The sequence below is a fragment of the Glycine max genome, chromosome 14, assembly GCF_000004515.6.
Source record: "Glycine max cultivar Williams 82 chromosome 14, Glycine_max_v4.0, whole genome shotgun sequence".
In the NCBI taxonomy this organism is placed as follows: Eukaryota; Viridiplantae; Streptophyta; class Magnoliopsida; order Fabales; family Fabaceae; genus Glycine; species Glycine max.
The window spans coordinates 45,270,049-45,342,137 of NC_038250.2; the positions used below are offsets into that span (position 1 = coordinate 45,270,049).

General features: G+C 30.8%; 6 protein-coding genes across 9 annotated transcripts; 1 reads left to right on the plus strand and 5 right to left on the minus strand.

The window, feature by feature from the left end:
- Window positions 1–769: 769 nt before the first annotated feature.
- Window positions 770–7,372, plus strand: LOC100782303 (ubiquitin carboxyl-terminal hydrolase 17). Its single transcript, XM_003544194.5, has 11 exons — window positions 770–1,493; window positions 2,413–3,565; window positions 3,648–3,736; window positions 3,949–4,034; window positions 4,130–4,292; window positions 4,387–4,507; window positions 4,696–4,853; window positions 5,001–5,085; window positions 5,165–5,374; window positions 6,445–6,506; window positions 6,627–7,372. The coding sequence occupies exons 1-11, from the start codon at window positions 1,192–1,194 to the stop codon at window positions 7,333–7,335; spliced, it is 3,138 nt and encodes a 1,045-aa protein (XP_003544242.1). The 5' UTR covers window positions 770–1,191; the 3' UTR covers window positions 7,336–7,372.
- A 14,804-nt stretch (window positions 7,373–22,176) lies between these two features.
- LOC100806014 (AT-hook motif nuclear-localized protein 28) lies at window positions 22,177–23,279 on the minus strand. The gene has a single exon (XM_003544779.5). It carries the CDS (start codon window positions 23,097–23,099, stop codon window positions 22,329–22,331), a length of 771 nt encoding a protein of 256 aa, XP_003544827.1. The 5' UTR covers window positions 23,100–23,279; the 3' UTR covers window positions 22,177–22,328.
- A 3,209-nt stretch (window positions 23,280–26,488) lies between these two features.
- Window positions 26,489–33,955, minus strand: LOC100807075 (AP-4 complex subunit mu). The gene is made up of 13 exons (XM_003544781.4): window positions 33,797–33,955; window positions 32,776–32,870; window positions 32,048–32,251; window positions 31,511–31,627; window positions 31,228–31,356; window positions 29,951–30,077; window positions 29,412–29,515; window positions 29,193–29,297; window positions 28,845–28,939; window positions 27,749–27,836; window positions 27,542–27,602; window positions 27,366–27,439; window positions 26,489–26,755 (listed from the first exon to the last, which is right to left on the minus strand). The coding sequence occupies exons 1-13, from the start codon at window positions 33,852–33,854 to the stop codon at window positions 26,657–26,659; spliced, it is 1,356 nt and encodes a 451-aa protein (XP_003544829.1). The 5' UTR covers window positions 33,855–33,955; the 3' UTR covers window positions 26,489–26,656.
- A 1,564-nt stretch (window positions 33,956–35,519) lies between these two features.
- Window positions 35,520–38,475, minus strand: LOC100807954 (beta carbonic anhydrase 5, chloroplastic). 3 transcript variants are annotated; one of them, XM_041008931.1, is made up of 7 exons: window positions 38,169–38,475; window positions 37,928–38,055; window positions 37,749–37,804; window positions 36,779–36,839; window positions 36,449–36,531; window positions 36,246–36,368; window positions 35,520–35,889 (listed from the first exon to the last, which is right to left on the minus strand). In XM_041008931.1, the coding sequence occupies exons 1-7, from the start codon at window positions 38,182–38,184 to the stop codon at window positions 35,715–35,717; spliced, it is 642 nt and encodes a 213-aa protein (XP_040864865.1). In that variant the 5' UTR covers window positions 38,185–38,475; the 3' UTR covers window positions 35,520–35,714. The 3 variants fall into 3 exon arrangements, with proteins under 3 accessions (XP_040864865.1, XP_014622049.1, XP_014622050.1); XM_014766563.3 differs by having other exon boundaries at window positions 35,520–35,924; window positions 36,246–36,351; window positions 38,169–38,438; XM_014766564.2 differs by lacking the exon at window positions 38,169–38,475 and adding an exon at window positions 36,948–37,061 and having other exon boundaries at window positions 35,520–35,924; window positions 36,246–36,351; window positions 36,779–36,832; window positions 37,928–38,011.
- Window positions 38,476–41,940: 3,465 nt separating this feature from the next.
- Window positions 41,941–43,378, minus strand: LOC100782838 (transcription factor bHLH30). The gene is made up of 2 exons (XM_003544195.5): window positions 42,936–43,378; window positions 41,941–42,821 (listed from the first exon to the last, which is right to left on the minus strand). Exons 1-2 carry the CDS (start codon window positions 43,143–43,145, stop codon window positions 42,309–42,311), a joined length of 723 nt encoding a protein of 240 aa, XP_003544243.1. The 5' UTR covers window positions 43,146–43,378; the 3' UTR covers window positions 41,941–42,308.
- A 10,987-nt stretch (window positions 43,379–54,365) lies between these two features.
- On the minus strand, window positions 54,366–57,037 carry LOC100783370 (J protein JJJ2). Of its 2 annotated transcripts, none has more exons than XM_003544196.5 (2): window positions 55,853–57,037; window positions 54,366–54,942 (listed from the first exon to the last, which is right to left on the minus strand). In XM_003544196.5, the coding sequence occupies exon 1, from the start codon at window positions 56,887–56,889 to the stop codon at window positions 55,876–55,878; it is 1,014 nt and encodes a 337-aa protein (XP_003544244.2). In that variant the 5' UTR covers window positions 56,890–57,037; the 3' UTR covers window positions 54,366–54,942; window positions 55,853–55,875. The 2 variants fall into 2 exon arrangements, with proteins under 2 accessions (XP_003544244.2, XP_006596371.2); XM_006596308.4 differs by having other exon boundaries at window positions 55,849–57,036.
- Between the last annotated feature and the right edge of the window lie 15,052 nt (window positions 57,038–72,089).

The following is a 72,089-nucleotide window of genomic DNA, read 5'->3' on the forward strand; positions in this document are numbered from 1 at the left end:
ATGACTACAAACAATTCAAAGATAATGAAAATATTAACTGACTGGTCAAAGATTGGACACAATAAACTACTATCTATTTTCTATATATTTCTTAAATTTTATAGAAGCTTGTGGATTTACTGTTCATTACTTCAATGCTTTTTATTTCTACATATCCTTATCTCAAACAAAATTTAATGAAATAATCTCATTTCTTATCTTAAAGATTACAAACAGAAGACATTAACGTGTTGATTTCCTCGTAAAAACCGTTACACACCTTATACTCAAGGACACATGAAAGATTAGTATTTTTAAATTAAACCAAAGTGCTGAATTCAGTAATTAGGCTCTATTAAAATAAAAATACTATATACTTAGTTAAAAAATTAAAAAAATATTTTTATTAAAATGGACAAAATTATATTATTTATGATTTCTTTTACACTCTTACATTAAAATAAAAAATATTTATTACAAAAATCATAAAAAATATAATAAAAAATTATCAATAACATAATTTTATGTTTTTCAATAAAAAAATTTCTTATTTCAGTTTCTTATGTCCCAAGAAAATTTAATCAGATGGACCATTAAAAAAAAAAAAAACAGAATTTATCCGAGTAGGAATATTCGACAAGAGAATATGTAATTCAGTCCTTTCACTTCACTGTTCCCTAAGCTGAGGGTAACAAAATTCCTTTCCGTCGACCCTCAATTTCTTAAATTCCGTAACGACCTATCTCAACAATAAATAATTAATTACACATTATTTTATTTACCGCGTCTTGACCAGGTTCTTTTCTAGTTCTCTCTCTTCTCAAATTCTTTTTACCGTGAAATTCCATTTTCTTCATCTTTCTAAGCAGTAGCCAGCAATTTCCCTTTCTTTCTTCTCTCTTGCCCGAATCGCAAGTCCAAACACAGTTTCAATTCCACCATCTTTCTTCTTCTATTCCTCTTTTCGTTTTTTCGTTTATAAATTCTAAAATTCCAAACACAGTTATTCACGCATGACATTTCACCAATCTCTCACTCTGCGTCTTCGAGCTACATATGCCTCATCCTCTCTCGCTCCGCGTGTTCTTCCTCGCTAATCTCACCGGCAACTACGTCACCGCCCAATCGAAAAGAGACTCTTTCCGCGATCGCACTCTCCGTTGTTACTTTCCACGCGCCCCCGCGGCGCGTCGCGTTGCCTTCGCTGGATAAATGCGTGTCACCATCGATCTAGGGTTCTGGAGCCTGGTCGTCGTCGCGGTGGTCGGCCTCATCGTGCCGGCGATCGCCTTCGTCGTCCGGCGCCAGTGCCAGCGGGCGGCTGCCAGGGCAGAGGAGATTAAGAGGCTCCTCGTTCTCGCTGAGGAGGAGTCCGTGAGGGCCGAGTCAGAGTCGGAGGCTTCGGTCTACCAGCAAAACGGCATCGTTTCAGCACCGCCGAAGAACAAAGTATGCGCAGTGTGTTACTCTCCCACCACCACGCGCTGCGCCAGGTGCAAAGCGGTTCATTACTGGTACGCTTTTGATTTCAATTTCTTCTATGCAGTTGGGTTTTCTTTTTTCTTTTTTTCTTTGCTATATAGTGTTGCATGATTTTTTTCTTTCTGAGTGAACTTGGCGCTAGTTAAGCCTTTAGGAATTATGAGGTGATGTGTTCAAATTGAGGTGCTTTTATTGTAGAAAAATAAAATAGAAAAGAAAAATTGAACATTTCTATCCTTTTGTTTTTAAAGGCTTTCGTTATTGCTGTGTGCCGGATAAAGATATTTTAGTTTTGGGGGTTTGGGTTTTGTGCTGTGATTTTTTTTATCTGTATGGTGTTTGCTATTGATTTCTTGGTCTTAAGTGTTTGTTTTTGTGGAGTGGGTTTTGTGTTGTGTTTTTAGCCTACGATATGTTACCTTTTCTAGTAAGCCGCAGATGAAGAACACGCAAAAATTTGGTTTGAGGTTGGGATCATTCAGTTGGTTCATTCTTGAGTAGAATCAACGTTTGCGAGATTAGTTGGTTGTTCCTTTCTACAAAATGATGGGGTATCGTGTGAGGAAATAAAAATTACGTATAGCACGTCACATCCCAGTCCAAAGGAGAAGCTACTCTTTCTTTATAGCTTTTAGAGATCACATATGAAACGCAAGTTCCCCTTGGCAAATGCGAAATCAAATATGCGCTTTATAATTTTCTTCTTAAAGTTTGGAGGATGAAATATGATCGCTGGAAATATTGCGTTCATGGTCTCTCTTTTTTAAAGACTCTCTTTAGGTGTTTGGATTTTGTGTTCTTGCAGTTTGTTGAGTGATTTAGCTGACTTGATGGTCCAATCCATATTACTGAGTTTTTAATTCATTGTTTTTTTTCTGCATATTTATGTCTTTGTATTTTTTAAGAAGTTATCATGTTAATATTGCTTATCTTTGTTTTCATGTGTTTCAGTTCTGGAAAGTGCCAAATTGTTCATTGGCGCCAAGGTCACAAAGATAAATGTCATCCTCCCAGTCCAACTTGCCAGACTGAGGATCTGGTAAGTGATCTTGGAAAGAAGGTAGCAGAACCAGACTATCGTGGAATCCATGATGAGAAGTCTCAGACTAAAAGCACAGAGTATGCAACATCATCTGAGAAACCCCCGTTGTCTGATATGAGGTGTTCTCCTGATATTTCACGTGCAAAGGATGATAGTGTAAGAGTTGAGTCTCTTCAAGAGGGAAATGTTACAGGCTCTAATTCTGAATTATCTAGTAACTCATTCTCTGGATTCTCAGCTTCCACTGGTGCTAGTGAATCATCTGATGATTCTTCTGTCTGTGAGAGTGTCACCTCGAATGAGTATGAGAGATGCGAGGGACATAATTTTGTGGACCCCACCAATGACATTTCTGATACCACTTCAAGTCGTAATAGCATTGGCGAATCCATTCCATTATCACCTAAGTTTGCTAGTTTGGTTGATTCGGTTGATGGTTATCCTGCAATGCATAAATTAAATCAAGTTAGGCCTGCTTTTGGTAAAGAAGAGAGTAAGCTCACATCAAATGGTAGTTCTGGTCTGCGTATACGGAAAGGGGCAGCAATTGAACCTTCTACAGTGTCTTCTGGATTCTGGAATACAACTCGTGATTCCACGAGGATAAAAGATGGCTCTAATAGTGAGCCTCTTTCATCCCACTCTGATGATTCTGCTCCAAAGTCAGTTAATAATATGCCATGTGCAAGATCAGCATCTTCAGAAAATGAGGGTGATTCTTTAGGTTGTGCTGATGCTTTGAGCATCCATAATTTGCAAACAGTTGGTTCTAGGGTATCAAATCATGTTATCAACCCTGGTAGCACCTTGAAGTCATCAGAAAGTAGATGTCTGCCACATGCAGTTGCTGATACTAAGTTAGTTTCTAGAACTGAAGAGCATTCACATTATAGTACAAAAGGTGGGAATAATGGCATCCTATCTGGCACTGCTACTTCAAATTCTAAAAATGACCTGAAAACATCTGTTCTAAAAGTTTCTGGTCAGCTTAGAGGATCAAGGTTGTCTAAACCCTTTCCATCAGCTGTTGGGAGTTATATTACTGGAAAATACAGTGATAAGGTTACACTTGAACAAGTCTTTTTATGTTCTTCTGTGCCTTAAGGAACCATTATCTTACATTGTCTATTAATATTTGTTGCAGGGTCTTTTTCCATATGATTTGTTTGTCAAGCTTTATAATTGGAACAGAGTGGAGTTGGAACCATTTGGCCTTATAAACTGTGGAAACAGGTAATTTTAAATTATTTTTTGTATATGAGAAATAGTGTGCATTATGTGTATTGCTTTATGATTATATGATGTAATTTAATAGTGTGGCTGCATTAAGTTCTTCCCTGTTAAATAGGTAATTAATCAATGTAAATTGTTAGGTTCTTGCCACTTATATAGCCTTATAGCCGTAGGATTTACTTCCTTTTATTAATTTTACAATAATTTTGCAGCTGTTATGCTAATGCTGTACTCCAGTGCTTGGCATTTACACCTCCCCTGACTGCTTATTTGCTTCAAGGACTTCATTCTAAATCATGTATGTATGCAATCACAGTTTCATATTGGAATCATCTGATATTCTTGAATACTGTGTAACTGTTCCCTGGGGTTAATATTTAATGTCAATTCCAGGTGCAAATAAAAAATGGTGTTTCACCTGTGAGTTTGAAAGTTTGATTTTGAAGTCAAAAGACACAAACTCTCCCATCTCACCTGTAGGCATACTTTCTCAACTACAGAATATTGGGAGTCAACTTGGTAATGGAAGAGAAGAAGATGCACATGAATTTCTAAGGTGTTGTTTACATCATTGAATCAGTGTACATTTGTATTTCATAATTCTTGTTTCATATTTCACTTCAATTTAATGAGTCATACACATTTGACAGGCTTGCTGTTGAGACAATGCAATCTGTTTGCCTTATGGAATCTGGGGATAACATGTCAGATTCATTGAAAGAGGAAACTAATTTAATGGGCCTAACATTTGGAGGTTACCTCCAATCAAAGGTAAAATTATTTTTCCATCTTAAAAAATGCAGTTATCTGCAATTTTTTCGTACCTTCTCCATTTATAGGTGCAATACATTATTGGGCTGTTTTCAAATTCGAAATAGATAATGGTATTATTCTTGTCATATGATCCACTAGTGCAAGTAAGATGGGCAATGAACATAAAGCTGATAATGTATTGGCAGATAAAATGCATGAAATGTGGAGGGAAATCTGAGTGTCAAGAAAGGATGATGGATCTGACAGTTGAGATAGAAGGGGAGATAACAACCCTGGAGGAGGCCCTTCAACAGTTTACAAGTGCTGAGACTCTGGATGGAGAAAACAAGTACCACTGTGTCAGGTTAGTTGATCTTGGAGAAGCCTCATGAAAACTTTCAATATTATTATCAGATCTTACCTTTTTTTCAGTGTGGTCATCTTTGGCACATGGTTTGGACTACTAATTATTGCAGTTGAAAGAGTTTCCTTACATTTCTGTGTTGAGCAGGTGTAAATCTTACGAGAAGGCCAAGAAGAAAATGACAGTTTCGGAGGCACCTAATGTTCTTACTATTGCATTAAAGAGATTTCAGGTATTTGTGTTACATTTATGGATAAGATTTTATCACCCATCTTGTGTGAAGATTTAATATTTGTTATGTGTTATTGCAGTCGGGAAAGTTTGGGAAGCTCAATAAACCTATTCGGTTTCCAGAAATACTGGACTTGGCACCTTTCATGAGTGGGACTAGTGATTTGCCTATATACAGGCTATATGGGGTAGTTGTTCACCTGGATATCATGAATGCTGCTTTTTCAGGTCATTATGTGTGCTATGTGAAGAATTTCCAAAGCAGGTGGTTCAAGGTTGATGATAGTGTGGTATGTCTTAGTTTCCATTTATTTGCATATCTTGAGAGCAAATTTCTTTGGTTCTTAATTGTACTTTGGATTTATGCTTTCCTTAATTAGTGGTTCTTCCAATAAGATCATAAGCTAAAGTGATCCTCTGTAGGTTGTTATAAGCAATATTTGAGCAAAATTTTAATTACACAATCTTAGTGGATTAATTTTGTTTTTTCTATGAAAAGAACTTAAGACTTCATTATCAGTAATTCTATTTATAATCCAAATAAAACTCTTAACCATAGCAAGGTACCAGCCTGAACAGGGCTTCATCAATGAATGATTAAGGCCAGGGAAACAGCCTGATTTGAGTATGAATGAAAGCTGCACAAACAAATTTGTTTCATAAAACCAATGCCCTTTCTACCTTTGAGCTGCTTCTGGGTTCAGTGTTTGAACATGCAAATCAGATTTCTACCTATGATTGCAAGAGAAAAAGATTAATTCTGGGGAAATAATTTTTTACGTGCTTTCATAAAGCTGCAAATAAAAAAAAGTGACTATTCTCAATAAATTAATCCAAACATGCATGATAGACAAAATGTAAAAACTGGCAGAGGTTCGTGAATGAAAGATCCCATGGCCAATTTGCTGCCAAAACCTTTTCTTACCTTTCCTTCAGATTTACTGTTGGTGTAATGTCAATTTTCAAAGTAGCAATTTAGTCTGTGTGGAGAGCTTAAGCTAATTAGTGAAGGTTGAACTTTTATGTGTCTGTTAATTCATTGAAATTTACATGAGAAGTTAAACCATTCAAGTCAGTTGAAAAATTAATTCTGCCAATGAGGAAATTTGCAAAACCCCTGATGTGGCTATATTAAATCCCACATAGATTGCATAGAAGACTTAATTTTAGGTTAGTTATTCACTAGATTTAGTGAGTTTGACCACTACACTGAAGGATACCAATGTTGGACTTGCAGTGTGTTTGTGGATTTAAGACACTGTTTCTCTGCAATAATTACAAAGTCTATTTGATCTATTGATATTTCCACTGCAGTTGTCGCTTAGAACTTATTTAATCATCTCTCATACTTGTCTTGCAGGTAACAGCTGTTGAATTGGAAAGTGTCTTGGCTAAAGGAGCATACATGCTTTTTTATGCAAGGTAGCCCATCTGATTATTGATTTCTTTTTTTGTTAACATCTTATTTTTTTGCTTCTGTGTAAGGTTTATTTTTATTATATTATCTTATCTGCATCTCTGACTATCTGAACCACCTGGTAGGTGCTCACCTAGGGCCCCAAGATTAATCAGGAACAGTATAGTATCTTCAGACTCAAAATGGAAACTCAAGGGAAAAACTGCCACAATGAAGTTGAGGCGACTACCTACCGGTGCTGGTGTTAATTTGACTTCTCCAGATGGTTCACCCTCCTTAGATACACTCTATTTGAAGTTTCTCCACCCGAAAATGATTTTGGAAGATGACTCGTCAAGTGATAATTCATCCCTTATCAGCAGCAATTCTGATGAAGGTTCTTGTAGTACAGATAGCACAAGTGATTCAACCGGTACAGATGACTTTGCAGATTATATTTTCAGTGATGCGGGACGTGGCGCAGGCGGCATATTGAGAAATTCTGATTCCAGCATCTCCCCTGCATTGTCATCCTCTCCCCACTCTAGATATTTTCCCTCTTCTGATATAGACCATGATTCAGTAGTTTTGCCACATTCAACTGGGTTCCAGCCATCTCCTTCAGACGGTCTTTTGTACAGGAACAGAGTAGTGGATGTTAAAAGGAGTGGGGGAGGTGTTTTTCATTTTCATCCTGACACAAATATAGAGCATAGGAAGTTAGATACAACTACAAGTAGGAGTAACTGCAGTAGTTTTAGGGATACTGACTCTGTACAGAGAGCAGGATCCAACCATTTTAATGATAGAAATTCTGGTGTATCATATACAAATTCTAGGGACAGAACGGATTGAAAATTTTATTGAATACCATACCAAGGTTTGGTGGCCATGAACAGTAAATTATAACACCATGGAAGCTCCACGTAATGTGTTGTTGTAAGCAGCGTTCTATTTTCACCAAGACTAAAGTCACACCATATGTGCACATCACAAGTCACAATCCCAATCACAAAATAAACTACTAATTATGTTACCAAACTATTGGAGTGATTGATCGATCCTTTTGGGTATCGTTTACAAACTTATTTTTAAAATGGGTTTGTTCTGATGGATATTACTGACGTGAGTTTTTATGTAATTTTTTATTTAAAAAATTAAGGAGAATGAGGATGTGACTTTCACGTAAAGCAGCGATTGCAAATTATGTTTTCAAGGCTAACAATTACATTAATAAAATTGCAGCTGTTAAACACAATGATGACTAATAAATAACTAATGATGCAGTATAAAACAACAAAAATGGATTAGCTCCTTGAGGTAGTAGGAAGAAACAATAACTAAGAATTACTGATTCCTGCAACCAGCTTGAGAAACAGCATAATGCAGTTGTTGGTTCCGGTATCCCTTGACATGTGAACTGCACATGCAGGAAACAGCAAATAGAAATTGCTATTTCTTTTATGCTCTTTTTAAATCTCCTATATGGCACTCTTATATGCAGAATAATAGGCACGTAAATATGAGACAAATTAAAATAGGCACGTAAATCTTAAAATAGATAGGGAATTTTCTTAAATTTTATTTTTATTATTCGTTACCACCTTATTTATTCCTATTCGAACAAGTAAAAGAAATAGCAATAGGAGAGATACGGCACACTAGTTCATAAAAGCCTTATACGATGATGATATTTTAGTAAAAAAAAATTAGATATAATGAATAATAAATTATAAAAAGATAGAAACAAGTATAAAATAAGTGTAGAAAAATGAATTATAAAAGGAATAAGAATTGTTAAATAATATTTTAAGCAAAATCAGTATAACTCAGCAATACCACATAAAATATCAAATTTATTTTTTAAAATGATAAATTATAATATCTATTAACTTAAATTAATATTTTCATATAATATAATAATATTTTAATATTAATATAATTTGAAATAGTAAAATATTTTTATTTTAAATTTGCTAGAAAATATATCTTAAATTATACATTTGCTTGAAGATTGCTACTTCCAATATATTTGATGTGACATTGGACAAAGAAAAGTGGTTGAAGTAGCCATTGACGAAATAACAAATAAAATTTGTTATTTCTATACAAACTGTTACACTTGGGTGATTGATTGTGTTTCCGAAGTTAGCTAGACAACTGGTACCGATGATTGGAATGAAACAACTATTATACATGTCACATCATCAAATTTTTAGTTCGATTTAATATTTGATCAAAATAGATTCATATCAGTAAATATGTTTTATAATAAATTCATTTTAAAAATAAGTTGATAAAAGAAACCCAAAAGAGTCCATCACTCCAAACTATTGACTTCTATTCTAAATCGTCCTTAAAAATAATAAAATTATTTAAGTAATTTCTAAAATATTGAATATTCATCAATTTAATCCTTATTTGATATATATCAGTAAAATTCAAAAACTAATTTGAATGATATTTCAATATTTAAGACACTGCTTATTAGCATAATTTCTAATACTTTTAGGATACGTAAATAATTTTTCATAATTTAAGGACCATTTAGAAGGAGCAATAATACTTTAAGGATCAAATTAACTATTTATTCCAAAATAAAACAGTATCTCGAGGCTCGAAATCACATGAAAACAACATCTCAAGCCCAGGAGAACTACATAGCAAGGGCAAGTGAGGTAGCATCTTGAGATTTCATACTTGAGTTATAGAGGTGCAAGACAAAACGAACTTAATACTCTCTTTGTTATATTCAAATGCTTAAAGGTCTTCTTGTTTGGAGCTTGTATTATTCTTTTGATCAATATAAAGTAAGTTCTTTTAACATTTCTCATATCTTGTACGATTTATGAGGGAATGAATTGGAAAAATGGATTAGGGTAAAAATTGGAGCTCTTCATATATAGTATGATTGACATGACAATAGAAAGAAAAAACAGAATAATTTTAGTGGATCCTACCAAAGTTTGTTTTCACCTATTGGAGACAAAATATAATGGAAATGAAGTGGGGTGCTGTAAGTCAATTAGTAGTAAAACAGCAAGTTACTGTGACACATCACTCCACAAAAGAGAATTTATAAGAACAAAAGTAAAAATGGGGTTGGGGTATCTTTTTCTCAATTGATATTTTTCTCAATTGATATTTTTTTCCTCAATTATCTCCTAACTAATCACATTATCTTATTCAATTTTTTTGCTTTTTGAATAGATCAGATATTTTATTTTATTTTAGTTTCTTAAAAATTAAATAAACTTTAGTAAAATAAAAATAATTAAGTTAAAAGGATTTATATCTTTAGATTGAATTTAATTTTAATTACTATAAAAATATTTTTCGTACACTTTATTTATTATTTCTATGTTCTCTTTTACTCATTTAAACAAGTATAGAGTTTTATTTTATTTCTATTCATCTAAACAATATACTTTTTCTATTCTATTTCTTTCTCATTTTTTCCCTTTCTATATTTCACTTTTAATGAGACAAAGCGTGAGGATTGAAAGATGCTTAGGATTATATATATATATAATAAAAAGTCAGTTACATCCAACATTATTTTTTTTACAGGTACATCAATATTTTTAAGACTTGCTCTTTTTTTTTTATTGATAAGACTTAGTTTTTCATTCAATAAACTTAGTAATATAGCTAGTGATTATTATCTGGAAATTATTTGTAATGGAAGTGATAATGATTATTAAAAAATCATTTTAGCTAAGACGCTACTGTACATCAATGGAGATCCCATAAGACTTCAATAAGACTTGTTCACAAATGCGGATAAAATATAAAAAACTCAATCGTATTATCTCTGTCAATTAAATTTCTTACAGATGTCTATACTATTAATGACATTTTAATGACTATTAAGAAATAAAAAATCAATTAAGTCTTTAAAATACCGATATCTCTTCAAAAACACTTAGAGAATAAAGATGTATAGATTAAATCCTGTACCAAAAAAATTATACCGTACAAAAAAACAAGTTAACCTTTATAATTTATATATTTTACGCTTAAATATTTGATTTTACTTAAAAATTACGTTAACCCAACAAAAAAGTAAAGAATTTTCAGTTAACAAGATTTTACACTAACTAATGCGCTGTAGTCAACCAACTGAACTATAAATCTCTTAATCTCTTGACTAATAAGATTTTGCTAAACATAAGAAATTACATTTTAGAAAATAAAATATACTCACAATTGTTGTTTAGAAAAAAAAAATCAATGATTAAGAATTATAATAAAATCATATATATATATATATATATACAGAAAAATTTAATTTCAATTTCAATTGTTAATTTTATAAACAATAATAATTATTATTACTATACTTCATCAATAAAATACATTTCTTTCATTTTAAAAGAGTCAAATTTAATTTCATGTAGAAGCCCTCTTTCTATAGAGAGAGAGCCGACTTAAAAAATACAATTGAAAATATTATAGATGCACTTTAAAAAGTAGTACATGATAATCATTCATAAAACAATACAAATAAATTGTACTATTTTTTAAAATTATCATATTATTTTAATTTATACTAAATAAAACATATCATATACTAAAGAATGGGAGAAATCCTTATGATTTATGGAGTTATGTAAAATTTTGTTATATTTACAATGAAAAATAATTTATTTAATTTTATTTATGTAAAAATTTCTTCAAACAATAACAATCACATATCATAAGAATAATCTATGGCTGAATGGATTCAAGAATACCTAGATTGAATTAAAGAATACCTTCATCTCTTAAGTCTTACCTATAAAATTAAGAGAGTTAGTGTGGATCCAATTTGTCAAGTTGCCCAAAAATGGTAGCAAAAGCTCTAGATCATGTCTATTCAATTTTAAGAGGACATTGTCGCTGGGAATCCAATCCATTCGATACAGACAGACAGGACTTGAGGTTTGTCCCTTTGTACCCTTTTCCTTTTTGGGGTTACGAATTTTATCGCGTTCCCATTATCGTATTTCATTTTTTTGGTCTAAAATAATTGAGTGACGAGTGAAGAAAGGGAAATAACTATTAAGTGTTTCAATGCTCTAATCACTGATGTGATAACTATCTAATACGCATATACATACTTATCCATTTGCTTGCTGGTGTTGCCCCAAGTTGCTGATTAGTAATTAATTGTGCGTTCTTTTTCTTAAGTGTGCTCTACTTTCTTGTTAAGCAAGTTAAGGTGGAGAAAATAATAAAAGCAAAGGAAAAAGCAACTCTTTGACGTTTTTTTTCTTCTGTTTTTTTTTTTGGAAAAACAACTCTTTAATAACGTTGAAAGTGCTTATCAATAGGATTGATTTGTTAATTTTAAAAGGTTCTACAATAGTACCAATAAAGTTTTATAATTGAAATGGTGTAAAGAACAAGTTTACTTTACATAATTTGTGTATATAAAATATACAAAAACAAACACATGTATGTGATAAAAATATGTTTTCGTTTATACAGTGTTAGTACTAAAATTCAGGGTCAGTCAAACATCTTTTAGGACTCAAAACAAATTTTTTGGGAGACTAACCAAAAAAGTTAAAGATCTTGCCAAAAAATAAAAATGATTTTTCGTTTTCTCTAGTATGGTTTGAATCCTTTTCTCTAAAGACAAACTACATCTTTTAGTTACCACTATATTAGATCAATTGATAATTAAAATTGTATAATACTAATGCTAAAAAAATATTTTTCTATAGTACCTAAAGCAAATACTTGAATTGTCTTATGTTTGTATTTAAAAACTTCATGCAACTTATTTAAGGTCTCACTACCAAGATAACCCTAATGTTTTTTTTTTTCTTTGTTACACGTTTTAACAAAAGAAAAGAGTGTCCTATTCTCATGCTAATATTGTTGGTATGCTATAGACTTGAATTAAAAATTCCAAATATATGCATAAGCTGTTAGTAAAAGTCATTTAAAAATATGAAATGCCATATCTTTGGCCTAGAAGTCAAAACCCCAAAGAGATTTAAAAAACTATATATACAATAAGGTTGAAGTGTTCTTTCTTAACGAATTTTCAACAACATATGAAAAGTATTAATTGCCCCCTTCAAAATATAAAGTAAGGCTCGGCACATCTACATTTTTTTGAATAGGCAAATATGTATTGATAAGAAGCACCAGGGGTGCCAAAATACAAGAGTAATTATCCTCCAGTGCTATTGAGAAACACTGCAACAATACCAGCAGAATCACAAATGATTTAGCATCAGAAACTGTCCAGGTATTAGTGTAAACAATTAGAATCTTGCTACATACATCAGTGTGAGTATATGGAAAGATGTAATTGCTACACAAATCCCCGTGTACAAAATAATACCCTTACAATCCATCAGATCGTATAGCTTACGCAGCAGCTTTCATGACACAATTAGATTTACACAATAACATTAGAGTAACATGTACATGCCTATATGATCCATATTAGAAGACAAGCTGCAAAAGAAAAAGGAAATTGAAGAAAACAAGAAAGAGTGTGGTTACTCACCGACAGCGAACATTGCGGGTCTATTAAGTGTTAACCTTTTTGTTTTGGATTTATGACTAACAAATCAGTCACATAGGGACAAAGTTCAATAATAAATTCTAGCTTAATCACTCCTCTCATTCAAAAGTTATAGACAATTGATCTTTTCGGCTGAAAGATGTTTTTATGAGACTCAAATACTCTATTTTCTTTTTTTATTCCAATCATTCCTTTAAATAAAAATAATATTAACTGACTGTTAATTAAAAGATGAACATTGAAAAAGGCCATAATGAAAGATTTTAATATATGGGTGATGTTACATCTTTTTATAAATTTTTTCTACAAATGTTCTTAATCTAAATAGTATTTTATAAAGAAAGTAATATATATATATATATAGAGAAGAATTATCCCTTATTTAATATACATTAATTTGATTATATCACTAATTAATATGGAATTTCCAACCCGTAGAACATATCTTTGAGTAGTATCTATATATGAGTATCATTTTACACAACATACCAACATCTATATGAGGAGAACATTATCACCCGCCGAAGAAAATAATTGTAAAGGATTAATATGGCACTTGACTTAATTTTCAATATTTATACAAAAACAACAGAAAGGGAATATGTGAAATTATAGCTCCCACACCTAAAAGTGTTTTACGTATGGAATTCGACCCCTTCCGTGACACAGAGTCCATTTGTCTCTACCCTAGAATAGAATCTATGCCACAATGAAACTCTTATAATTAGATCAATAAATTGGAATGTACCCAATACTATACGCGTTCTATTTATATGCATGGAAGTACATACGGATCGATACTACAAGTTACGTAAAGTACTCCTGCCTCAACATTAAATCTAAATGATATAAATTGTAGCCCTATTAATATAAGAACTTAATTAAACCGTATATCCATTTACACCCATTACGCATTTAGGATGCATCTTCTAACGCAGCCATGCATATCATTAGCATTTGTACTTCACCCAAAAAAAATATATCACACACGCATATATTGGTAAGCATATTGTAGTCCTGATCATTACAATTCAAGCCAAGGTCTAATATAATAAATTTTTATGCGGATCATATTAATGAACAATTATATCTATTTCAATATAATACAACAGTTATTTATCACCGCTAAATTTACTATATTTGAATGCCACTATTAAATTAATACTACTAAAATAACAAAATTGTAGACTTTATTGTGCTTCATCTATAATTCACATCCAAACAGCGTCAACAAAAAAGAAAAGAAAAGAAAGATTCTTTATCTATACTGTGACTCAAGGTTTTGCAGGCAGCATATTTATCCAGTCGTAGAAAGAAAGATAAGGTGTGCATCACCGCAGTTCCCCCACTTTATTTATGCCACTATAGTAAATGAATTCCAATTCAATGGACATGAAAATATTTGGGTTTAGCTCATTTTGCGTGAATGTTAATGTGAACAGGTGTAAAAATAAATCTGAACACTTTAATTTTATGATATATAGGATTTAGGTGTAAATTTAAATTTAATTTGAAAATACAAATCTAAAGAATGTACAAAATGTAGACTATTCTTTTCATCATATTATAATTGTCGTCTTCTATTATTTCATATAAGTCAATCATATTTATAAATAGATGAAAGAAAATAATAATTTTATAAAATTAATTTTATCATTATTAATTTTTTTTATTTTTATTTTTCATGTTATTAATTAATATTATAAAAGATATAAGTAAAAAAAATATAATTAATATTATGTTAAAAAATTAAACATAATTATTTTAAATATTTTTTTTCTTACATGAAGATTATTATACAACAGAATGAATAATTAGTAAATGTACTTTATATATAATGAACACAATTTATTTAACATCAATTAGTTCGCTTGATTATGGTTTTAACTCTTCGTGTTCTGGGTTTCGTACGATATCACATAGACACCGTAAAGGAAAGTTATTTGGTTTTCAAGAAGCATGAAAATCGCAGTTCAATTACTATAAAAAAAATGCAAATTATTTTAGGAGTCTTACGGGGTATTTTGCGGGAGATTTGGCGGGAGAGAACTTTTTTATATTTGGGAATTATGATTATTAGGAATAATGATTTTTGAGAATATATAAAATATATTTGATTAATCTTAATATATTCCATAAGGATTAACTATTCATGTAAAATACTCTCTTTAAACTCATATATAAAAAAATAATTAATTTTACCCTAATTAAAAAAATTAATAAATATCATTTAATTTTTCTAATCTCATGTAAATATAATATTATTTTTAAATATAAGTGTAGCATACGTAATTAAAACTTTCTCGCTATTCAAGAAAGTTGAATTTCTGTCCCCTTAGGAATATTTTGCTGAGACTGTAAGCTAAAATTAATTATTCAAAATCATAATTTCTGAGAATATTTTATTAATTACATGTTATATGAGAATCATAATTTTCCAAGGTTCTAAAAAATAAAAACTTTTCGTGCACTCTCATATTTTTCCAGATTCACGTATCATGTACTTTTTAGTAGTAATATGTTTATTACGGTCAGAATAATCACCCAGAGAGGGGAAAGTGACACATTTCCGATTTAGAGAGTAGAGAATCATACATGCATGGGAATCAAACAAGGTTTGGTCAATATTATTACCATAAAAAATACAAACATATTAACACGTACACACACGCTAATTAATAAACAAATTAATTAATATGTAAACGAGGATCAGCAAATTAACATGGGGGGTGATACGATGCATGTATTGCAATAGTGGACAGTGGGCACAAACATAATTGGATTTTGCTGCTGCCCATAAATACATATCACCAAACGGAACTTTGCATTGAGGATACATCATATGCATACATATAACTATCCAAGAAAGCTTTCTTGTTTCTTGTTTTGTCCCTTCTACCCTAATTATAATTAAGCACCAATGCCAAAGATATGTAATGTGCATAAACCAAACGTGGAATCTGGTTTTGAAAAAATTGTGGACGTTGCAAATTAATCGACGACACACAAGAGAGGCAACAAAGTCAATATAAAAATGAGGCAACGAGACATGCATGCACGAATCATTAATAGGTTTTGGAGTGGGCAAAAGGAAAATGGAATGGTATTAGTGTCCAACTAAGGTTTGAAATTTTTGACATGGTACCAAGGTAGCAACGATTAATAGAGGAAGATCCCACCTACTTTAAATTAAGAAATAGCTCAAAGTGTTTGACTTTGGGAAAATTTTCAAGCATAAACAAAGAGAGTTTTACCTTTCCTTTCTTCTTTTCTTCCCCTCATTCCCTCCCTAGCATGCAACACCAGATTCACAACAACAGATCCGCACCGACTTCGTGACTTTGACAATTTGAACATCATATATGCCTGATGCTTCAGAATGCATGGTGCACTCGCACTAGCTAGACCCATATCCATGACACCAGACCACTATTGAACAAAGGAGTTTTCCTATCTAGAGGAAAAGTTGTTGTTGGGTTTGTTCAACGATGGCCAATCTCAATGTGGTGATCAATGGTTGCATCAAAACAATTTTTGATGAGAAAAGAAAAGGATTAAAAAAAATTAAATGTTGTCTAAAATTATCTTCGATGGCAATAAATAACGATCATTAATAATATATTATAACATTATGAGCATCATATCAATCTAAAGAACATTATTAATGATTCATGATGGATCACTTATCAAGGTGATCCACCAAAATAATAACAAAAAATCATATTAAAAATAATATAAGGAATAAGAAAGATATAATCATTATAATAGTGTCAATGAAAATGTTCGAGGAGAATATTATTTAAATGTTACATCTAACAATAGCATTTGGATAACAAACTCAAGAACATCCTTCCATGTTACCCTTTCTAAGTGCTCTGGTCATCATATCAAAGAGGAGAATTAATTTAGTATGGGGAAAAAGGACAACCACGTCATAAGAAAGATTATTGGCATTGATTATGTGACTTTGATGTATGAAAATAAAGCAAGCTTATGCAGAAGGAGGTAAGACATGTTCCACATATGTGTATGAACTTTACCTTAGCAAGAAAGTTAAATGAAACTAGGATATGATTAATGATAAATTAATTTGGTGCTTACATATGGCAACTAAAAGAGGAAAAATAAACAGTCGAGGAAGCATGATCTTATTTGTGGAAATCAGGAAAGGAACCTCTAGATCATGAAAGGAGAGATATGCAAAGCAAAGATGCATCAACTTTGATGTTAAGACCAAGAATGCATTGAACCGATGAACTCAGTCTTAAAGAGGGCTGAATTATGATATCCTTTAAATATTTGTCAAACCTGAAACTTTGATAGCTTTTTGAGCTTCTTTCTCGAGTTAAAAAAAAAAATAGTTAGAAAAATATTCACAAATGGTTAGCAAGTTTATAAAGACAAGCTTCTAATTAACTTCTATCTTGTATAAAGTGTAGTATGATTACAAAGGTGTAAATCCATCAAAGCATAATTTAAGCCTCATATCAACTGGATGGCATGAGCATATACTTTTCTTAATATATTAGCCTGTTTTCTAATTAACTTTAGATCATTTTCTTCTAATTATCATTCTTTATACCATGTCTAAATTTATAACTATTACTTGTATTTTTATCTGCATCTTGAACTTTTGAAATGATATTTGACTCTATTATTAATCTCTCAGAAAATATTTTAATTGGTTTTTAGGAAAACGTATATATTCATTATTAAAATTGTTCTTTTATTATTTTTACTTTTGATCTTTTAATTTTGTATTGTCTCACTATTTTATCTTTTCCATTAATTTATAACTAATAGAATCACCAAAAAGAATGAATTTGTTCAACAATACATGATTAAATGATCAAACTAAAATGAAAGATATTAAAAAAAAACTATATAAAAAAACTAAATGCTAAGTTAATAGTTTTATCTTAAAAGCAATTATCATATATAGAGGGATTACAACTTACAGCTTACAACTTACAATAGCAGTTGTTTTTTAATATGTTATTCCCGATGGCTAAATAACGAACACCCAATGTAAAAATACTAGCGTTGATTATTTTTAAAAATAATAAATAATTAAATAAATTTTTTGAAAGGATAAAATATGATTTTTAAAAAATAAATTATTCCTGTCATTTTTTTTATTATTTCAAGCATATATTTAGTGGGGATATATTACAGCTATTCTGAAATCTGAATTCTGACCCCACCATCGTTTGGTTGAATCGCAGAATATTTCAAATTATACGACCAAATTGATTTGATTTGTCGCTGATTTTTTTTACCCAAATTCATGGTCAAAGTTTTGCCCAATTTCCCAGTCAAAGCTTCACAGCTGTTAGCTCACTCCATTTTATCTTGCAGCTAACCCCGTTTTTCTTGCCCTACGGTTTTTAATTTTGCTATGTTTGTGGTTGTTTATCGAAAAACATGATAATAAGAGTCCGAAGCAGAGAAATAAATATGTTAAAGGAGAAATACGAAATTGATTGAAATTAATTATTAGAGTTACTTAGAAATTAATTAGTATACACCGAAGTATAGATCCTCTTGCAATTACTTCTTTCAATTTGTGTCAATAACACTTTCTCTCAAGTTTCTCTTTAATTTGGACTCTCACATTTCTGAATAATGAATCTCTCAGCCTCATGGTATTCATCAATCATGAAGAGATTTTCAATTCTATAAATAATCTTGAGAAAGCCCTCTCTCTGATTTTTCGTTCAATTTTTCTTTCATTTTACTTTGAATCGTTCTCGCAGTATAACTTTCACAATTTTATTTTCTCTGCTTAATCGATGCACTAAGCTCCTAACTAAGAGGTCATTTATCTTTACGTTTATTGTCAACTTAAAGCTAAAGGTTTTTGAGATTACTTGATTAATTTGACTAAGATTATATTTTTCTAGTAATTCTATTAAGACCATTCTAACATTGATTATCTTGGTGAATTTACATTAGCATATATTTATACAATTCTACTTAGAAACATTCAATTTTGCATGTTGTAACATTGATTCACATCACACTAATAAACTATCGCAATGCAAGTCCTCTCCTTTACAAATGATTTTCAAAAATGAAAATAAATCAAGATAAAGATCAATATACAGTTTAATTAAGGATGTAGTACTAACTCAATTATAAAAACACCAAAAGACAAGTCTTAAAAAATAAGTAAATTCTCTATTTCAAAAGAAACTTAGGTATATATCTAAAATTCATGAAATTAACAAGATCTCAATGATGTTATGAATTTTTTTTTCTTACAATTAATGATGTTATGAATGAAACACCATGAATTGTAAGGTTGTTGTTATTGATGTTTATATATGTCAATAACTTAAATATTATCAAAATTGAATCGGTAATTGAATCGGTAAAGACACTAGTTCAAAAAATCAATGATTCAACTTAAGTTAAATTAGAGTCAAATTGATTTTAATAAAATATTTTTTTAATTAAAATATTTTAATATAATATCTTAGTATTATTGAAAAAATAATATAATATACATAAATTAATAATAATAAAAAGTAAATTTCATTTAAAAGTGTCATAAGTCATAATATATAGCAAATTTAATCTAATATCTAAGTTCATCAATACAAAATAAAATTCTTTAAAAAGAATAATTTTAAGTGAAATTGATAAAACCGGATAACCCATCAAATATTATCGATTATCGATCAATTCAGCGATTTTTTAGTTGATTTAAAGATACATCAATTTTTTTAAAACATTGGACCAGACACATAATCAATTCCCAATTGAACTAACCGATATGATCCGTTTCAAAACCATGAATATTATAATACTACTAAGACTTCTAAAGATCGAGCTCCCCAAAAGTTGTGAATTAAATAAAGAAAGAATTTTAAATGAAGGATGCAGGATCAGCAACGTTTTACCTTGATCATAGTGTTACTAAATGTGGTAAAATTTTGGCATACTTGGTCCTAAAATAATTTATCATAATATAATTGAAGCATTAATGTATCCTTTTAATCATATATAGTTTGACATAATTCTTGTAATTGGTCAACTTATCAAATAAGATACTAGTATACTAGTATAATTCTTCATTTATATGAAGACATTAGATTGAGATCAAATATATAATTCAGTATCTTAAACACTATTTGTTTTCATGAAATGGTATGACTCTCTCAAAACAATTCTACACAATCATTTCAATGCAAACCTTCACATATAATAAATTAGTAAAATCTAACCTTCACATGTAATGAATTAGTTAAATTTTAATGTAAAAGAAATATCAGCAATAATTTATTATTAGTTGATTGTGTAAAAAAAAAAATTTACTAACTTTTTCTCATCGATCATTGTCTTTTTACATAATAAAAAAATTATTTTGGTATATTATTTTCTGTACAATTAATTATTTTTAAAATTACTCATAAAACTATAATTCTGAAAATAAGAAAACAGAAATAGCTTAAAGGAATTTGTGTATTTTTATTTTTAAATCTGATGATACTATCAATAAATATAAAATAAAACACCATCTTCTAAAATAAGCTAAATGGAAAAATTGTAACCAATATACTTAAAAGATAGATAAAACAAAACACAAGCAATGAACATAACCACACCCAAGAAAAAAAAAATCAATGAAACCCCAACATCATAGTTATTTTCTCATAAGTATGGCGGCCATAAAATAAGAACAAGGATTCCTCATACTATTATGATGATTTGAATTCGCAAGAAATTGGCATCGATCAGTGAAGACTTCGTAAGTAAAGGTGTATAATCAAGCATTGATATAATGCATGATACCATCATCACTGTTGAAATTTCAAACCATAAACCAAGCCAATCTTGTAAGAGAAATCTCTTTCATGTATGTCAAATTAACAGGCTAGGAAATATCCATTATCCGCACGAAAACAAAACCTGACCCCATTAGTTCAATCACCAACACAAGACCCCAGTGTGATGATGCAATAAACTAGAGAGATTTCACAGCTATAGTTATGCACGTCAAATTCACTAAAATGATGTCATTATTTAGGGAATTTTCAGTTCCATCAGCGTTGAGAATAAGCTTCCTTCCACCCTAATTAATGATGCAATAAACAGTCACGGAGGTAGGAGCAAGTGTTCAATATTGCAACTTACACTTGGCTTTTACTTTTCAACACAAGTTGAAACCAAAACAAGAGAGAGAAAGGAAGAGACAAAACAAGTACAGAAGAGAGATCAGATATAAAGCAAGCAAAGCAATGAAACGTAGAAATAAAGTTAGGGGAAGGAAGGGATTTTATTATCCCTAGCTAGTGGATGATACCGCAACACAAAGACACCAAACAAAAGGAACAAGAAATGACTGCTTGTGATGTTAGAAATGGCAAAGCACAACCCATGCCACGTTCTCCACTGCCATTCACAGTAGCACCACTCACTATCTTGTTGCAACCTACCTTACACACACTCTCTCTGCGTTATGTTATACACTGCAACCAGCATCATCAGTGTACAGTCTTCAATGTAAACACCATTATCCCATAACCTCCCAATAACCCACTATGCAAATTGTAGCCTCTTGTCTAAAACCAAAACAGCAACTTTTCTACTAAGCCAAATGTGGTCCATACACAACAGAAAGTTCCATTCTGGACGCTTCACGTAGTAGTATATTAAAATTTACTTCAAACTTTTGTTTTTATCTTCTTCAAGTAATATTTTAAACACAATTTAATTAAACTAATCACACCATGCATATAAACAACCAGACCAAGCAAACCCCGCGTTCCTATAACTTAACCTCTCTTAATTAGAAAAATAATAATCAGAAACCACAAGTAATCTGAACAAAAAATAATTCAAGACTCAGAACACAAACCCATTAATTAGACAATTTAAAATTCAAAATTGAGATCATTAATTAAACTAATATAAATAACAAGTCTTTTAATTCACCATTGAATAATAAGACTAAAATAACAAAGAACATGAATGAACGAGAGTTTATTAAACTTACGATCAAACAAGCTTTACCTGAATTAATGAAGCCATAACAAGATGAACAATAAAATCATATAATTTTTCTTTCTGTCGAGCAAAATCATAATGCCAGCATCATTCCTAAAAAATTAAAAAGAAGTAAAGAAAGAAAATCCAACGATCAAGTAGTAAAAACGCATTAAGAATTACTCTAAAAATCTAAGTTAACAGCAGCATTACATCTAAAGAAACAACTCAAGAAAGAAACCGAACAAAAATCCCCACAATCAACGAAACAAAATTCACAACACAACGCCAAATTAATAGAGTTCATTGATTGATTCATAATAAATGATTATCAGAAAGGTGGTCTAGGGGTTGGAGCCCAAATCACATCCGAAGGACGGTGGCAGCTGTACATACTAGACTCGGCCGGAGACTGCCTGTCTCCGCCGCCATCAGAGGTGTTCTGCGCGTCCTCCTCCGACGAAAGCCGGTGATACGACGGGTTGTTGAACGACGCGGCAATCACAAACACCGTGCCCGCGGCGAGGAGCCTCCCGGCGACGAGTCCGCCGACAATCTGCCCCTGCGGTCCGGAAAGGGACACGGCGAGGGCGTTCGGAATCGCCGCCGGAGAACCGTGGTGGAGGAAGGTGGCGGACATGGAGAGGATATTGAAGCGGCCATGGAAAGTGACGGTGGCGACAGAGGCGCCGGCAGGAGTGAAAGAAGGTTGACGGAGAGTGACGTTGGCCACGGTTCCGGAACCGGTTAAAACGCAAAGGCCGGTGTTCTTTCTGCGGCTGAAGCGGGCTAGGGCCTCAACGACGCCGCTTCCGCCCGGGATTTCTAGAATGAACGGGCTCATGACGGGCTCGGGCTCGCACGTTATTATGAGAGGCGGCTTGGGCCTGTTTTTGGAACCGGATGGGCGTCCTCTAGGGCGCCGCATTATTTCACTTGTGGTCTCATTATTTTGATCACCGCTCAAACCAGATTTTTGGGCGGTGATCAAATTGAGACCACAAGTGCTTGGGATATCATCCTCTTTAGAGGATTGACATTCCCGAGAGAATTGAAAAGGTTGAGGCTGTTGTGAGTGTTGTGAGTGTAGCTTTGAGAACATTTTTGAGAAAACAGTTAAAGAAGTTGTTATTCTTGTTTGATCACATCACATGCATCTTGAGATATTCTTTGTTGAAGTGTTGAGAGTAAGAAAGAAAGATTGTGGGAGAAGGATTTGGATTTGTTTATTGAAGAGAGAGAAGGAAAAGGGGAAGAATGAAGATGGAAGCAAGTAAAGAGTAATGGTGGGGCCCAGAGTGAGAGATAAGACTGGAGAGAGAGGTTCCGTTTTGACGTAAAACTTTCCTTCTTGCTGTCACAGTTTCTACATTGTAATTCTTCGCCGATTCAAACATTAATGAATAATCATTGAGTGTCTCTTGAGTATACAAATTTGTAGAAATTTATAAAAGTCATTCATATTTGAATGAATAAATTTACTTTAATGTATAACATATTTTTTAAAAAATATAAGTAAATATAAACTATAAGATTATGTAACTACAAATGTTTTATTCATCTAAAATTTAATCTACATGATTATTGAGATGATATAAAAAAATTTCAATGATTGGATTATTAAAATTTAATATTCAAATAATTAAGCTTCATTTGAAAGACCTTGCCAACAACTTATTTGGGGTAAATTTGTTTAAAATTAAAATAAGTTCTTCTAAAAAAAGTGCTTTTTAAAAAAGTGATTTTTTAACAAATACGTAAGATTTGCTTCTTAAAAAATATTTTAAAGCAAAAATAATTTAAATAAATACACCAAAAAATAAAATAAAAAAACTAATTATTTTATTTTAAAAAATATTTTTAACGAATTGAATAGATTTAAACAAACATATTCAATCATCTTATATTATAAGTACTTTTGAGTATTTGGGATAACTTATAAAAATATCTTATGGCTGGTCCATAAGATGTTTTTAGTTTATTTTCATAAGCTCTCCAAGATAGTTTATACCACTATGTGGAGCTTCTAAAAATCCCCACTTTCAAATCCCCTAGAGCAGAAAACATAAAGCGTGCATATTTTTTCAATTTTTTTAGTTTTGTCCTTCAAATAAAATTTATTATTAAAATTCATAATAAATAAATATAAAATACATATACTAAAATACTATATTAATTCATTTGGTTTCAGTATGTTAATTTCATACATTTTTAAAATATCATCTACTTGATTCAGTAAAAGGATAAAGTGATAAAGGCAAAACGTGCGAATATTTACAAATGTGAACGACAATATCCTCTTACGTACGTAATAGAATATCTATCAGACTATCAGGAAATCAAAATAGAAACTTGTAACAAAATAAATCAAAATAGAAAATCATAAGCACATAGGAAAAAATTATAAAAAAAGAAAATCCATATATATTTAACTTCATGCGTATAATTTAATTTTTTTTTAAAAAATCCAAATCACTTGACCATATATACAGAAGTCATATGAAATTAATAGGATTCCTTGTATAATTTAGATCCAAATTTTGGTTTGATAATCGATACCTAAATTGAAAGGGTTAATATCAACACGTAACTGAGAGCGTGAACCAATAATTTTCTCGTTTTTAAAAAAAATAGACAAATCATCATTCTCAACAATGATTTATCAAAAAAAAAAAATAACAACAACTTTTATTCTAATACAAGTCCAATAGTTGTCTAAAGAAAATACATTAATTTAGATTTAAAATTTGACCTAGCTTCTTTTTTTTTTTTTTATCCAAGAGAACTTAAGTTAGACATTCTTTATATAAAGCATTTACTGCTGTGTTGAAGACTTTTCCAGTTCTTCTCACTCAGAAGTTTACATGCGGGATAATGTTTTTGGTGTTCAGTTTCTTGTTCTATTTCTATCTCATTATGTACAAAATAAAAATAATTATATAAAAAATCTAAAGAGTAAGCAGTCATTAAAAAGAAAACCGAGACTTTAGAAAAGTTAAACTAAAAAACTTTTATGGAACATTGTTTTAGACACGAAATTGAATATAAGTAGACATTTATTTTAAGGTATGGAACAAGATTTCCAGAGTAAATTTGAGAATATTACATTCCTATGTTTAGTATTTGTAAAAATATTATTGAAAATGATTAGATTTCACATTTTTTTACTTTTATTTTTAATTAAATAAATTTCTTTTTTTTTTCACTTAAATTTATAATTGTCAAACAAACATGTTGAAGGAAATATTATTCCCATGCATAATATTTATGGAAAAATGATTTTCAGAATAAAATTTCATACCATGAAACAAATGTTCGTAAGAATATTTTTACAATAAGGAGTTTTTTATTTATTGAAAACAAGGTATTTTAGTAGCCGAAAATCATGAGACTAACTATCAAGGACATAAAACTAGAATCAATATAATTATTAAAAGATTAAAAAAATTATAATTTTCTTTTTTTTTATCCAAACCTCATTCTTTCTTATTATTTTTTCAGTAACTTTTATAATTTTAAATACTTTTTAAAAATTCACATAATCCTTTCAAATCTTATAAATCTATAAAAATCATTTTAAATCCTTTAAATTTTTATGATATAAATTCAAATAATCTTATAAAAAAATATAATAAATTATAATATTCTTACTTAATCTTTAAAATCTATAAGATTTTTTATACTAAAATAGTATTTTAAAATCTTAATCCGATATACTTCCTTAAATGTTTGTAAATTTTTTCACTGCTGTGTTGACATGTGTAAATTGAACATGATAATCAGGAAAATATGCATCGATTGGGACCCCAGTCTTCTAATCAATTTTATTTTTAATTTTAACACCTCGCCTCCATTCACTCCGAATTGGCTAATGCATGGTTTGTACTAGTACATGACTTGGTTTGAATTCCCTCGAACATAATTAGCTTAGCGTATTGAACAAAATCAGAATATAATTATTATACTCGACTGTTTTCTTTTCCTTTTTGAAGCCATAACTGAATATTAAATAAATGCGGAACTACCTAGGATTTTATAAGCAAATTTTAACTTCTTTTCCTTCATTCAATAAGAAGACTATGTTTAAAATACCCTTCATTTAATACAGAATTTATGTTTAATACTAAACTCCAATGAATAATAGTTTAGGAAAAAAATATTTTTAATTAAAAATAACACAATTTAATGAAATTAACTAATTTAACGAAATTACCAAAATGATCCACTCCCGAGATAACTGATTTAAAAAACTATTCTGAAGTGCAAAATAATTTTTGAATTGTCCAGAGTCACAACTCTGACTCACAAGCATAGAGCTAGCCAACAGACAACCCCCTTTTAAACCTTGTGTCTGAAGGAATGAAGAACCATTGGATTACATATTTAACAGAGAGATAGTGATCGTTTATGAGATGGGAGAGTAAGAAGAAAAAACTGATGTATTTCATCCAGGTTTTATGACCAGCTTGTTATTGTGTAATGAATGATAAATAAGGCAAACTACAAACGGCATCTATACTCGACTTAGAATGTAATTTACAAATAAAGAATAAAGTAAAAAATCAAAGCATGTCTGTAAACTGTAAAGAGCAATTGTGGGAGGAAAATAAAAATGAAAAACAAAGGGGGGAGGGGGAGGCCACAGTTTTCTTAACAGCATCATATACGAGCGACGTAGGAATTTGCCTGTGTAACATATCTAACCCACCGGTATGGCTCATGAGTTGCAGATTTCTTTGCTATCTGCAAATACTTTACCTGCATTTTGAAAATTTATTAAGAACTTAGTACATTCAAATGACACTTGTTTTTTATTTTACCGGTAAAACTTCGGTTATGCAATGCTCAACACACGTGTTCTGTTTTATCAAATGGCTTTTAGTACTCATAGATTTGATTTCTCAATCGATATAAAGAAATACAAAACATTTGATATTAGCAGAATTCCTAATTTAACTGGCCCAAAACATTGTCTGTTTTTCCAAACTGATTGAGAAAGATAAGGGGAAAGGGGAGGAGGCTGTTGCTCAAATTAGGGGTGGTACGGCTAGTATTCCATATATAAATGATATGAAATTTTCCTTGACGTTGAGTATTTAATTATTATTAAAAGGAATTTATACCATGTTCAGGGATAGTTGACTACTAAACATGGCAGCACAAAAAGGACAAACACAACCACATGACAAAATAGAGAACAATAATCACAGTGATGCATTCTAATATGAGACTAATGTTCAATACAAACAGTTTCAGGGAGATCTCAGAATGAACACCATCAAATCAATCTACAAGAAGTTTGATAGAGGAAGGTGTTTGATCAAATCAAAACTAGAAAAGAATCAACAAGTTGACATGATCACTTTACCTGAAGCCGTGAAACATTATGCATTGGTATAGTAAATGTCATGCTAACAGGCCCTGATTCTTTCGTTACATTAACTGTCAAAAAATAAATTTGCATAAATATGATATATTAATCACTCTACCAAAGAATAAGTAAACAATCCATTGTGTGAATGCACCAATTACAAGCATAAATACCGGGAGATTCCTGAGAAAAGGTTAGTTTCGCTCGTAGAGTGTGCTCTGATCCCCCGACAATCTGTTTCGTAGAACATATGAGTGACCATTTTCTCCAGGAAAAAATAATGACCCAAATCATACACTTCAAACTTTATTTGAAGAATGTCAGTCAATGACACGCAAAAAAAAAAAAAAAAAAGCCTGAGAAATGACAAGAAATGTGACCTTTCTTAAACTCCATTCTAGCCTCTTATTTGCTTCCTTAAAATCAGTTGTTTGTCCAACAGCTCCAGGTTCCAGCTCAAAACTAACCCTGAAACATTTCCATACAACTTACATTAGCAACTATAATACAGCCATCATTTATCCATAGGGCAAAATGAACAAAAAGCATGATATGCTAACTTTAACAGTACAGTTATAGAAAGTGCTCCTCAAAATACTTGATGATATTCCTTTGACCTTTATTAATTGCTTCGTTAAAATCTACCATATGCAATGCAAAAGTCTTGACCTAATAGCTCAAGGTTTTAAGAGAGTCCTTGACACAATCAAATTCTTTGATTCCTCCAATATTGATATAATGGTCCCTTGAACTCTTTTTTCCAACTACACTAGTTCAGATTTCATACCTATATGTCATGACTTGTTGGGTGAGAGCACGTGAATGGTTCTATATGTAACACGGCTCCTCACACCAAAGCCCTAAGGGATTGAAGTGTAGACAAGGCACACTCCCACCTACTTTGTGCTGAAATTTAACTTAGATTTGGAAGGGGCAACAAGAATTAAAATCTAGACCATAGGATCATAGAGGATCTAATATCATATCAGCCAATTATCCCAAAGCTCAAGACATTGGGTGAAAGCACATGAATAGTTTTATATATAATCTAGTGAGTGCGTACCAATGATCATAAGCAACTGATACAACTCTAGAGTCTAGTCATACACAAAAATTGACAATTAATTGTGTGTTCAAAATCCCTTTCAGCATAACCAGTGGTCAAAAGCAAACCTATTGCTCCAAGGGGACTAGTTAAATATCTGATTTTAATTATAAATGTTATAATTAGGTCCCTCTAAATATTTTTTCCTAAAATCAGTCAACAATCCCTTCCAGACTCCAGAGTTCTATAAACCCAGCTCTACTCCTGTTCAAAACCTATTAGGATAGGTGCTTTAGTAAGACTATTATAGCCAAGACTTCACAAGACATCAATTTCTGAAAGCATCAATATGTTTCCAATTAATGGAAAATCACTTTCAAAGATAATTTCTAGTAATTTTTTGAATGATATAGAGAAGTATAGAATAACACCTGGAGGTACATTTTGGTAGTGGCATCTGCACTTTGATAGTGTTTGCTGTTACACTTGAGGCAAACTCAGCACTTACTTTAAGAATTACTTCTGCCTGCAATAGCAATTTCAAAAGTTTTGGTGACTGCAAGGAAAGACAAATGATATGTGTGTGTGTTGATACAATGAAGATAAGGGAGAGGGAGATTTTTTATAACATCTTCATACTTTGAAACCTTTTATTTGAATTTCAAATATTCTAACACATCTAAAAAATTAGTCCGGTTTTAAATTGGTGCAAAAAGAATTATGAAGTGGACATATAAAGAATAAGACGAAGAAAATAACTATTTAAAAGTAGGCATCACCTTAAGTGACCCTGCTTCTTCAATCAAAGCATTAATACGAAAAGGAGGCCTAAATTCCTGTGTCAAACGATAGTTCATGACTGGAAATTCACCATCTGGTGGTACCTAAAATTGTGAGTGTACCATCAAAATAAATAATCAAAAAGGAAACAAGTTGATAAAATACCTTTATATCCTAAAATTTTGATTATCAAGACTACTTTGGTACTCGCTACTCACCAGGGATAGAGTTCTGTCTATATCAAAACTATCAAGACGAACAGATTCATGGAAATTACAGTCATCTAATATAACTGTTCCAGAGTCAGATGAGCTCCTATAACCTGCTCTAGAAACATTTCCATATAAGTATCAAAACAATTACAAATCTTGGAAAACCACAGGAAAGAATACTTGAATGTCTAAGAAAGTCAATAGGAACATATACAAAAGTAACAATAATGAACAATAGAAAAAAAATTAACACAATGCCCTCAATGTTAAGTCAACGAAAAGGTTCATAGCAAAAGCATCATTGAATATGCAACATTGGTTACCTTAATATACAAGGAAATATTAGTTGTTAAACAAAATCCATAAGATCAACGTAGGGTTTCAACTTTCAACTGCCCCAAAAAAATCCATACATAAAATAGTCATATTTATCCATACATTCTCTTTCTTGAAATAGGAGAGTGAAATCCTAAGCATGAACACTCAATTGTGAAGGAGAACAGAGAGAACTGGGCATTAAAAACCAACAAAAAACTGAAAGCTACCGTAAGCTGGTCCCTGGCTTCTTCCAATGGAGAGGTCATCATTAAGTGCTAATCGAATTTCAGGATTGCCAGAAAGATAACTCTTCATTTGTATGGTGCCATCAATCTCAGAAGTCAGTATATATCCCTGATCAAATCACATTAAAAATACTAAGAATGATGAACAAAACATGACAAGTGAATCATTTGAAAATACAAACAACAATAAACAAGCCTTATCACACTAAGTAGCACATCAAACACAAATTAACAAGGGAAAAAAAGCTTACATGCTAGGGGATCAGGTAAATGGATTAAACATTGTCATTTTATTCAAAAACTAAGTTTTTAAAGGTGCATAGATCTAGATCTTTTAGTGGCTTCTCTTTTAAGAGTTCCCCTTGGCCTTCCTCTACCTCTATTAGGCTATCGATAGGACCCAGGACAAAAGAATGAAAAACATTAAAGCAAAGCAGACAGATAGAAGAAGGGGAGTAGAAGATTTCATTCTGAATTGTCGGTGTTGTGAGAACCAAGCGTTAGCCAGCTTTTGAAAGGGGAAATCTTTGGAAGGAGAATCCCCTTCTCTACTTTCATTAGTGACACTGATAATTCATACAGTCCTGTCTTTTCTTTTTCGATTTTCTCTTCTTTCTTAGTCCTTTCTCATGGAAAACTCAGACTTTGTTTTTGGATTTGTAACAACTATAATCCATCTAATTGTCTATTTTCAATAGAGCTTCTATTGGACTTATCCTCACATGGCCAAACCATCTTAGGTGAAATTCTGCCATATTTTCCTCAAAACGTGCTACTTCTACTTTCTAATACCTTATTTCTAATGTTATCTTTTCTTGTATGTCCATTCATCCACCACAACATTTTCATTTTGCAACACCTTGATTATGCTCTTGTTGGAACTTTAACACTAAAGATTCGGTACCATCAAAGTGCTAGTTTACTATGATGCATCAAAAAATTACATCCAACATCGACAAATTATGTTTCTTTAAACAAGTTAAGCTTTTCCACTCTGCATTTAAGTAATTAGATGGTAAATAATTTTAATTGGAATTGATGGTTCTTTACTTGGATTAACTTAGTTTCAGACACTAGAGTCAAGAGTAAAATTTGATCTCAGATATACATGCTCTCACACATCATAATTACATTTCGTCAGTTAGCATACTGAAAACCATAAGCAAAGCATCTATACTCATGATACATGATGGATGAAGCAACAATTGAACAACATAATGAAATTCAGTCATTCAATATTTTAAGATGTATTTACTAACACTGGAGCTAAAAGTGATGCTGATTTTCTCAATTATGTCTACAAAAATCTCTTCCCTCTTTCTACCCCCAGGCTCTGTAGCAACAACAGATTTTGTGACAGCTATCCCTGGCATTCTTTTTGTTCCTTGCTGCATGCAACCAAAATTAAGAATTAATAATACCATAAATAAGTGTGTTAGAATAGTTGTTTATTATCTGTCTTCAGCTTTTATAAAGCTGTTTTTGATTATATGATTTATTCTGTACTTAGGCAGTAGGGATTAAGCATATTAAGCATCATACCGTAAAAATTGCAGCAGGTCCAAGAGGTGACAGATGTGCAGCATCAATTACAAGCGGCTCATTGAAAACATAGGACTTCAACAATTCAGTAGATGTTGTTTGAACATAACCAAAATCCTTCAAACAATGTCATTGGGTCACTCATAAGTAAGATTTTTGGAAACATGACTTATTGACTATGAATCTCAGGTCAAAGGAGTAAAACATAAAAAAAAAAAAAACAATTGCAAATAGGCTCTTCAGTTCTTTTTTAAAAAAAGGAAAACCAGATACAACTTTCACCAGAACTTTTGGCGGTTTGTACTTTTTCTTGTACACTACCCGAAAAATATTGTAAACATATCGGTTCAATCTATCAGCGGCTACTAATATTAACTGTTCAAAAAAATAATATTTGTTTCAAGACTCAAGATTAGATTAAAAAAAAGGGGCCAGCCTGGATAAAGTGATAATTTAATTCAATGAAGCATTAAAGTTAAGAAATCATGGGACTTTTAAAGAAGTAAAGAACCAAATAGAGCAAGAGAGGAAACTCACAATAACTTCATCAAGTAATTCGTACACAAGCACAAAGTTTTTCCGTAATGAGTCTTCATTGAGAATCCCAAGGTAATCCTTAATAACTCGAGCAATTCTTTGTAAAAGCTCCAAGACAAAAGAAGGTGATGTATTAACCCTTGTAGTTGCAACAAACAATAAGCCAACAACTTTCACATGAAAGTAATTTACACCATCCACATTCTGTCAATGAACAAGAACACAACACAAAAGAAATCAGCATATTCTAGCAAAGTGTAGCAAATGACATAAAGTGAATAGAAATTCACAGCTTCAACAAAAACCGTTTTATGAGATCTATACACATTTTTAATTTGGGTAAATTAAACATTATATTACTATCAACACCATAAGCGGATGACATTGACAATAAATTGAAGGCAGGGCATAGCAATAGTTAGCATGGCTGGTCATTCATCAACCAAGAACCAACAGACCAGAATCTCTCTTCACCCTCCCCATTCTAAACATTTCAACCTTTTCAACTGTATGATGCAAAGCAAATACGTGGGTCTGTGGGTATTCTAAGGTGGTTTATGTCTCACAAAATTAACTACATTATAAGATACAGAAAAAACTGACCTAGGGGAAACAAGGAGATGCAATTATTACTTAATAATTATTAATAACATTCCAATGTTCCATACTCTTTCAAGCTTAAAGCACATTATAATATGCTCTGCCTGATTCAGAAAGATAATACCTACAAAGACAGGTGGTGCCTCCTGCAGTCCTCCGTCTTCCCAAAACTTTACTTTGCGAAAAAATATCTCTGCACTTCCCTTCTGCACTTCACCACGATCTGTAATCAACACAATAAAGTAGCAATAGTCAGAGAGTCTGATAGTAAAAGTTCCAACCATTGGGATAGGATAACATTTTATTCAACATAAAAACTAATATATTATTAAATTTTTCTAGTGATAATAATGTTCAGTTCATTTTCACTCCATCCACCCTTCTCAAAAACACTTGCAGATTAGAAGCAGCCCTATGTCTGCATTCCATTCCGCAGCATATATTAATATTTTAAGGTTCAATCTGCTTGACCTAGGAAATCTAAAATTAAAAGCAGCTACAACAAATAGGAAAAATACGACTAGGAAAATGAAACAGAGAAAAGGTAAAACCATAACCACCAACTAGATTTTGAACTACGGTTCGAGAAACTCCATGGTTAGCAATAGTGCAATCGCTCCTAAATTTTTAAAAACTTAAAGCTAATACAAGGATAATATTATAAAAAAAAAACACTTTCGGGAGTGTGTTATAAGTCAGCATCCAATACAGATCTCAACAATTATCTTCTCTTGAAATGCATTTCCACAAACAGTTTCCTAACTCTAACGAATCAAGATGCATTCAATTGAGCTCGAGCCAATGCAACAAAAGGTGCAAATATCTCACCGAAACACATCACTGTTCAGATATTTAAAAAAGTAATCAGCTACGCAACTTTCGTGTTTCTCAATCTTGCCAGGGAAGTAATTAATAATCACTTAGCACGCTATCAAGACGTGAATCAAGTAAGTAAGATCTGGATGCGTGAACTCGAATTACCGATTATTGAGTTAGAAATAATAATCTTGCTACAGATCAGTAAGCTAAACTAAAACACTCTAGCTGAACACAAATCCATCGAAACATTGGATCGAACAAACAGCACCAGATCCAAAAACAAAGAAAACAAAAATCGCGAAGCAAGAGTGTGATTCAGAGAGAACTAACAGTCTCGAAAAACGATGTTATCGCCACGCTGCGACAGAACGAAGAATTGCGAGATCATGGCTCCGCTCGATGCACGCACCTCCTGCAGCTGCTGCCTTCGTAAATGGCTAGTATTATTTTCTAAGCGGTGAACATTTCTCGTTGCAATTAACGGCTGTATATATATTTTTTTTCAATTCTTAACTACAAATCATTTTCGAATTCGTTTATAATTTTTGGACTTATTTCTAGATGGATTTAAAATGTATTGGTATAATAATAACTTTTAATTTTTAATTTAACACTTGTAAAACAAAATTTTTATTCTATACATTTTTATTCAACTTATTTTAACAAATTATTATTTGTTATGATTGAATTTGAATATTTTTTTAAGGAATAACCATTTTTTTTTCGTAATCAAACTTTTACGTAAAGTTCTTTTTTAAATTATTTTTATTTACTATATTATTTATTTCATCTCATATTGTTTTCCGTGTTATTATTTATTTTATCTCCTTTTTTTTTACGTATTTAACAGATTTGATGCACACAAGACAAGAATGAATAATAGTAAAAATTTGTTAGGGTATGTCTGGAAAACCAATCAAAACACATTGATGAAGGAAAAATTTGTGTCAATGAATTTGATACTTTGATAGTTCTAGCAGAGTACCTGATACTGTTATTGATCTTCTTTTCAACTGTCATACTGGATTTGGATTATCTAAAGTAAAGATAAGTATAAAAGAAAATTAAAGTACATTCATTCTTATTTGAAGTAAATTAAGTTTATCATATGTATTAATATGAAATATGAAATATGAATTAATGTTATCTTTACTTTCTTATTTTATAGATTTTTCTCCTTGAGAGGAATTAAATTCTAGCTGTTAATGGGTTTAGTTCAACCGAGTACATAAAAGATAAAATAAAACTTTCAAGAGCTTTTGGATTTGTATGATGGGAATCAAAATCTGAAATTGTGATTAAGGGATAGTAGCAACAAGTGGACATTAAGGAAGCAGTAAAATTTCTTGATAAGACAATGATTTGTCACCATTATTTTTTTTTATGGATCAATATTAATCATTAATTTTATTTATTAGTGAAAGAAATTCAAATTCATGATATTTTTTTCTTCCCTCAACCACCAAGTTTACCTTAGAACTCCATTTGTCACCAATGTGCATATATGAAATTTGTATGATGACGGAGTCGGAACAATGGTAATGAAAAGTAAAGAAAAAGAAAAGCCAAGCCCTCTAATGCATAGTATATATCTCTGCACCTATCCCTTTTTTATTATCACTTTCTGGACTTTTCTTTGATTTTGGAAAACAGAATTTGGCTCAGGATTGTCCTTTGTGAATTCCAAGGTTTATCTGAATTTCAAAGTTCTCACTTTTTAAGTTTCCATAGCAAGACTCAATTTAATTAAGTCCCTAGCCTCTACTAATTTCGCCATATCCCCTTCTCTTATCTATACTCATATCATTATTTGCTTGAATTAGAAATGATTTTATTATTTATATATTCACAATTCAATATACACATATACATACCATATATCTATTTTGATTCTATGCCCTTACTTCTATTATTTTTTCATTAAATTTGAAATATTCGAATGGTCAATTCTTTTTTTTATGTTAGCTTTTTATCTTCTCTTTCCGAATCGAAAATTTGGGAATCTTTTTGTTATGATCTAGATAGAGGGGAATTTTTGTTCTTCTGATTTGTGTTGCTTCCGAAAACCATAATTTATACAGGAGCTTCCTTAAATGTTACAATCATGACAAAGCTAACACGGCATTTAGAATCAATCATTTAATTTCTTTTATATATTTTCAGGCCAATACTAACATGAACATAAGATTTATCTAGTTGTAGGATTCAGCATGAAAGTTATGTTTCAAACTTCTTGGTATAGCAGGATTCAGCACCAGAATTCTTGTTCTTTGACAACATAACTGCTTTCTTCTTCTTCTTCTTTAACATTGCATTCTTTAAAATCAAGGGTCCATTTCTCAAACGAGCAATTGGAAAAATTATAATGCCCTCCATGTAGAGAAAGCAACTCTCTTCTTACTCTATCTTCTATCCAAGGATAACTGAGCAAGTTCAATAATGATTGGTTAATAGATTCCTGCCAAAAATTGAATGAGCATCACTTGCCTTCGGAATCTAGAATTTACTTGGTGCCACAGAATTATTCTAAGTACATCTGATTATGTTTCACCATATTCAAGTCTAAGAGTTCTTAGTGGAAATTCACATATAATGTGTTTGGATAATACACAAGAATAAATTTTATCCCCGCAAAATCTATGCGATACCATGAAAAAGTAGAAGTAATTATTTGTTGCATTATCTCTATCATGAAAAATTAATTGGTTATTTCTCATCACAAAGCTAATCCAAACATAAAATAATTTGGCTGAGCATAGTGCAGTTACATGATGGATACCTTCTCACAGAATTTGCATTGCTGATCAAAGCTAAGATGAGCTGTGGCAGCTTTTGTCCTTTGTTTGGCAAGTTTTCCATTGGCAACCCACTTGTGTGTGAAGTTTCTAGAGGATGAATGAACCTTAATGAGAATTAGAGATGTAATAACAACTGTTTTAATGATGAAATAAAAATTGAGGTGTAGTAGTTAGCTAGAGATACCCTGATTCTACATCTTCTTGCATATTCATCAAAGCTTCAATTCCAGCGCAGCTACTATGACCAATGACTAATATATTCTCAACCTAAAAATTTCAACAACCATTTTGAATTACGCAGTTATATAGGGTATGACCTTTTTTACAACAAATGCACTAATCAACACAGAATAAAATTTCCAAGTCTTCTTCCACCCCTTTCATAACAAAGCGATATTCCTCAATCAAACTCTCATTTTAGACATTCATTTGCATTTTCAAAAATTCTTGTTTTGGAACTTACTGAGAAATGTATGATTATTACAAGACGAAAGATTTATAAATTAGTGAGTACCTGAAGAGTAGTTACTGCAAACTCAAGAGCAGCATTACTTTCTGATGGTCCATTCTGCTCTCTAGTATAAGAAAGAAAAAATTATGAGAGAAAAATAAAAATTAACAATAGTTTGAAAGCTCCCATTAGCTATTTAGGCAGAAATAAAAAGAAGCAATTTTGCAAATACCTTCATAACAAGTACAAGATTGGCAATGCTACGTATCATAAAGACTTCTCCAGGTTGGAATCCTAATATGTTAGAGGAGCATACCCTAGAGTCTGCACAAGCAATTACCATAGACTGTACTTGGATTTATCAGTTAAAGACCACCATAACCAATAAATTAAGCTAAAATATGATGTTTTATAGATTATTCATGAAAAAAAGAGTGAACAGTTTAGAAACAAATAAATTAAATGTCAAATGGACTAGGTAAATCTGTTATCATCTTTGGAAATTGAGCTTCAGCAAGGGCTTGAAAATGCTCCAACTCTTTTCTGTCTAGAAGAAATATAGCTTATAAGACCCTATACTAACAAGAAGAAAAAAAATTTTGCAAAGCTGAAAAAATGTACAACCAGACTCTTACATATATTTTTGGTTCTTGAAACTCAGAAACCTCTGTTTTATCAAATCAAACAAGTTTTGATAGCCATCAATTTCAGTCATATTTCCTTTATCAAGACCTTAGTTTTCTTAATCGTGTCTGACACAATTACTATGACTCTCTGGTTGTTTCTCCCTACAGTTAATGAAGACAAATAATTGTAACAATCAAATCTTACTTCCTAGTCCACATTCAAATCATTCAGCCAAATTCACAATTTACCACAGACTGATCCCAGATGAATGCGCATATAAAACATTAGTTTAACTGTCATAATTGAAAGAAAAAGAAAATTCGCAGTTACTTTTTTCCAGAAGCATAAATTCACTCTTGAAGGTTCAACAAAATTTATGAAGGTAATATCAGGAACTTCAACTTACTTGATCAAAGGCAACGATGCTGCTGCACGGCAACGGTCCATTTGTACCCAATCCATCTAAAAAATCCAACAAGACAAGAGGAAAGCAAACAACAAAGCATTGAAACAAACATATAAGAAAAAATTAAGAAGTAATGTTTGATTAACAGCTTAACATAGGACTATATTGGAGAAACTCACAAAGTTTGGCCAAGGCCTTGCTATGGAGGAGCTGGTTGGAGCAGAAAAGCATAAGCACCAACATGAGTCATAGACGTATGAACCCACTAAAGGTGCCTTTGAACAGAGAAGTGAACTTATTCTGGACCCTGGAATACGCATCAGCATGGAATGAAATTACATTATTAAAATAATTACATAAAAAAAATTAAAACAACATCTTTGGACAATTGAAAATTGCTAGGTGAAGCAATGTACTCACTAATTGACCAAACCATCTCTTCTCCTCTCCAACAAATCGTGACTAGAGACTACAAAGTGCAAAACTCCCTTTGAAGTACAACGCATGCCATATTTATCCTTATTTTCATTATCATTAAATTAATTAACTTAATGCATGTGTTCTATATTTAGTATGAATCTGGGTATTTTTCAACCAAACTCAATATTAATAATTTGAGGTGTTAAGATTCATTTATAGATCTTTTTTAATAAATATTTTTATACACAAATTAGGATCAAACCATAACGACATGTTTATTATAGATTTATCGTTTAGTGTTATGTGATGGAGAGATGATTGTGGGTATTGATTGCAAAACGATAAGAGTAGGAAGGATGATATGGAAAACACTTAATGATAGAGACATATCCGGTGGTTACACGTACGGTGCAGTTATCCCATTTTGTGGGATTTCCTTACAGCCAAACATCTATGGTATGTTGATATGTCTATTATTGTCTCAACCTTCAAGTCACTTTCATAGTTTGCAACGCTATCTACTCTTTTTCTTTTTTCTTTTCTTTGACCAAACTCTATCCTTTTTGCTCCTTATGCTCGTGTCAATCTTCGGATAAAGAAACTTTTGTACAGAAAATTATTTAATAGACAGATAAAAAGTGAAGATATAATGTGTGTAATTTGATGATTAATTTGATAGAGGATACAAAAAATAATATTATAAAAATTTTCGAAAGATATTATTATATAAATAAGTAATCTCAATAAAAATATGTGTATTTGGTTGCTTGCGTTAAGTGTAAACTAAGTGCAGTAAAATAACAACTGTGAACTAAATAATATTTGCTTTTGTGTTATTTTTTGGCTTATTGTGATTTTTAGTCCATTAAACATACTTATTTTGTTTTAATACATTAAATTTTAAATTTAATATTTTAAGTTTTCAAAATACTATGTTTTGTTTGTTAGTATTTTAAATTTTAGAATAATCAATTTAATATTATAGTGATTAAAAACTGTCATTATTTTTATTTTATTTCAAAGGCAAATAAAACTCTTTTTCTTCAAATACCACCACCATTCAAATTCAAACCCTAAACACAAAATTTAGATTTGTCATACCTACTCAGATACACTTCTATGCATGACTTTGAAGACCTAAATGTACCACGCACAACACCATCACCGATGCATCACCATCGTCAACAACATGGTGTCATGCATTTGCAAAGATTACAAATTTAATTGAGATTCTTGTAAGTATGCGTGACACAAATTTGTTGAAGATGGTGGTGTTTGGTAAGATGTGGTTGCTATTGTTATATTGTTATTAGGTGATGAGTTGAGAGACCTGAATTAAAATTTAATAGACTAAAAGTTATATTAAACCTTATTTTTTAATGCAAAAAAAGATTATTATTATTATTAAAAAAAACACTTAGATTTAGCACAAGAGGTACCAAATCCAAGTCAGAATATACCGGTCAACTGAATACAAAAAAAAACTGGCCGGCTAAAAACCAAAAAGAATAAGAATAAAGCTTGTACAAACGATAATAAATATAAAGCAAGCTTTACTCCCTCTTTGGAACCTCCTGCTGCAGCACCGACCACCGATCAGCTTATAGTCATTGCAGAATCAAGCCAATAACAAAATCTACATTTTCATTTTGCAACATAACAGAATCTTCTTGTTTTATTTTCTGATTTTTGTGTTATTTATGAAAGAGTTGTGTTATTTATACAACAACTTGTAACACTTAGTCATATGATTTGTTGTATAAATAATATTATAAGGAAATTTGACATAAATTCATCACATGAAAATGTGCATCCTCAACATGGATCGTGTGTTGGAAGTATAGCAAGGCAGAGTAGCTTTGCTTGATAATCAATCACCTCATTGATCCGTCGTGCTCCAGTTTTGATTAGGCTTTAAATATGTCTTTGGTTACTCAAAGGTTAGCATTCTTATTTTTTATACTTGTAAGTTCATTTTTTTAATTTTAGTTTTTATAATTTAATTTTGATTTTAATAATTTTTTTTAGTTTACTTTTAGTTATTGTAAATTTATATTTTTTCAACTTTAGTTTCTTTAAGATTTTAACTTTTTTCATTATAATTTCAATAAATTTGTGCATGCAAGAACCCAAATTTGAAAAATATAAGTTTCCAGGTCTAGAAATAAGTAAAATAACTTACAGAGATTAAAATTAAAAAAAAATATATAAACTTACATAAACTAAAAATAACAATTTTTTTTTACAAAAACTAAAATTTAAAAAATACAAAATAAAAAATAAAAATATATTTAAACCTTTTTTACCCGATTCACATCAACGATGCTTGATCATATATATAAGTAATAATCATTGGTAATCAATTCCTAAAATCACACAACCACCATCAGAAGCATGGACATTGCATGTGAAGGATACTTGATGTAATTTACATATTATCTTCTGAGCAGATATGACAAGTTGGTGATTTGTGATGATCAAGAATCACGAAACATGCAACTTTGTTATTTAGAGATACCTCAGTGCAATTAACCTTCACCAAGTACACACAATTTCAACATATAATATTGTTACTTTGTTGATTGAATGACTTAAGTATTGTAATCTTTAATTACAAGCACATCCCCTCTAACGCATACTGAAGTATGAGTGGAAATAGATCAGCCCATAGAAGTGTGAGTGGAAATATTGTTGTATCAACCATTTTATGTATTCATTAAAGATATCAAACTTTTTTAAATACTAATTTTCATTTTATTTATCTGAGAAGTAAAAGTGGAGATAGGGGTCATGGTCTAACCTATATTAAGCCCAGGTCATGGAAGGCTCTTGTAAATTAAAGTCTTTTAGTCTTAATAAAAAGACTTATTTAAGTAAATATAAATAATAGCTTTTGTTAATATTATTTATTATAATATTAAATTTGTGTAATATATTAAAATCACAAACACATTTATTTTTTAAAATATTAAGCATGTTGACATATACAAAGAGTCAAGTTTATAAATTTATTGAAGGATAATTTAATGTCTTTTTTATGGGCCTTATAACAAAATGGGTTTTTAAAAAGTTATCATTAAGATTAAATTAGACCTTGAAAAAGGTTTATATTGTATAAATAAGTTAGACTAAACTTATAATACCTAACATACTTATTTTCACTTTTGCCTCATGTTTGAATAGTAGTGATTTTAATTTAGAGAGCAATTATGAGTGTAGTGAATAGTTTATGGAGTAGCTAAATAGTAAAATAGTAAAATAATGAATAATTTAGAGAGTAGTTAAAAGATAAAACATTCTTATGAAAAAATAAGACTAAAGGGGAGTATTTCCTTTATTGTAACTACTAGTTGAAAAAGAGGCACTTCATGCCACTATCTTTATTGTAAAAAAATAGTGGTAACAATTTTTTTAGAACAAAATAATGGTAATTACATCTTGAAGGTTTGTGAAGAAAATAAAAACAACTATATATATTAAAAGATAATTTTAAAATAAGAAATGTGTATATCAAAGAGGATAATTCTCTTTATTAATAATTATAGATTATAATCTTATAGATGGTAGATAGACTAGTAGAAAAAGAGGCACATGTGTCTCTCAACATTATTTTTATAAAAAAAACAAAACATATAAAATAGAGAAATAAGAAGTTAAAGAAAAAAAATAAGAATGTACAATTAAAGGATAAAACTTCAGCTATGTTATTATAAGAGTGAAATTAGTTATCATGTGCAACTGAGAAATAAAAAACTTTAAAGAAGAGTAGAGATTAAATAAAATAATTACCATTATATATTAATCTAAAGTTTAGATTTTAGACTCTTGTATAGACTAAAGCAATAGCCTACCTATATAAATAATATGGCATCTCCAATACTACCAACCCGAAAACTAACTAAACATGTAATTATTTCTTTTACCAAAAAAGGAAACTAATCAATAATAATAGTATTATAATAACTATCAAGCCACCATTCTGAACTCCCACGTGTCTTCATTCTATGCAATACTAAGTTTTCTCTCTCTTTGTATTTTACTTTTTTTTTAAGGAATAAATGACACGTGGAAATAGACTCTGCTGGGTTGTTTCCTTTTTTTTTTTTTTTTTTTGCACAGGCACTGTTCTAGTTAGTAGAATTAGCAGAAGCTCCCATTCCTCAGCAAGAAGTCAGAGTCGACCTCACAACAATCCCTACCCCGTTTCTGGCCCACAAAGACGTGGCCCATTCCAAAGCCCACCAAAGCCCGATTCTCCACCACAGCCCTCAAAGCCCGCTCCAGCTCCCCAACCTCCTCTTCCTTTTCCCACTCCACCACCACAACACTCTTCGTTCTTCCCCCAACCGTCATCGTCTCCGCGCGAACCGGTTTTGCCCGAACCGACCGGATCACCTGCCCCACATCCCGGTTCAGACCGGCCCGGTCCTCGCAGCACACCGTCGCCTTCACCCGCTTCGGTTCGCCGCCGTCGCAGAAACTCACCGTCGCCTCGTCGCACTCTCCCGGAAACGGCCACGCCTCCGACCGGACCGAACCCGGCTGAGCGCTTCTCGAGGAGGACGACGAGTCCCCGCGCGCCACGTCATCGGCCTGCTTCCTCAGCCGCTTCACGTGCTCCACCACTTCCCCCAGCAACGACGCCTTGTCCGACTGCAAAACGACACGATGTTTGAATTTACCTCTCTGCCCTCCAAGCATACACAAGAAGAAGAAGAAGAGGAAGAAAGAGGAAACAATGAGAATGGAGAAGTGTTAATGAATAACCTTGGCGGCGTTAGGAAGGAGGGAACGTAAGGTGGAGAGGTGAGAGTTGATTCTCTGCCTGCGTCTCCTCTCAGCTTCCCTGTGACTCTTGCACGCTTCCGTTGATTTCCGCTCCGTTTTGGATCTGGCAGCGTTCAACTCCATCGGAGAGTGGGCAGCGTGGTGGTCCAGCCAGCGCTCGAAGCCGTAGAATCTCCGAAACGGGACCATCTTTCTTTGTTCTTGTATCTTGGTATGGAAAAACGAAGAAGGAGAATGATTTTTACGAGTGTGTGAAGAATGTGATATTGTGATGCATTGTGGTTGTGGGTGGTTTAGGTATACGGTGTACGGAGAATTGGAGGCCAAGGGATGAGGAATGAGGGACCAAACTTCAACTTTTAACTGTTGTGGAACAATGGGATCCCAACAAAACAAATCACCACTATGGTAGCACTTTTTATTTTGTTGACAAAAATTAATAAACAAATAAATAAAGGAAAATGTTTGATATAGCTAATGTGTTATCATATATATATATATATATATATATAAAAGGATTTATGATAAGATAAACAAAATTTAAAGAAATAAAAAATTATCAGTACATATCTGATTTTTAATAATATATTTTTTATTATAACATTTTAAAATATCATTAAATATGTATAAATGTTACTGATATATTTTTTTGATATTTTATTTTCTATAGAAAAATGAACTATATATGATAAAATATCATAAAAATATATTAATAGCATTTATATATATTTAGTAATATTTTTGAAATGTTATCAATATTTTTATTAAATTTTTTATAAAAAGAATATTACTGAAAATCATATATTTAATAGTAAGTCCTGATTGAGTATTTAAAATGGAGAATAATTTATATATAATTACACATAAATAAGATGGTGGAAGAAGGAATGGGAATGAGAAGAAAGAAGTGAGAAGGGATGTGTGTGAGGGAATGAGTGTGACCTTTGAGAGACCCGGGAATAAATTAGTGCATGTACATGTGTCTACTATGAGAGACAGGAGTTGCTCAGAAATTACTTTTCCACATTCTTTATTGTTTCTTTTTTTCTTTTCTCCTGTTTGTTTGCAGACATTGAAGCATCGAAAGTGGTGGTTTTTTCAATGGTGTTATGTTATCCTTTTGGAATTAATTTGACTGTAGTTTTGTTGGTGCTAGGGGCTTGAATTGATATCTTATGTATGCGGTAAATAAAACAAAGTTGAATGTTTTTCTTATTTTTAAATTATTGAGATAGAGTAAGTATGAATTGAAAAATTTAATATAAATATCACAATTACAATTGAAAATTGAATAAATAAAAATGATTTTCTTCTTGAAATTAATCAATTTTCAATCATTTTTAAAAATGATTCAATATGAACTATATTGAGCTAACATATATATTTATGAAATTATTAATACTTCAGAAATTTCAATATTCTTTTGTAGTTAACTTTTGATTTTCTTGTTTTAAAAAATGATATTACTATTAAACACCTAAATCAACTTGTACAACTTAGTCAAACTTCAACCTTAAATATAGGAGTGCATTAAATTAATATTTGAAATTATATACGTTGTAGAAGATATTTATGGCTTATACCCACAAAAGTTAATGCCGTTGGAGTAAGACAGTATTGTATTTTAAACTAATGTTTATTATATATTTTGAAATTTATTTAGTATTTACTGTCAACATGAGTTTTATTCTCAAAATCAATCCAGTCCTAATATTATTGAGATCCACTATTAATAATCATATTTTTATTCTATAACATGATCATATTTTGTGTTATTAAAATAAGACCCGGATCTAAATAAAAGACTCCATAAAATATTAATGGCTTATTTGATATTAACGAGCCGAAAGGAAATATAAAATTGATTTAATGGTTAAAAAAAAAGATAAAAGAAAAAAAATCTTAAATTCAATCCTTTTGTTGACAAAAATTAACAAAGTGATAAAAAGAAGAAAAAAAACTATGAACAAACTAAAAAGTCCTCATGATACAATCTGGGTACATAATTGAATGATGTATCTCCAAGGAGGGTTTAATAAAAAAGGGAAATAAAAGGGAAGAGAAGGATTAGGGAATAAGAAGAAGTAGAGGACTGAATTACTACTAATGCTGGCAAAAGTGGTGGGAAAGGGATAGTGAGAAATGTGGCAATTTATGGAGTGGAGATAGTGGTGGTGTTGGGTGCAAAAAGGGAAAGAAAGGAATAATGCAATCATTTTTCAAAGGGGCAAAAGGGGGCACTGTTACTTATTATTATTACTGATAGCCTCATACTACTACTGCAGCTAGCAAGAGTCGGCGCCGACAGCTTTGTTGAGGGAATAAAAAACTGGACAAAATGACCATCCAAGATTCTAAGTTAATGGGAACAAATTATTAAAAAATAAAATCAATAAATTTAATTATATAAATATAAAAATATAAAATTTTATTTAAAAATTTAATGAAGTTTAAAAAATAAAGAGGTATAAATGCATCTATCTCCTGAAGCCAACTTAGGTCAGCCATTTACAGGATAGGTTGTGAATTGTGATGATGTGCTAAGCCGACAACCTCTTTTGGATCGCTTGTTCTGTAATAATCTGTATAGAGTAGTAAGTATATATTTGCATACTCAGTCTTCTCTACGTATCGCTTTCACACAACCCCTTTTTGTTTCCCTATGGTATCAATCAATATTAATTACCATTTCCCAAATCTATATAACAACGTATATTGTTCATAGCATGCATGTACTCAGCTGAATGCATGCATGCCCTGATCTGGCTCTTCTGGCCAACGATTCAGTTAATTTGCTTCTAACTCTTTACTTTAATTTGTTTGTTCTTGAGGGGTTAAAAGGAAAAATAATACCAATATAATGAAGTTAATAAAGTGAATGGGGTTTTACAGTCATATATACATGCATGGAGATATGTACTGCATGCATGCTTGCATGTTTTCCATGCATATGGTACACATTTGGGGCTCAGAGACTGCATATACAAGTTAGTATTTCTTTCTTTACTACTAGGCATTATACATGTTATATTTTTTTATAAAACAAAATAGCATTGATATCTTTAAAAGAGAATAATTATAATCATTTATTCATTTTCTTATTTTTTTTCTTTTCTTTTTTTTTTACTTTTTCATATTTTGGGTATATACCATAAATATCTTCCAAATAGGAAATTCTTATTTAAAAAATTAAATAAGATTATTATGAGTAATAAAAATCTTATTCAGAGTATTTAACACAATTATATATTAAGGGCTCAAATTTGAAATTCCTAACTAATTAAACTAAAATAATCTCACAATAATTAATATATGTGTTCTATCTCTATTTTTTTATCTTTCTCTTACTTACTCCATTTTTTTAGGTAGACAAATATCACTATGCTTTAAAAAAATAGCAGAGAAATTAATGAAAATATTCACAATAAAATACTTTCATACATATAGTTATGAAATAATAAACCTTAATTAACATATTATAGAAAGCTAACTATATATATCTATCAACTCCAACTGTATCAAACTTTTGGTTTAATTTAGTTTTATTTGTCCAACAGCATTTTGACCAAGGGTTTATTATAAATTACAGTAAATTTATTAGTCGCCGTGGAGATATTTTAATATTTAGACCAATTAATTGTAGTCCAAATGCATTTTCTAATTCGTGAGTTATATATACATATACAGAATACTTACTACTACAATTTGGGAGCTTATATATTGAAGTGCTGTTAACTATATTCACTTTGCATCTTATATATATTCGAAAAACAGATGGTACATCATTAATCTTCTGATCTCACCCCACCATTAAACTATCGTAAACAACACAAACTTTTCTTCTATTCTACAAGAGGTCAATAAGGAATATTATATGCATCTAAAATAATATTCTTACTAATATCTTCCCTCGTACCCTAATTAGGTGAGAACGCAGATAAACAGATAAAGCTGGATGGATATACATTATTTGGTCACTCCATTATTCACTGACATATATGCATATATATTCTTTCTTCCCCCACCTATTGGGTTTACCACATTCCTTCCTTCTTCCTAGTGTGGCAGTTTAGCTCGATTACTTTTGTAATAACAATGAATAAATAAATAAATATGAAAATCTGAACATTATGCATGTGAATATGTCGGGTGGGCCCCAACAAAGGGTAACAATGAAGAAGGAAAGATCAACATCCTATGTCAGTGCTCCGGCTGCAAGGAACAGATGAGACTTTAGATGGTATTACCCAACCAGCAGAAGGCAGAAGGCAGATCATACAGCTGAACTATGCTCAGATAATTAAATATGATCATATATATATATATATATATATATATATATATATATATATATATATATGCTAAGTGCATGAGCACAAATTAATTAATTCTAGTATATATAATTATTCCCATTTATTTATTCTCTCGTGCATATTGTTTTTTTCCTCCTTCAAACAGTAGTAGTTTGGATTCATATATGCTATGATTTTGACATCTCCATGATGCAATGAGCATGTCTCCCAGGCTCACTATTGGATTCGATCTGTCTCCAATGCCTGATGCTTATTAATTCGACCCCACCCTCTTCTAGCTAGCTTCTTGCACTGCTCATTTTTAGCTTTCATATGGTGAGCCCCTACCTATTGATCCACATACATGCCCTTTGTTGCAATAATAAAACAAAAAGGTAAAGGGAGAAGCCAATGGTGTATAAGGGATTCATTGAGGTAAAATTCATTTTGATTATTAGAACCAACTTTGTTCGTTGTTTGAAGAGGTTGATGATATAGGACACAGAATAGGGAGAGACTAGAAAGAAAAAAAGCTTACATATTTGTGAATTTATTAGCGACATTTCTAGATTATTTTATGTTGTTTTTCTAAACATATTAAAATTATTATTTCGTTTCATATATTATATTTTTATTTAAATTAATTAAAATGTAGCATATAACTAATAAAAAAATTATATATATTGGATCGTGACTCATAGTAATCTGTATTTAAATTAATTACAATTATAGATTTTATATATATTGAATCATGTCTCATAGTAACTAGTAACACTATGTTTGAAAATGTAAATTTAGAGTTGTTTTTGATTTGGTTTTTTTGTTGTTCTTTCTCATGTTCCTTTAAAATCATATAACTTTCATAATTTTTAAAATTAAATATTATTATTAAATATTAATATATATTAATATAGTAGTTATTATAAAGTGTTATTTTGATGATGAGATAACATGAAAGAAACAATAAATAAGTCAAATCCTTGTTTTTATTTTTATCTTGTTTTTATCCATTGGATGCACATTGAAAAACGTGTCACAAACAATTTCAACTGCATAGCAAACATCTATAAAATTCAGTGCAAAAATTATTTTGCCAAAGGATCAAAATCGTTGATTTTGTTTTTATTGTTGGATTTGTATTAAAATAAGGCGTCATAGTAATTTTAAGTACAAATCAAACATGCAAGAATTTGATTTTAAAAATTTAGCCAAGGAGAACTAAAATTACTTAGGTCTTAAAGGAGGCGTGCGAATCCTTGGGGTTTGGGGGAGAAAAGTTCTTCCATAATTTTGATGACCCTCTTGCTTAACTACACACACGAACACACAGTATTTTAACCATAGTTGGCAATCATTTTTCATGTACTCTTAATTTCTTCTACGCGAAGATGAATTAATTGGTGCAGATTCTTCTCTTCATTTACATCATATACAAATCCCTCTCTAAATTAAGAAATTTTACACAATGAATTAATATATCTACTTAAATCTTTTCCCAATCATGAAAAAAAATCTACCTAAATTTTCTGTAATTAGCTTCAATGATGAAATTAAAAGGATTTACAAGTCTTAAATCTTTGTCTGTAACTTGTAAGAGACTTTATCATTTGAATCAGCTAAACCTTGATTTCAATATTCATTGATATATATTCTTAAAATCAATAGCGATCATATAGTCGATCTTGAATTTCTTATGTACTTAATAATTATTTCTAAATTTATCATAAATATTATGGTATCATGATCATACAGTACTGTAAAAAAAATCATCACAGTAGTTTTTCAAGGATTTTTAATTTATCACAAAAAGTAACTCTTGAAACATCTAAAACATTTAATACATTTCAAGTGATAATAATAATTTATTGACTGTTTTATACTCTGAGAATTAATTTAATGATAAAAAAATTAATGAAATGACACTATTTTTTAGACGAAAGAAAGAGTTTGCTCTTTTCTTTGTATGGCCACCCAATCATGAAAATGTTACCGAATCAAAATTATCAAACTCGAGAGTTTACGTGAATTCATGAAAATTTTATAGATTCGACTCGTAGACTCGTAAGAATTTATTTCATATAAAAAAAATAATAAAATATCTACAAATAACAAATCAATTAAACATTTCAACAATATAATAAAGTAAAATAGTAAATCATAAATTTCATAATACTTAAATATCTAAGTCTAGTAATGCATCACTACTAGATAATAATTTGTCGTTGTTATAGTAGTATTAGATTATTCTCTTCGAGAGTTTGATGTCACTAAATGAAGGTATGTTGAACACTAAATAAATAAAAAACAATTAAAAATTACTTACATTTTGATCTAATTTTTTTAACTTACTAACTCGTTAATCCGATGATAAATTTAATTTTTTTTTAATTTGCTGACTCGTTGACTTAGTGATAAACTCGAGAGTCTATCGAATTTACTTAGAGTTTATAGAGTTTACCAAGAGTTTATTAAAAAAAATTTATATGCGAGTCAACTCACAAAAGATTAATAGACTCGTAAATTCATAAAAGTTAACGAATTAATTCGAGAGTTTGATAATTAGAGAATCACTGAGGCCCGATCAAAGAAAGCTTTTGCTTCCATTGCAAATTCCAATATTCAGGTTTCAAAATTTCATAAAGGTAAAAAAGGGGGAAAGAAAGATGCAAGTAAGAAGAAGGGGGAAAAGGTTGAGACAAAAAGTGTGACTGATCTAGCAAATTGGGGAAGACTGTTAGGGAAAAAGAATTTCTCACAGTACCAAACCCTACGGATGGTCTGATTTTTGTCCCATAAAAGCTGCATGGCTCCCGTTTGTCGCTATGCCAACTCTCAACTCTACCATATGTATGTTTCCCTATCATGTCATGTTTCCACCCTCAATAGAACTAAAAAAAAATAAAAGTACATGCTTGTTAAAGGAGCAGGTCCTATTAAAATAATGTAATAATAATGGGCTTATAAAAAAATGTAATTAATCATGGTGTTATCATCATTCATCGATGTCCCTGTGTAATGTATACTTTTGGATCGCTATGGTTAAAGTGCAATGTGTTATGAGGCGAATTGAACACGTACATATTTTAAAAGAAATTAAAACCAGCGGTACGGTTTATAATTTTATAAAGGATTTGATTTCAGTATTAATGTAATTTTTGTTAGTTTAATAACCACAAGAACATCAATATAATTTTTTTTAGCCTATAAGGTTATAAAAATTATAAGAATCTTCAAGGAATAGATTTTAATAATTTTATGTATTTGATCGTGGATATATTTTTAAGTGAAGGGCGTGAGACAAAGAAAATTTGAACACGATATATACTGTACAATGAAAACACATTAGGTACTCACTTTCTCTAAAGATAAAAGCTACATGAGCAAATTTCATAAGCCTTATTTGTATTGGGCAGATAACATCAGCCTTATTTGTATTTAATTAGAATTATTAACTAAATTAGATGTAAGAAAAATTTCATAATAATTATATTCAAAAAACTAGTATTGATGAATGGATATTGACGGCTGTGTGGGGATCTTGTTTTATTGGCTATCCAATCCAATCATATTAAATTAGATTTTTAAAGTATTTAAATCAAATTTGATCTAATTCAATTAAGATTTGATCATAAATAAATTGAATAATAAATTTTATTTTTTAATCCGACTTAATCCATATTATATAATTAAATTTATTGTTATATATAAATTAATTATCAAATATAAAATTCATTAATTTTTACCTCACATAATTTATTAAATTAAACCATCCATTATTTTTTATTTTTTAAGTTGTTATCTTTATATCTGTTTTGATTTTGTTTATATTTTCTCATACTAATCCAATACTTTATTTCTATCTCGTATTAGTATTGAAAAGATTAATTCTATTAGTCAAATATTATCATAATTTGATCTCTTTTGATATTTTTAGTCATTATATGCTTATAAAACATTAGACAAAAATAAATTATTATTCTAAAAACAATTATTTCTTACAAAATAATTTTTTTCTCAAATACCAAAACTGATTAACCCAATTCAACTTAACTTATTTATGATCGTTGAATTATGTTGGGTCTATAAAAAAATAACACAAATTCAATTTAACACGTTAAATTTTAAGCATGTTAGATAATAGGTTTAATCAAATATGATCCAACCCGACATGTGAATACCCCCAATTATAAGAGTTTTATCATAGGTTTTGATTGTTTATTTTGATAGTTTTATCATATGAATTTTTATCATATCATAAAGTTATTAAAATAAACAAATTTTCTTTCTTAACATATATATAAATAATATATATAGATACAAATAAATATTTTATATTATTGTTTAATCATAAAATATGTGATAATTTTATTTGTTTTTATAATAATTATTTTATAAGTTGTGTTAATAATTATTTACTTGTGTAAAAAAATATACTAATAACATCGTATGTCTATAAACCTTTTTAACATCCCATCGTCGGAGAAGAATGAAGGAATTTTGCATTAAAACCTGGAAGATAAAAAGCTCCAGGGTGTTTTTCCAGATTGGGATATATTTGTACTCTACAGTCTTTCTATTATTCTCTTGACTTGAAATAAATGCATTTTATGATGGTTAGTATCGTTTTTCTTAAAAGGCAAAAGATATTTTATTGATATCATCACTCAGTTTAGCACAAGTGGTGCCCAACCTAAGTAAGAATTTATGATGATTATCATTAATATGATTTCTCCCTTTCATTTCCAACCCAACATTACTAAATTTTAAATTCGTGCAATTTAAATTACATATTTTGAAATTTGTATTTAATAAATTTTTAAAATATACGTACATAGATAAAATTATCAATTATTAACATTTCAACTCCTCACCATATCTCACCTCAATCGGTAACATTTGATCTTATTAAACATTCTAACTACTAGTCCTTTTTATTGATAATGGTGCATGATATTTCTAACCTTAAAATTTTCACATGTAACAACATAATGATTATTAACAAGCGTGATTAGTGCTTCTCTGAATTCATATAGTCAATATATAACTGAATTCACACTCACATATATCATTTAATTTTATTAATTTTAAGTAAAAAAAAATAATGTTATACTTAAGTTCTCCTTCATATTGTTTGTGCTTGCGTGTGATTAATTCTTGACATAGTTATGATATTGTACGCGAATAAGAAATTGCATAGTTTTGTTATATATTATGATGTAAACATATTGTTTGTGTTTGCGTGTGATTAATTCTTGAAAATATCTTTCAAGTATTGGATAATGTTTGTATTATATAATAAATACTTTGTTACTAATAAAAAATATTTTGTTTAAAAGAGACCCCATAAGTGTGTTGTTAAAAAATACTTAAAAATATTTTAAGTAGTGGATAGTTTTTGTATTATATAATAAATATTTTTTTATTAATAAAAAAAAATATTTTTGTGTACTTGACTGATATTTTAAAGATATTGGTTAAAATTTGGTAGAAAAGAAAAGGATAAAAATTAGGATTGATATAGTATGTCAGAATTTAAAATTTAAATTAGCATTAGTTAAGATTGTAATAATATTGAAGTTCAGTTTATCTAAACAAGAAAGATATTGTAACGAAACAAAAAAAAAAAAAAAAAACTAAGATATTTTAAAATTTTTAGTTACAACATAAGCAAGAAAGATATCCCTTCAATGCTTCACTTCCCATAGTCTTGGAAGGATCTTTGCAATCTTTTCTCTAAGCTAGTGCATATAACATGGTGCATCAAATCAATACCCCGACCAAGAGTTTCCATGATGAAGATTTCAGTGATTTAGTGTTTGGTTTTATGACTAATCGAGGGACAACTCCCCTTCGTCAATCATGGGATGGTCAATATTTTTGCTGAATGTCCAAGGTTCTGAGATATGTCATGGAGTGTTTGACCATTTTATGACAATGCCACAGAAAACAATTTGTTTAGGTTGTCAACAATTTTTTTCTCTAGATGTTCATTTCTAACAAGACCCAAGGCCAGTTCTGGTGTTTGAATTCCTTTACATGTCATTTTCAGTGTGACTTAAAAAACAAATAATGAATGTCCCTATTTATCCTTTCCCGTGTGCAAAGTTTTTCAACTTAGAAAAAAATGACAGCTTTAAATGACCATAATGACAAAGAAAAAAAATTGAATTATGTCTTATACTAATGAATAAAAAAAATATTATGAATAGTTTTAGGCATTTTGATCTAATTTTTTTCCGATTAATGGATGTAACTCAATTAGTTAAATAATATACAAATAATTATAAATCTTAATCTTTGATTTTTATGAATAAATCTAACTACTTCTCATTTGTAGTCCAATAAGTCTTGACATTTTCATAAGAGGTATTTGTGTTCTTGTAGCACAAATCTGGATTTGGATGACATCATTAAGACCGTTTTAAAAAAAACTGAATTGAATTGTGTTAAATAAACCAAACAATTTTGAATTAAAAATTTAACTGAACTGTTCGATAGTTTAGTTTTAAAAAACTGAACTGCTCCAAAACCAAATTGTTTGAACCGAATTAAATAACCTATGGGATTATTTGGATGAATAAAAAATAGAAATAAATTAATAAATATCATAAAAAAAACTTTTTTATAATAAGAATAATAACAACTTTGTAAAAAAAATAATAGTAATAGTAATAATAATTAATTTGACCAAAAAAATTAAACTTTTTACCAAGATATTTTTCCTAATAAATAAACTAATTTTTATTTTTTTAATATTAAAATAATTAAAACTGAATACAAACAAACAAACACACACATCCCTCCTCCACACCCAAACTTTCTGAGTTTGGGCAAAAGCTTTTCCCTTATGGACTCCACACTCATTGCCCCTTCTCTCCCCAACTTCCTCTCACTTTAGAGGGAACGTTTTCCCTTGATAACCTCCACACTCATTCAAATTCTCCCCCCAAATAAACAGAGAAGGTATCTCTCCCTCACAAACTTAATGTATAACCTCTAAACCCAAAGTTTTTGATTCTGCAAAAACCTAAATCTCAGGTTGAAGCATCCTCTAAATAGAATTTTCTTGAGAACAGGTATTACAATGAAACAAGTGCTCTGAAAAAGGTAAATAAGCTTAAGCACAGAACAAAACTATATCACAAGTGAAGAAACTGAAGTATTTGGACATGGTAATAACTACTACAACAATAATGAATACTAGCCAAGTTACTATGAGCACTATATATGTTCATGTTCCCAATTTGTATTTTCAAATGGATTGATAAGTTTACAAAGCACTTGATTATCCCAAAAATAGTCATCATGAATAGCCAGGATCCAGATTCACAATTTCCATGCATTCCTATTTCCTGCAGTGAGCGAATTGGAACAGTTGGAAAAAGATTATACAGCTCATATTTTATCTCTGTCAATGGGATTTAAAACTTGTATTCAAAATTTGAATTGATTGATCTCCATCCAACGATTCCAGTCCGTTCATTATGTGCAAGAAGAAAATTGTGACAGTTCACAGTTGCAAAACCAGATCCAAATAGCCATTCCAATGAAATCACAAAGCCCAACAAGGAGAAGACCTAGTAGCTGGCTACAGACAACTCAACTAAAGGTACACTCATCCTCTTCTGAGCATTTTTCCTTTTTCTCAGCAGTGTCCACTTGGGAGTTAACACGCATGATCAATTCACAAGCCACTGCACACATTACAGAGCAAAGTCAAAATTACTTCAGACTAATTCGGACACACATGCATGTTACATTCAACAATTCAATCAGTAATCCAAAATCAACTCTATCAAAATCTAAATCACAAATGGGCATTTAAGCATTAGTTTGGGACAGCAGAGCTTCCCACCCTCGCATGTTAAGAAATTTAAGTTTTTAACATATTGGATTATCGGTGCAAATCTTCCAAAAGTACATTCAGAATAAAAGATACAAAAGTATTCCTTCTTCCATAGTGTTGAACACCATCTACCTCTAACGGCAAAGCAATGGTTATTCAAACATTGAACACCCTCTAATAGTAAAAACAAGGGTAATTAAAACGTTGAACTAATGGTAATTCAAATCCTGAGCACCCTCTAACAATAAAGCAATGGTAATTCAAACATAACTTATAATTTCACAACTAGAGATAACGGAAAATATAATGTCAGCACCAAATTCATGATGACCAACCAAGGTTTTAACAAAGGGGGCAAGATCCTCTCCATTTCTTCAAGTGTACAATATAACCACAATTACAATCCCATCAGTCGCATTTACAAGGATCACAATGCAATCCACAACCACAATTCAAAATCATGTTGATGACAGGAAAGGTGTTGACTCTCCGGTGTTTAGGCAAAGCCAAAGTTTTTCTAATTTTTATTTTTGTTCAAAATCACATAAAATAAAGTTAAGGGCATTAAGGCCATGTGAATCAAATTTCAACTATAGATATCCGGCCACATTGTTCTCTCCCCATCAACAACAAGGCATACAATCGAAACCTCACAGCGAAAACCACAGAACCAAAAAACTACCCCAATTCAAGAGACAGACCATACATACAATAACCAGAGTTAACCATATCTACAAAAACAACACAACAGTACCTACAACAATCCAAAAACACCCCCTTCTCACGACGGCAATGGATACTTTCTCGGCCTCCCCCGTTTCTTCGGCCCCGTCCCCGATCCAACCCCGTTCGTCATCGCCGCCCCCGAGCTTGTCACCCTCGCCGTCGCCACCGGAGTAACACTCCCAGCGCCATTCTCAGCCGGCACCGGCATCCAATTCGGCAGCGAAGAAGCCTGTTGTGGCGGAGGAGGTGGTGCCTGCACCGGCATCGCCGCCACAGGAGCAGCTTCTTTTTCCGGCGGAGAACCGAAGCCGCCAACAACAAACCCCACGGGGAAGAACCCCCAACAGCAATAATAAGCCTCCTGTCCCGGAACAAGCGGCGGCAACGACGGAACCGTGACGCCGTGAAAGGATCTATCACAATTCTGGCACCGCAAGCAATAACCCTCGTAAACCCTAGGGTACTCATACAAACGATAACAATAAGGACACGCGGTCCAGAAAGTAGAGCTCCTTTTCCTCCTCCTCCGCCTCCTCCTCGAATTCTCGTCCGCGAGAATGTCCTCGCGTGCCGCAGCGCTGTTGCGGCCGGCGCTGGGCCCAGGCCCAGGCCTCCGGACGGGGAGCTTCTCCTGCTGCTGGACCCATTCGGGAACGGACAAATCGACGCGGGAGAAGAAAGTGAGGTCCTTGTCATAAACGGATTTCTTGACGGGGTCGGATAAGAGGGTCCAGGCATCGGCGACGAGCTTGAAGGCGTGGCCGGCGAGGTGAAAGCGGGACTTGTCGGGGTGGAGGAGGAGGGCGAGGCGGCGGTACTGTTTCTTGATGAGGTCGAGGTCGTCGGAGCGGCGGTCGAGCTGGAGGACGGCGTACCAGTCGGGGTGGCTGTTGACGCGCTTGTCGGCGGCAAGGAGGACGTCGACGATGGCCATGATCTGGTCGGAGGCTTCAAGGAGAGGCTCGGTTTCCTGAGCCAGGATGGCGAACTCGCGCGAGCCCATGAGATCGCGGTTCTGGAGGAGCTTCTCGGCGATCCCCAGAAGACGTTCTGCTTCGGCGCTGTGCATTCTCAGTGAAGGAATTGGGTTGCTTGGCTCAGTGATGTCGGAGGAACAAGTGCACACTCTTTCATGTGGAAAGGGGGCATTTTTATTTTATTTTTTTTAAGTTTTTTTTCTTCTACTATACTACTAGCTAGCTACATTGAACTAATGAATGTATCTCTTTAATTTGAGAGGAGAAAAAATAGAAAAATGAATGCATGTAATAAATGAGTCAATAGAAATAAAATAATGGGTAAATATTCATTTTATCAGATGTGTGAAATTATGATAAATTCGTTTCTAAAAGATTTTTTTTTAATTTTGTGCAAAAAAATACTATAAATTAAGTTGATTAAATTGATAAGATCATTTTGTCATTAAGTTTTAATGTTCAAATATTAGTTTAATAATAAATTATATTTTATGAAAATCAATTTGACATTAAGATGTAAAATTTAAGATTTATTAAATTATTCATAGGATTAATTGTCGCATTTCTTGCATATTCAATAACAAGATTTAAATTTTTCATCTTTTAGAACTCAATTTGACATTTAATCACGTTTATATGGTAAATTTATATAAAAAAGAGAGAAAATAATTGGAAAAAAAATGGAAGAATAAGGTTATACATTCACAATGTAAAATAATTTTGCATTATTGTTATTTAATCACATTTATATGGTAAGTTTGTTGGCTTTGACTTTTATAATAACCATCTAATTAAAAAGCCATATCATATTATTTGATTTGTGATTAAATGATAATATAATAATAGAAATGTCAATGAATAAAAAAGAGAAAGATAATAAATGTAGTAATAGAAATGTCAATGCATAAAAAAGAGAAAGATAATAAATGCAGTGAGTAAATTATAATGCGTCAATTTGTTCAAACTTAAAAAATAAGTGAGTATAAAAAAGTGATTTCTTACGAAATTGATAAGAATATTTTCTTAAAAATACTAGAAAATAATTTATTTAAAAAATTATTATCATTGTAGGTTGTTTTACATAAAACAATACAAACTAATAAATGGATGAAAGACAATACAATTTTAAAAAATTAACTTTATTACCATTAATTCCTTTTTAGTTTTTGTTCTCCATAACATTAATATTATAATGAATATAAGTAAACAAAATAATAATTAATGTTACATTGAAAATTAAAATAACAAATATTTTTTGACATTTTTTTCTTTTTACACTATAATTATTATGATGAGACTAAAGAGGTATAAATTTTAGAGAGTTTTATTTCATTAGTTTCTTTTCTTATTTTATAATTAATAATGTAATAAATGAGTCAATAGAAAAAAAAAGGTGTAATAAACAAGTCAATAGTAGAGAGAAAGAGACAGAAATGCTTTTGTTTCCTTTTTGTTTATCTTTTAAGGTTTTTGTATAACCTAATAAATGTAATAAATTTTTTGAATAAAATAAAATAGTAGTGGATTTTTTTTATCCTTTTTCGTTTCTACCCCATAAAGTGCATAAGTGTAAATCAATTAAAAATTATTCTCTTCATTTTACTATGATGTTTTAGCAATAATTAAAAAAATTATTCTAAATTAGTTGTAATTTTACAAAACCAATGAAATATTAATTTTTTTTTCATGGAATACCCTTGGTGAAATTAATTGTTACTAGTTAACTAATTAGAGAAATAAATGACATTTTTAAAAGTTACATGATGATTTTTATGAAATTTATGATATTAATCGGATTTCTTAATACATGTGTCAAAACATTAAACATCATGTAATATCCAATTTAAAGAGTATCTGAAAAATAAGAATATAATTAACAAAGAGTAATTAATGTTATTTTGAATTTTTAAAATGACTTAAATATAAACAAAATTTTGTAAAAAAATCCGACAGTTAAAAAAATGGAGGAAGTAGAAAGAAAATTGGATTAAAATGAAATGGAAGATAAAGTCAATATATGTTTATTGTTTTAAAATTATTACCAAGCTACTCTCTAATAAAAAATTTAATATATTTTTTTTATTGTTTAGAGCATCTTTAATAATATGTTTTCTTTTATTGGTTAGAGTATCTTTAATGGTATTTATATAAGCTATCTAATTTATATTACCTTAATTTTTTAAGCACCTCAATTAATTTTATTTTCAATGGATATTTTCATTAACAAATTATTTAACTCGTAAATATTATATTTCTCTTTCCTACATTTAATATAAAATTAAGTAACTCATGAGTAATACTACTTCTTTAAATAAGTAATTCTATCCAAATTTCAGTAACTTAAAATTACATGTGACATATTAAAATAATATTTTGTTTGTTAAACAACCCATTAAATAAGTCCATTGTAAATGCTCTAAAAAATTATTGAAATTGATAAAATTTTGTGGGTTTTACATCTTATTCAATGCTCCAACATTGAATGACCATTAAACCCAAGGTAATAAATGTAGTAAGAGAAAGATGTTTAATAAAAAAAAAAAAATATATATATATATATATATATATATATATATATATATATATATATATATAGTAACTAGTAAGAAAAATGATATCGGATCAATTTATTTTAACTTAAAAAAGAAGTGAGTATAAAAAAGTAATTTCTTAAGAAGTTGATAAGAATTGTTTCTTAAAAATATTAGAAAATAATTTACATAAAAAATAGTTTATATTTTAGATAAACACATAAAAGAACAGAAAAAAAAATACTTATTTTATTTAAAAAAAAGACTTAAACAAATAGGTCTATTAACACAATTTTTTGAACAATTCTTTTTTTTATGGAAATCAATTTAGACTGAAATTTGTTACAAACTAATTCCCCTATGTCATTATAATTGTCCTTATATGTTACTTTACGCAGACAAAAAAAAGTAATATATGGACGAAAGAAAATATAATTTTACAAAATTAATTTTATAATCATTAATTTATTTCAATTTTCATTATTGATATCATTAATATTATAATAGATATAAGTAAAAAAAATAATTAATATTACATTAAAAAATTAAAATTAAAATTATTTTGAGATAATTTTTTCTTTTTACGTGACCGTTATTATAAGACAAAGAAGTATAAATTTTAATTAGTTTCTTTTTCTGATTTTAAAACTAATAATGTAACAAATGAGTCAATAGAAAAAAAAAGTTTAATAAATGAATCAATAGAAGATAGATAGACTGATAAACTTTTTTAATTTCTCTTTTTATGTATCCTTTAAGGTTTTTTCGTAGAAACATTAATACAATAAATTTTCTTCATTAAAATAAAATAGTTTTGGATTTTTCTATTTTATCCTTTTCGTTTCTACTCCACAATAATGGAAGTGTAAATTAATTAAAAATTACTCTCTCTATTTCCCTATATATGGCGTTTTAGCAGCAAACAAAATTGTTCTAAATTAGTTGCCGTTTTACAAAATTAATGAAACATTAATTATTTTTTCCCATGAAATACCCTCACTGAAAGTAGTTGTTACAAAAGTATTTAATATATCATTAATTATGTAAAACGATATATATTTTGGAATACTTTTTTTTCTCTAAAATGTCATATATTTTGAAATAGAGAGAGTAATTGATCATTAGAGTGATAAAGAGTATCTTTAAAAATTAAATGATAATTTTTATAAAATTTAAGATATTAATTGTTAACCAGGGTAACAAACAGAAATTAGAAAAGAAAAATAGACATGGAGTTAAGTGTGATTTGGCCTAAAGCAAACTATGGGCCTACACCTTTGATCAATGGAGATTACAAGTATTAGTCGATCAATGCTCAACCTCTGGTTTCATCAGTAAAGGTAATGAGGAAAAGGTGTTGAGATCAAGAAAGGCACTCTATGGGTTGAAACAGGCACCTAGGGCCTGGAACAAGAGAATTGATAAATTTCTCTGATTCTGGTTTTGAGAAATGTTCAGTTGAGCATGGTGTGTATGTCAAGCTTACTGACCAAGATCAGGAGGCATTGTTCATTTGCCTATATGTAGACGATCTACTCATAACTGGCAGCAGCTCCAAGAGAATTGAAGAGCTGAAACAGAATTTGAAAAATGAATTTGAAATGACTGATTTAGGAACCATATCCTATTTTCTGGGCTTAGAATTTTAGCATTCTGAGAAAGGTCTATTCATGCATCAGAGAAAGTACTTACTTGAAGTACTGCAGAAGTTTAATATGATGGACTGTAATGTTTCACTTACACCAGCTGAGGTGAATTTGAAGTTGGATAAGTGTGAGAATGAGGCTGCGGTGGATGGAACTGTATTCAGACAAATTGTGGGAAGTTTGAGGTATATTTGTCATACAAGACCTGAGTTAGCATTCAGTGTTGGGATGATTAGCAAATTCATGAGTGATCCTAGGCACTCTCACATGGTTGCAGCCAAAAGAATTTTGAGATATCTTAAAGGTACACTGAATATGGGCATTTTATTCCCACATCAAGATGAGAAGGTTAGACCACATCTTGTGGCTTATTCAGACTCTGATTGGTGTGGAGATGTTTTAGACAGAAGAAGTACCATGGGATATATATTCATGATTGCTGGTGCACCTATATCCTGGAGCTCAAAGAAGCAAAGTGTTGTAGCTCTTTCAACTTGTGAAGCTGAGTATATTGCAGCATGTTCAGCTGCTTGTCAAGCTTCATGGCTGTTTTCTTTGCTTCAAGAACTTGGAGTCATTACTGGAATGGCTATTGAATTGTTAGTAGACAGTAAATCTGCTATTGATCTAGCAAGGAATCCAGTCTCTCATGACCGAAGCAAGCACATTGAGACTAAATTTCATTTTCTGAGAGATCAAGTGGCTAAAGGAAAGGTTAAGCTAGTGCATTGCAGAACTGAGGTTCAGCTAGCTGACATAATGATTAAGGCTTTGAAGGTTGACATATTCAAGGAGCTGAGAAGGAAAATAGGAGTTCAGAGTTTGGAGGATTAAGAAGTTTTGTTCAATAAATGTTGCTATATTGTTCTTGTTGTTGATTCACTATTTTTGAATCAAAGGGGGTGTTAGGGATAATTCAAAACAGTTACTAGTTTATTAGTAATTGATGGTGATTAGTTAGTTGAGTTAGTCTATATATATAGACATATCATTACGTGTAACAGAATATATACAATACAATAGAATAATAGAAATTTTCCTCCTAAATCTTTCTCTCACGAGTTCATGTGTTTAGATTGATTTCTGTGTTTCTTGTTTCTCCTATTTGCTCCAACATTGTATACAGTCGGTGCATGACAAGACTAAGTTGTCTCTAGCTACATCAACTTATGCATCAGATAATTCAGATAACATAACTATCATTGAATGTTTCTCAATTAGAAATGAAATAGGATCATCTTATGATGATCAACGAGGTGAAAACAATAATACAACCATGGAAAACAACTTTGAGCATTTTCCAGAAATTCTTGGTTCTCTCATGGGAATTTCTCAATGGTCAAATATGATGTGTGTCAGCCACAACAATGGAGACCAAGACTTGTATTGTAAAGAGACACCAACAATACAATTGGATCAAGTTTCTAATGCATTAGATGACAAATTCACATGTGATGATGATGATGATAATGATTTTGTGATAATTGACAGCATGGAACCTAATCATTGGAAGGAACAACCTATGAAAAAGAGGCGGCTGCAAAGGTGAAGTGATGGACTCCTGAAAGAATCCAATTTGTAGTTGGTTGTGTTGTATTCATATAATTTCGCATGATTTATAGGTTCAGCTTTGCCAACATTTGAATAGTTTCTTGTTGTAGTGATCAACATGACATAGCTTACATATCTTTTTGATCATATATGCCATTTCTATAGCTTACGGGCTTACGGCTATTTGGTTGGCTGAATTCATTCGCCCATTCTTTTTGGTATTCATTCTATAGAAAATAGATTGTCATGTAAAACAGTTTCTTATATGGGAATGGTGTTTTTGCCGTTTCACATTTTTATTTGCGTAGAATAAGGCTTAAAGTTAGTTCGCCTAGCAAGCCGGCCGGCTTAGTGGTTGATATTTTTACTTAATAATTACTAATATTTTAACCTATATACTACACAAGATAGATAGATGTTTATTTTATGCAACTACAATTTATAATAAATAATTATTTTTACAATATAAATTGTATTATAATTAAAAACTATAATAAACAATTTTTTCATATATAATTATATTTTAGATTTATGATAGAAGTTTATTTTTAATTAGGCTTAAATCTAATTTTGATCCTTTTATTTTTCTCAATATGTAATTTTGGTCTATCTATTTTAAAATAGAGACATTTAGTTTCTCTATTTTAAAAAATTTCCAATTTTAGTTTCCTATTGCAAAATAAAGACATTAGTCATCCTATTTTACAAAATTTTAATTTTAACTATGTTTTATTTCTTTTATTTTGATTCAGTTGATCCTAAACCTAACATATTCATCTAAGGTATCATTACAGAATGATTTAATTAATTATAATATAAGAAATAAAATAAATAAAACATAGATAAAAATGAAGATTGAACCAAAATTGCTGATTATTTTAAATATGGAGATTAAATTTGTGAATCTTCTCAAATATAAGGACCATATGTTTATATTTTGAAATATGAGGACTCAAATCATAGTTTTTTTTATATAAATAAAAGGATCAAATGTCTTTATTTTAAAATGGAAGAACTAAAATTACGGATTGAACAAAATAGGAGAATCAAAATTTCATTTGAGCCTTTTAATTATTGATATTTTTAAAAAATTAAAATAAAATTTAATTTAAAATAAAAGATGAAAAAGATATGTTATAAGAGAAAAGATATGAAGGAAATTTTCTTAAAATGTTCTCGTTTAGAAAAAAGAAAATTCTCTTAAAAAGGCTTTCTTTAAAGATAATTCTTAAATGATCCCGTTCAATATAGCTTTTCTACTTAAACTTACGTGGACAATAAAATGAGTTTTGCTTCTTCAAACAAATGACTAATAAGTTGACTCCTTATAAACATGTTGAAAAAATTCAGTTATTTATCAATTATATTGAATATGGTCTTTAATAAACTGTTCTAGTTATTTTATTTTTCCTTTTAAATTTCATTTAACATTTTAGATGAGTAAAAAATGTTGTATAAAAATATAGTATTTATTTGAGAATGGTAATGTTAAATTTTTTTTTATCTGCAATGGTAATGTTAAATTTTCATCTTATATTAAAATCACACCGTAAGAGGTTTGATATCTGATCCATGTGTGTGAAAAAAAATATTTGTTGGAATATTTGAAATCCTTGATGAATGTACATCAAGAGATTAGTTCTTTCTTGATAGACAAATACTCGAGTTTGTCCCTTTTTTAAGTTTTAAAAGTAAATTCATAGAAAATTCCTTTCATCTTTTTATATTAAATATTGGTTTGTTTCATTTTTCTATTAAAGAATAAATCTATTTTGAGTAAAAAAATTTAAATGTCTCCTATGATCAACGAAAAATCAATAGTGTTATTAATTAATTTTAATTATAATATGTTATATCACCAATTAGAATCTTCTAATTAATGATTATGTGATTATAATTTAGTGAGAATGAATATGATGATGTCCGGTGACGTATAGACAAAATCTTATTTTATATAATATAATAGATAATAAATAATAGATAACATTTTTTTATATTTTTTATTTTACAATACACACTGAGTTAAAACTTATAACCTTGTCCATACTACTTAGTTCCATCACTAGGTCAATCCCAGAGATATTCTTTATAACATTTCATTTAAGTTTCAATGTTATATTTAGATCTGTATCAATTGACTTTGGTTCTATGTTAAAAAAAAACTTATTTTATTCTTAAGAGTTTGTTTTAGTAAACAACAAGTAAATTCAAACTTTACATTCAATAACGTAAATGAGACAAATTTAAATATTATAAACTTAATTTTAAAAACTCCAAAGAGTATATATGTTTTGTAACAAAAACAAAGTATGTCTGTAATGATAAAACAAATTAATTTAAGATAAAAGAATGGATAAAAGTTATCTTATGATAAGTTTCATATTTAGAAATTTGTTTACCCTCCTTATTTCTTCTTCTTTTTATTTTGTTTTTAGAATATCAAAATAATAAACATTACAATACTTCATGAAAAGATTAATTGATAGAATATATATATATATATATATATATATATATATATATATATATATATATATATATATATATATATATATATATATAATGAGTTAAACAAGAGATGACCTCAATTTTTATAATTTTAAACAAAGTAATTACGAATTTTACGTGTGACATATATAAATAGATGCTATATTGATTCTTAATTTTATAATTTTAAAAATCAAATAATTTTCTCTTAATAAAATAAAAAAAATAACATAACCATCTTTTAATAATCTTAACAACGTAACTAAAATTATATTATATCTTTAAAATGTCAAGAATTGCTTCGGAAGAATTTTTTTTATGTACAGTGATCATACTGAGATTTGAAGTATATTATCCAAACCCAAGGATAGTAAGTATAGAAACCACTAAAAACTCCTCATTAAATCAACATAAACTCTTATCATATTTTTGGAATGACTACTTTGAAACCAATGCTACTCCAAGCAACAAAAATATAATGCAAGGTAGAGAGAATTAGCACTACCAGTCTCCAATCTCTAGCACTATTTCTCTGCAACTAAAATCTCAACCGTGTAAACATTCTCTTTCATTACTAATATCTAATAATTGTGTAATCAACAATCCAAATTAACCCTAGTGTACTATTTCGTTCGACATATATCTCCAACGTAATTTACTACAAAGTAATTTTATGAAGCTAGCTTATAGCTTCACGTCGCAAACGTATAGTTTCTTCCTTCTCAATAATTTCTAAACCCTAATGGTGCAGTATCGATTCAGAACGTTACTAGTAAACCTTGAACTTTCCTCATTCCCGACACCTCTCACACACTTCTCAAATTCTTCATCACCTCACCCGCCACACCATCATTACTATTACTACCCCCCTCCACGTGCCTTCCACGTGACTATCTCCGACGTCAAGAACAACACATCTCGCAGCTGAAAATCACTCCACCGGACCTGTGTTCTGTGCCATCCAACGATGTTGTAGCGGTTGTTGCTGCCGTGGCAACGTCGCTTTGGCCTCTTTCGACGTCCGATTCTCCCTCTAAGTTTCACTTTGGCGGCGGCATCACCGTCATCCAAGATGAGGACAACCTCGCGGGGCTCAACCTTGTAGTGGCAGAGCGGACACGTGGAACGCGTGCTTGCACTTGGGCAATAGCCTCAAAACCTCGGGATCCTCGAACCTGGCTAGACAAACCTTGGAAAAAACCCAAATCCCACTGGAGATCAAATCAAAATTGAATAAGTGAGGAACAACTCTTAAGTTAACTTTTAAGGTTGAGTTAGCCCTAATCTCAAATGTAAGAAAACTGCACAGTTTCTTAATTTCTTTTGCCCCCTCAGCGACCCAAACCTAAAAATCGGTAACGCTTCCAGAACATCATGGTCGACGCTGGAGTTCTTCCGCACGTGCGAGGGCCGGAAGTTCGTGTTAACGTTGAAGGTGTTGGTGTCGTTGCAGTGCTTGATGTGGATGAGGAAAAGGAAGGTGAGGGAGAACGTGGTGGTTAACACGACCACTATATATAACACCCGTGCTTAGCTTGAACGGATCCGAATAGGAATAGTGACCGATCGAGGGAACCGGGGATGATGACGTGGCGGCGGTGCTGCGTCGCGGAGGATGAAGGGGGTGGTGAGAACGAGGAATAGTGTTGTAACTGTGAGAGTTTGGAATAGGAGGAAAGAAGTTGCACCACCCATGTATATGTTATGTGTGGCAAGGGAAACCTGATGCTATGTTTTGTTGTTGCTATTTATTTACTTGTTTTTTATATTTTATATTTTATGTTTTTAGGTTTAGCAGGGTGATGACACTAGGTTTGGTTTGTTTGTTGTCTTTTTTCATGTTCTTCCTGTTTTATTAAAATAACAATGAATAACTATTTAATGGTAATATTTAATTTTAAAAATCATAAAAATTATATAATGAGGCTGATAAATAAATAAAAAAACGTGGGACGAGGACTCCAGGAGGGTTAGGCTTTGTTGGGAGAGATTCTAGTCATTCTACGGTAGGAATTCACGGGAACAAAAATGTTATTTGTACATCCAAAGTACTAGTTGTAGTTTTTTGGTACATACAATACTAGTTAGTTTGATACCTATTAACTAACAATTGAGACAAAATAATGAATAAAAAATATAGATATCAAATATAAAAAAGTTTAACAAGTATTAATTAGATAGTTAAAAAATAGGGTGTTAAAAATCATTATTCTTCACAAGAAATATGTGTATGCATGCTAGTAAGAGAAAAGATAAATGCCTTTAACTTCTCAACTTTTTTTTTTTTATGAAAGAAAGGTATTCTTATAGTGGGAAACCACAAAATTATTCACTAGAGACCTAGATATCATTGAAGTGTGTTTTGCTTTTTCAAACAAAAATTTCTCCCCATACTTATGACAAAAAAATTAAATACTTGATAACATACTTAAAAAGCTAGTTTATTTACCAATTGTGTCAAACCTTCAACTTTAATTAACCTTGCCTCTTTCTTCTCCCATTTCTCACACATCTCTTTGATCAACGCCATTAAGCAAGGCATGTCCAATGCTCATTAACATTAATCTAGTCATCCTCTATGCACAAGTAGAACTGTCAAAATAAGTATGTTCCAATAGGCCAAAAAAATAGGTCTGATTGGATTATAGAAAACATGGCCTAAATAGAATTGGATTTTTTTGGTCTGACTTGTTTAAACTGTTAGGTCAAATGAGCTCGGGCTGTTCCTACGACACAATAATACACATACCCAACTTCAACAAATTGTTTTTACAACTTTGTTGTGTTCGATCTCAATTTTGTAATGTATAGATGTCTTACCTCCCTTTACAACCGAGTATTATTTAATATTCGCATAGTGAATATACACTACGTACTACATAGCGATCAATGGCTATCCCAATAGGAATCTGTATTCTCTATTTTTCTTATGAACGTAATATTGTCCGATTTTGAAAAAAATATTGCATTATTATAAAATTGCTGGACCACTACACATGAACATGAAATAATTGAAATGGTATGTTCCCAACAATAATAAGTTTGTGTTTGTGTGTTTCATAAGTCATAACAGAGCCCTAATATGATGCTACGAGAAAATAAGAAAATCCTCATTGTTGAATAGTGGGCTTTGTGGACGATTGTAAAGAAATGTAGTCATGAGCCATATACTGCAAAACTACATGATCCTTTAAAATTTCATGGAGCCCCGATCACATGCAATATCAACGTCAACTGCAGTTAGGTGCCGAAATACATCTTTGGTATAAAAAAAAGTCTAGTAATCTTTTTAATCAAAACATCATCCAAAATGTGCATTATTTTGGGGAGGGATATTTTCGAACTTTTGACGTTGGAATTATAATTTGGGTCATCTTTATTTGAGGAAGAACGAAGGTTACCACTATTATCAGGGTTGAAATTGGATTCCTCATTTTGATGTCTATCGGAACTAATTTTAGCTCCTAATTTTGGACTAACCTTGGCACTTTGATCCAAATTTTGGGATTTTTCTTTTAGGATATCTTGATTAGCTAGCAAATATTTATTCCCCAATGTGGACCTCAACATGTTCAACTCCAAATGAGCATCATTTTTAACACTAAGATCCTCTACAATAGTTCCCAAGTAGTGGGGAGACTTAGGGGGTAATTTGTTTCAAGTTTTTACTTCTTTTAGGAGCATGTGATTCATAAGTTCGCTCGACATCTTTACTCTTATGACCTTTAGTCTGGAGGTTGGAATCTTTGACCTCTTAAGCTAGGAGATGGGAAATAGATGTATCGGGAAAAGTTAGTTATGCACGTTAGGAAAAAAGGTATAGGATTTAGATTAAAAAGTTGGATAAGAGCATTTCTAGACGAACTGTTCTCCACAATAAATAAAAAAAAAGGAAGGTTGAGTAATAAACAAAAAGAAAAGGAAATTGTGAAAGAGAAAAAGAATTACCAATAACTTATTTCAAATAAGAAGGATTAGTGGAAAGAATGGCTATGCAATTGAAAGGGTCGTCAAAACTCTTCAAAATTTGTTAACAAATTAACACGTAATATATTTTCTCAACTATAGAAATAGTATTGTCTAAAGTGATAAGCTTGTCAAGTAGCAAACATGGTAACGGAGTTAGGATGAAGGACCAATTTCACATATTTTTTAAAATTTGAGGATCAAAACCAATGAAAAATAAAGATTAAGGGCCAAAACAAAATTTAATCAATTTTTTTAGAACCAAAACATATTTAATCGTATAAATTATTTTAAAAAACTTAAAAATCATCAAGACCATAATAAAAAATTTAAAATTACATTTAATTCTATTTTAAAAAAATATATATGTTTAAGCCTTATTTAAGTTTTTGCCCACCAAAAAAAAATGTTAATGTGATTTTTATCTATCATCAATTTAGCCCTCTATTGTTGAAACCAACGATGTTAATTTTATGATTGAAACAATGGTCTTGCTTGACACTAATTAAGAAATTAAAAGAGATAAATTTATATTAAAAATTATGTGAGAGCAATGTTATAATAATCGATTCAGTTCAATTGGTCTAAATAGGATATGGTGATCTAATCAGGTCAATTTTGCTATTGGACTATTTATACATGTGGTCTGGGATAACCCGGGCAAACCCAACCGTTTTGAGGGAACCCAGCAACTTGACCGATTTTACAAATCCCGACTGGGCTAAGCATGCAAAAAAAAAAAAACCACCTTTATGGCGTTGTTTATATGTCTCATTATTATCAATCCAAAAAGAATTTTAGTGCGTTTGAGACTAAGTGTTTGACAGTTGGCACTATCCCTAAAAATCCCGTTGTCACAACCAAAGACCCCTTTTCTTCATCTTCATACTCGAACTCGCCGCAACGCCACCTAGGTTTGCACATCGTCGCACGAAGCCACGAACTCACCGCAACGCCACAATGCCGCACACCTGAGTCTGCTCTTTGCAACTCGTTGCCGCACCTAGGTCTCATTTTCGGTGGTGAGTTCTCCTTTTCTCCTTCACCCAACTCCAACTAGGGTTGTGCAAAAAAATCCAAATATATATAAAACCAATCCAATCTAATCCACTTTAAATCCAATTAAATGGTCTAGTTTCATATCCAAATCCATTTTTTGGATTTTAAATCCAATCCAATTAATTGGATATTTGTTTGGATTTTTAAATCCAATATATTTTTTTTTGGACAACGACTAGGTTTTTTGGCCAACTTCGGTAAGTGTTATTTTTTTGCCAACGTCAATTGATGATGTTTTTAAGTCATCATCAGTTGAGACAATTTTTTGGTTAATGTTGATAAGGGTTTTCTTAGCCAACATTGGTCGAAACTATTTTTTGACCGATATCGTCCAAAGTATTTTTGGCCGCATCAGTCAAGGTTATTTTTTGGTTGACATCAACCAGTGTTTTTTTGTCGATTTCTGTCGAGATTATTTATTGGTCGACATCGGGTAGGTTTTTCGGTCGACATTGGCTAGGGAATTTTTGGTCAATGTTAGATGAGACTATTTTTTTGTCGACATCGGCTGAGATTTTTTTGGCTGACATTAGCCGAAGACATCGGCAAAAAAAAAAATAGCTAACATTGGCCAAAATATTCTCCCAAGTGACATCAATTGAAAAAACCCTAGTTGATGTAAGAAAAATATCCCTAGTCAAAGCCGACCAAAAGAAATAGTCATGGTTGATGTTGGCCAACAAACCCTAGCTGACACAAACAAAAAAATAGTTTCAACCAACGTCAGCAAAAAAACCTAGCTATCGTCGACCAAAAAATAGTCTCGACTGATGTTGGCCAAAAAATATCAACGATCGACATCAGAAAAAAAAAAAACCTTACTGATGTCGGCCACAAAAACCCTAATTAGAGTCGGCCAAAAACTAGTCACGGTCAATGTTGATCGAAAAACCCCTAGTCGATGTCGGCCAAAAATTATCACCGGCCAACATTGACTATAAACCATAGCGAACCTCAACAAAAAAACCTACCTAAGATCAACCAAAAACATCATTGATCAATGTCGATCGAAAATGCACTGGCCGACATCAGCCAAAAATAGTCCTGGTTGACATCGGTCTAAAAATGTTTGGGCCGATGTCAACCGAAATTGCCATAGTTGAGGTGGGCCGAAAATACCTTAACCAAGATTCATCGAAAATAGTTTTGACCAAGGTTGGTTGAAAATAGATCTTAAATGGATAGGTGCTAAGTTTTCACTTTTTAGCATTTAATCAATAAATTTGTAAAAAAAAATTCCTTATAACATTTAAGTAGATATATATTGGATATGACCAAATCCATATCCACTTAAATGGATTGGATATTAAATACAAATTGTTTTAAAAAAAATATGGATATAGATTTAAGATCTAATCCATTTAAGTATATATGGATTGGATTCTTAAAAATTCAATCCATGCCCACCCCTAGCTCTAACTCTATTTTTTGCTTGGATATTCTCTCAATTATTGAATTTACTCTATACAATGAAGCTAGCTAAGATACTTAAGTCTTGTAATCCAACTCCAAGTTGTGGCACTTCAAAAACTACTAATGCAAACCATTGAAATTGTTTCCTTACAAATTTCTTCTTTGATTCACTGAAAATGAAATAAAAAATTTGCAGCTTTGGAGTTCATCTACTAATTATGAAGTGGATTCAATTTTTTTTTATATGTTGCTCTAACACTTTGAGTGCTTTGTTTGTTATTCATGATGCTAAGCTTCCTTGCATTTTATTTTACAACACCCATGTTTGATGAAATGCCACCATTCCTTTTTCACTTACAATGATAATTGTGGATGATACCACTATTAGTTCACATCAATTATTTCCACATGCCATTATTTGTGTCCACTCAAGCATTCCAAAAATGATTTTATTTGTACAAGAATGCTCAGTTTTAATAGTTTGTTGATTTAGTCACTATAAATTTAATGCACAAAAGCTAGAGAGACACATGTATAGAATATGAGTCTCAATTCAACAATTATGTTTGACATGTTAAGAATATGAATAATCTTTGTATATCCATTATCCAGTTCTTCAATATTTTTCATAACTACTAA

Excerpts from the sequence above, each read along its gene's own strand:
- LOC100782303 (XM_003544194.5), top strand. The coding sequence starts at position 1,192 with ATGCGTGTCACCATCGATCTAGGGTTCTGGAGCCTGGTCGTCGTCGCG. Across the intron at positions 4,508-4,695 it reads GAGGTTACCTCCAATCAAAG|ATAAAATGCATGAAATGTGG; the intron begins GTAAAATTATTT and ends ATGTATTGGCAG. Across the intron at positions 6,507-6,626 it reads TACATGCTTTTTTATGCAAG|GTGCTCACCTAGGGCCCCAA; the intron begins GTAGCCCATCTG and ends ACCACCTGGTAG.
- LOC100783370 (XM_003544196.5), bottom strand. The coding sequence starts at position 56,889 with ATGCACAGCGCCGAAGCAGAACGTCTTCTGGGGATCGCCGAGAAGCTC.
- LOC100807954 (XM_014766564.2), bottom strand. The coding sequence starts at position 37,991 with ATGTTGGTGCTTATGCTTTTCTGCTCCAACCAGCTCCTCCATAGCAAG. Across the intron at positions 37,062-37,748 it reads GCATCGTTGCCTTTGATCAA|TCTATGGTAATTGCTTGTGC; the intron begins GTAAGTTGAAGT and ends ATCCAAGTACAG. Across the intron at positions 36,833-36,947 it reads ATCTTGTACTTGTTATGAAG|AATGGACCATCAGAAAGTAA; the intron begins GTATTTGCAAAA and ends ACTAGAGAGCAG.
- LOC100807075 (XM_003544781.4), bottom strand. The coding sequence starts at position 33,854 with ATGATCTCGCAATTCTTCGTTCTGTCGCAGCGTGGCGATAACATCGTT. Across the intron at positions 28,940-29,192 it reads AAGAAGCAGGGTCACTTAAG|GCAGAAGTAATTCTTAAAGT; the intron begins GTGATGCCTACT and ends TTGCTATTGCAG. Across the intron at positions 27,440-27,541 it reads CTTTTCTCAGGAATCTCCCG|TTAATGTAACGAAAGAATCA; the intron begins GTATTTATGCTT and ends ATTTTTTGACAG.
- LOC100782838 (XM_003544195.5), bottom strand. The coding sequence starts at position 43,145 with ATGGTCCCGTTTCGGAGATTCTACGGCTTCGAGCGCTGGCTGGACCAC. Across the intron at positions 42,822-42,935 it reads TCCTTCCTAACGCCGCCAAG|TCGGACAAGGCGTCGTTGCT; the intron begins GTTATTCATTAA and ends GTCGTTTTGCAG.
- LOC100806014 (XM_003544779.5), bottom strand. The coding sequence starts at position 23,099 with ATGTTCTCAAAGCTACACTCACAACACTCACAACAGCCTCAACCTTTT.